This window comes from Papio anubis, chromosome 8 (genome assembly GCF_008728515.1).
Source record: "Papio anubis isolate 15944 chromosome 8, Panubis1.0, whole genome shotgun sequence".
Lineage (NCBI taxonomy): Eukaryota > Metazoa > Chordata > Mammalia > Primates > Cercopithecidae > Papio > Papio anubis.
In genome coordinates this window covers 90,319,381-90,386,772 of record NC_044983.1, presented here as the reverse complement: position 1 = coordinate 90,386,772, position 67,392 = coordinate 90,319,381, and the positions used below count along the sequence as shown (strand labels likewise).

The 67,392-nt window shown below is 43.6% G+C and overlaps 1 protein-coding gene and 2 long non-coding RNA genes across 8 annotated transcripts; 1 reads left to right on the top strand and 2 right to left on the bottom strand.

The window, feature by feature from the left end:
* Positions 1-2,948: 2,948 nt before the first annotated feature.
* Positions 2,949-12,202, bottom strand: LOC108587301. The gene is made up of 2 exons (XR_001905733.3): positions 11,879-12,202; positions 2,949-6,247 (listed from the first exon to the last, which is right to left on the bottom strand). It is a non-coding gene; the product is annotated as an uncharacterized LOC108587301 (long non-coding RNA).
* Positions 12,203-38,279: 26,077 nt separating this feature from the next.
* LOC108587299 lies at positions 38,280-40,424 on the bottom strand. Its single transcript, XR_001905731.3, has 2 exons — positions 39,628-40,424; positions 38,280-39,222 (listed from the first exon to the last, which is right to left on the bottom strand). It is a non-coding gene; the product is annotated as an uncharacterized LOC108587299 (long non-coding RNA).
* A 181-nt stretch (positions 40,425-40,605) lies between these two features.
* TP53INP1 (tumor protein p53 inducible nuclear protein 1) lies at positions 40,606-63,701 on the top strand. Of its 6 annotated transcripts, none has more exons than XM_009213371.4 (5): positions 40,606-40,830; positions 48,949-49,209; positions 49,820-50,183; positions 57,570-57,607; positions 58,937-63,701. In XM_009213371.4, the coding sequence occupies exons 2-4, from the start codon at positions 49,098-49,100 to the stop codon at positions 57,589-57,591; spliced, it is 498 nt and encodes a 165-aa protein (XP_009211635.1). In that variant the 5' UTR covers positions 40,606-40,830; positions 48,949-49,097; the 3' UTR covers positions 57,592-57,607; positions 58,937-63,701. The 6 variants fall into 6 exon arrangements, with proteins under 6 accessions (XP_009211635.1, XP_003903038.1, XP_009211632.1 ...); XM_009213368.4 differs by lacking the exon at positions 57,570-57,607 and adding an exon at positions 45,584-45,748 and having other exon boundaries at positions 40,717-40,830; XM_009213367.4 differs by lacking the exons at positions 40,606-40,830; positions 57,570-57,607 and adding exons at positions 41,445-41,561; positions 45,584-45,748.
* Positions 63,702-67,392: the final 3,691 nt, after the last annotated feature.

Below are 67,392 nucleotides of genomic sequence, written 5' to 3'. Positions count from 1 at the left end.
TAAATTCTTACCACATTTTACCATAAGAATATAGACCTATATGTAAACTTTTTTAACATCTTTTGTTTTGTTTTGTTTTGTTTGAGATGGAGTCTTGCTCTGTCATCCAGGCTGGAGTGCAGTGGCACAATCTTGGCTCACTGGAACCTCCACCTCCCAGGTTCATGGGATTCTCTTGCCTCAGCTTCCCGAGTAGCTGGGACTACAGGCACACACCACCACGCCCAGCTGATTTTTGTATTTTTAGTAGAGATGGGGTTTCACCATGTTGGCCAGGCTGGTCTCAAACTGCTGACCTCAGGTGATCCGCCCCCTTGGCCTCCCAAAATGCTGGGATTACAGGTGTGAACCACTGTGCCCGGCCACATGTCATATATTTAAAGACAGTTGAAATTCTCTCTGGGCCCACCTATCCTACCTTCTGTAAGTGCCCACTTCTAATAGTTTACTGTACACCCTCATACATTGCTGGGTAGTACAAAATGGTACGACCCCTTTGGAGGGCAATTTGGCAAAAGCCATCAAATTACAACTGTAATAAATTTTATGTTAATAAAGTTGTTTTTAAAAACTTCAAATGTATAAACCCTTTAGTTATACTCACATACATGCAAAATGACACTATGTATAAGAATATTCACTGCAGCTTTATTTGTTATAGGAAATGTTTGGAAATAATCCAAATGTCTTCCAATAAAGAATGGTTAAATAAACTGTGCTACAGCCACACAATGAAATCTCGTGCTGCTTTAAAAAAAAAAAAAAAGGGAAAAAAAAAAAAAAAGAATGAGGAAGCTCTCCTTGTACTGATATGGAAAGATTTCCAAGATAGATTAAGAGAAAAAAACAAGGCACAGAGCAGTTATATGCTCCGTTTATGTAAGCAAGAAGGTAAAAGAAGGAAATATATTTAATTTGCTTATATTTCCGTAAAGAATCTCTGGAATGATAAGAAACAAATAAAATTGATTATCTAGAGAAAAGGGAGTAGATAGGGACAGGTATGGGATTATTCTAGATTATGTTCTCATTTACATACATAAGCTGATTAGATTCATATAGCAAATCTGAGGCTATTATTATTATCCCCGTTTTACAGATGAAAATTAGAAACCGCTAAGTCACCCCCCCAGTTTACCAATTTAGACAGCTGGTACACATGGAGTCTGATTCTAGCCTACCTCTGCCTGACTCCAGAGTTCATGCTGCAGCATCACTCAAACTGTGGCCTGAGCAAACACAAGCCCCTGGTCTTCAGATTTACGATCTAAAGTAAATAACATCACAGGCAGAATAATGAAAAGTCATAGCCAAACATATTTTAAGGTGTTTATCAAATCAGGGAGCTGGAGATTGGAAGATATTTTTTATTAAGGGAGCTGCTTTTACTAGTGGTTTGTGTTTGTTTCTTTCTTGGTTTCCTGGCTTTTCAGATGTCTGTTTTGGAAGAAATCAGTGGAGGAGGGGAGGGAAAAATGATCTACTTTGTGTGTATATACAGTTTCCTTAGACAAGTCATTTTTTACAGAGGTTTTTGAAGTTTACAGTATACTGCTGTTTAGCTCCAGGACATGATGTCCAAGTAAGTGACTGGAAGTAGAGGGAGGAAAATAAAAGGTTAAGAAAAGTCCCTTCACAAATAAGCCTTCTGCTGTCACTGCTGTCAGGTCTCCTGCATAGGAAGGGCTTATTGTCTGAGCATAAATGGGGAAACCTGGAGTTATCTATCTGTGAGGAAGCTTTGGCACCCAGTTAAATTTCACTCTTTCAAACTTCCCTTGTGTGTCCTAGAGCTTTTCTTTACTAGTTGTCATGAGGAAATCTCATTTGTCAAGCTGACCAACTGTCCATTTTTACCCTGTCACGAGGAAATCCTTTCTTAAGCCAGATTTATTTTCTAAATGGAAATTTCCAGGCCTTGAATGCAGTAGCTGTTGCTCTGGGCAGTCCAGGTCCTAAAGTTCAGTTTTTCAACCACATTTCCATGGCTGTTACTCACACACAAAACATGAGTGGTCCTTCAGAGGGGTTCCAGTTAGAGTTTTTGGGTGACAAGGATTTATTTTTATTTTTTATTTTTGGAAAGGTTTAATGAAAAGAGAGCAGGGAACTCAAGAACCCATCAGAGGAAGTGGAGTGTTCTCCCCTAGAATTACTGTCCTTTTGATTTCAGCTTTTCAGATGTAAATGGCACTCGTTTGCCACGATGTCAATTTGGTCCCAAACCCACAAGTCTTTTCCCAAATGGCAAAAATAGAGAAATAGAGAATGGTTGATTCTCCCCAAGGCTGGTGATTGCTGTCCCACCACAGTGACCTACAATGACAGGACCACACAAAATTGTTGCCCTAATTCCAAACCACCCTATGAATGTGTTGTACTTGTCTTTCAGCAAAGTAGACCTCTCAGCTTGCTCCACAGTCACTCAGGACTCCCGGCATGACTAGACCAAGTCATCATTTTGTTCTGCAGGCCAACCCTCTCCTTGACTCATAACAACTAATAGAAGAGTGAATCTTAGCCACAACACTGATGAAGTTTTTTACGTTAAAACTTTTGGCCAGGCGTGGTGGCTCACACCTGTAATCCCAGCATTCTGAGAAGCCAAGGCAGGCAGATTGCATGAGCCCAGCAGTTCAAGACCACCCTAGGCAACACAGTGAGAGCCTATCTCTACAAAATAATAAAATAACAAATTATTTGGGAGATGGTGCGCACCTGTAGTCCCAGCTACTCAGGAGGCTGATGTGGGAGGATCGCTTGAGTACAGGAGGTTGAGGCTGCAGTGAGCCATGATCATGCTACTGCACTCCAGCTTGGGTAACAGAGAGAGACCATTGTGATGTGCAACACGTGAAAGAGAATTATCACTCTCTTAGTAAAGGAATAGGTAAAATCCCCAAAAGCCCAAGTCACTATCAACATTAAAATAAGAATCTGAATTTATTGGCTGATAAAAGTTTATTGACTGAGTGAAAGTGCCTCATCATTTTCAGTCAGACCCCTCGTTCATTAGTTTGACCATTGATTCATTATTCGCTCATTCACATTTATTGAGTCAGGCATTGTACTAGGCACTGGGATTATAAAAGAGAACAAGATAAAAATAATCCCTGACTTCAAGGATCTGACAAGCCAGCCATTTGTTCCCTCCCCTCAACACTCTCACCAACTTTAAACTGCTCCTCCTCCCTGATCTTCATCCACAGAGCTGTAAGCAGAGGTACAGTTCTGGTCTATAGAAATGCTAATTGTCACTGGAAAAATTCCTTCAGTATATCAGCCTCGAATTTAAGGAATAATTAAGTCTAAAAATAACTTTCATTGTATAGTTTTCAAGTGGTTTTCTTATTTGTAAAAACAATTCATTTGAGCCTCACAACATATCTGGGCTGGGTAGAAATCACTGTTTCATTTTTTTCTCTTTTTTTTTTGAAAAACTTTATCGAGATATAATTCACATATCATACAATTCACTCATTTAAAAATGTACAATTAAATGGTTTTCAGTATATGCAGAGTTTTAAATACAACCATCAGCACAATCAATTTTGGAACATTTCATCAACCCAGAAAGAAACATGTACCCATTAGCTAACCTACTTTATGTCCTTAGATTTAGCTATTCTGTACATTTCATGTAAGTGAAATCATGAAATGTATGGTCTTTGTGTCTGGCTTCTTTCACTTAGCATCATATCTTTAAGGCACAGCCACGTTGTAGCACATGTCCATACTTCATTCCTTCTTATGGCTGAACGATATTCCCTTCTGTGGATATATCATATTTTGTTTATCCATTCATCAGTAGATGGTGTATTTAATTTTATAAGTGAAGAAACTAAAGTAATTAAGTGCTTGGGTTGGGACCATTCAAAGCCAGGTCCCCTGGCTCCCAATCAGGGCTCATTCTATTAAATCTACTAGGTCCTATAATTTTAAAGTGCATGTTCATTCCCACTGTCAAAATACATTTGCCTACAACATTTTTAAATAGGGAATGAAACTAAGAAATGCAAATGCAGTGCAGACTAAGCTGCTTTCTTGGTTTGCTGTTGTTATTTGAGAATTTTTCCCACTTTTGAGGGAAAAAAAAGAATTTCAAGAGAGAAAAATAATTCAATTAAAAATGGTTCTTTGTAAGACACAGCCCTCACTGTTGCCCCTGCTCGTTTATCTAATTCTATTTTTCTTTTCTCTGTTGTTCTGTGTATACAAGTCATGAGTCACCAGAATGGGCCTGTGGGAGCTGAGAGAGAAAGAGGGAAAATAAGTTCTTGATTAAAAAGTAGCACATCAGAGGTCAACCACCATCACAGTTCAGCTTCAGTTGCCAAAGTTGTCTCCAGGGATATTCCAAATGTAGAAAACCAATAAAGAAAGACATGGGGATGATAAGCACTGAATGCTGGATAGCTGTTACCTCCCGGTGACAAAGCAATGCATTCAGAGAAGGACACACATGGGGTTTAATGGTATCAGTAAAGTTTTATTTCTGAGGCTGAGTGGTGGATACACCAATGTTAGCAACAACCACACAGTTCAGCTTCAGTTGCCGAAGCATAGGCTCCAAAACCCACAGGCCATATGAAAATGCTGTGAAGTTCATCCTGATTCCTCTCCTCCATCTAATAGCTTTATACACACTTAGATGAGATCTTTGAGAGGTAGGGGAGAACCCTAGTGGAGGCTACTATAGTAAGGATAATAAAGTTGAATAAATTAACTTAGCATTGGAATTAAACACCAGCCTAGTAAGACAGGCTAAGAGGAGGAGGCTGATATAAACAAGAAAACATTGTTAGAACTTACTATGCAAAATGTTACCTTGAGGTCCCAATCTGATTAGTTTTTTGCAATTCATCTCTCGCTTCCTCTTTTTGTCTCCAGCTTTCCTCTCTTCATAGAAGCGGGTGGGGCTTCTTATTCCAGGACCCCAGTTCCCCTAAGCAGCCTAAAACTGGGCAGATCTATTAGCCAGGACTGTCTCTGTCAATAAAGGCTGCTCTTCCAATGCATTTTTCAGTGTGCTAAGATGTAATTCTAAACATACTCTGATTCCCATACATGTTAGCTCCTATTCTAACGTAATGCTCTGTTGTGGCTGGAACATATTGAGTCCCACAAATGAGTACTTGTGGACAACGGACCTCTTTGGGGGAGGGAGCCCCAAGGGAGAGGAGGGAAGAGTGTTTATTCCATTAATGTGTATGTGTGTGTCCCCACCATAATTTCTGAAGGGACTGGAAGCAAGACCTCAAGGCAGCTAATAAAGTACTGGGGAGAACTACCCCTCTGCTTTGGAGGGGGTTGGGTGACCAATGGTATCTGTAAGGGTGGATGAACAAAGTCAATAAAAGTTGTAAAATAATACACATGCTGTGTTATGGCTGCATTGGCTTAACAATTTTAAACTATATGTCTCTGGGGATATTCTAAATTTAGAAAACCCATAAAGACAGACATGGGAATGATAAACACTGAATCCTGTATAGTTTGTACTTCTGGGGGACAAAGGAATGTGTTCAGGGAAGGACACACATGGGGAATCAAGTACATCAGTGAAGTTTGATTTCTGAAGCTGAGTGGTGGATACACCAATGTTAGCATCATCATAATGGTGTTGTTTTTTTAAAAAAAATCCCAGTTTTACTGACTACTAAACATTGATAGGTATAGTCCACATACACAAGAGCTCCTGTAGATGCTCAATTTTTAAATATATATAGTGGCCAAATATGTATAATATAAAATTTACCATTTAACCACACTGGTGTTTTCTTAGTCCTAAGTCGCTCTCATGTGACAGGTAATAGGGCAAAAGACTCATCATATCACAGAAACCAAATTAGCTCATATGCTATTTTTCTAGTATGTTTTGAAGTGACTAGAAAGAGCTTTCTCACAAAGAGAAAGCCTTCCTCATCTTTGAGGACCCTAAGGAAAAAGCAGACAACCGAAAACCCGTGGAACTGCATTCTTTTATTAGACTTAGTGGTTTCAAGAACCTCTCAATTTTTCACTATATTAAGCTATTTAAGGAAATTGAGAATTCAGATGAAAAATTTTGAAGTCATATCTCTTTACGTTTAAAATTATTTCAGAAAGCTACCTCTAGATTGTATTTTTAATTTTGGTGACAATTGTCTCTCCAGGAAGCAAATGTCCTCAAGGACCTTCATGTCTCAGGAGGAAACAGGTGTACCCGGATATAAAGCTGCAAAGGAAGGCCTGGCTGTGTGGTTAGCTGCAAACACCAATAGAGAACAAACTGTGTCAAGATATTTATTAGGACAGTTGTTTTTATCAGGGCTCTACTTGCAAACTTCTTAATGTTTTGAGTGGTCTGCCTTTAACCCTATTTTTTCCACAAAGCTTGTGATGCATGATTTTGCTGAAATGAGATTTTTTAAAAATAGAAAATTGTGTCAGGCGAGGTGGCTCACACCTATAATCCCAGCACTTTGGGAGGCTGAGGTAGGCAGTTCATGGGGTCAGGAGATTGAGACCATCCTGGTTAACACGGTGAAACCCCATCTCTACTAAAAATACAAAAAATTAGCCGGGCATGGTGGCACATGTCTGTAGTCCCAGCTACTCGGGAGGCTGAGGCAGGAGAATCACTGGAAACCTGGGAGGCAGAGGTTGCAGTGAGCCAAGATTGCACCACTGCACTCCAGCCTGGGTGACAGAGTGAGACTGTATCTCAAAAAAGAAAAAAAGAAAATTGTACAAAATTGTATAAAAATATATTGTTGCAGGGTGCGGTGGCTCACACCTGTAATCCCAGCACTTTGGGAGTTCAAGGCAGGCAGATCACAAGGTCAGGCATTTGAGACCAGCCTGGCCAACATGGTGAAACCCCGTCTCTACTAAAAATACAAAAATTAGCTAGGCATGGTGGCACATGCCTGTAATCCCAGCTACTTGGGAGGCTGAGGCAGGAGAATTGCTTGAACCTGGGAGGCGGAGGTTGCAGTGAGCTGAGATCACACCACTGACTGCACTCCAGCCTGGGCGAAAGAATGAGATTCTGTCTCAGGGAAAAAAAAAAAAAAAATATATATATATATATATATATATATAATTATTGTTTTTCTTTTCTACTTTCTGGGCTGATATTAACCCAGGGGTTATGCAAATCAAAATAGCCTAAATAATCAGGAAAATGCATCATTTTACACAATCTGATGTTCCAAACAAAGAGTCGCATAAGTAGAGTGGCATAATGATGTCATCAAGCACTAAATATTTTATATTATCTCCTCTGTTAGCCTCAGCACCTTGGCTTTCATCAGCAGCTTGTCCTCATGGTTACAGGTTAGCTGCCATAGCTCCAGTGCTCACACCGTCACACAGCTATGTTCAGAGGCAAAAAGAAGTTTTTGCTATAGTGTCTTTTTTTGATTAGGGAGGAAACTATTTCTAGAACTCCCCTTCAGATTTCCCTTCAGGTCCTTTTGGCCAGACTTGGATTACATGTCCATCCCCTAGCTGCAAAGGAGGCTGGTAAATGAGAATCTAGCATTTCCAGCCTTTAGAGAGGAAGGCAGCTCTACCACTAAGGAACACACATTGGGAATGGCTCTTAGGTTGGCAATCAGCACTGCCACCTGAGGCAGGAGGTAACCAGACAGGTCTGTCTGCCAGCAGAACCTATGCCTTTAACCTTTGCTCCATGATGTCACCTTTAAGATTCATCCAGCTCTTAAATTACCCTTCCATCACAAACACTATTATGTAACCACACCCCCAAACTCTACACCTTCTCTCCCATCTGTGTACATGAAGTTCCCTCAACCTGAAATTCTGCCCCTTCCACATCTGCTTTAGACATAAAGTCTACTCTTAATAGATGCCACTCAAACACCACTTTCCCAATAAAGTCTTCCAAATAACTGTGGCTAAGCTTTACAACTCCTTTCTAGTCTCCTGTAGCACAAGGGAACGCCCTGTGGACTCCACAAGTTTGGTGATTGAATTGGACTGTTTTGCTCTCTGAGTTTCAGAAGGAAATGTAATAAAAAACAGATTTCTCTTCACATAATAGAGTATTGGGGGGGATTTGAGTAAAGTGATATTACACAAAAGAGCTACCAAAGTAGTTAACATTATTGGGTTTTTGTTTTATGCTATTTGTAAGCCCTTGCACAAATCATTTAGGTAATCTACTTAAAAATAATTAATTTCATTTCCCAAATTATTTGAATGACTATTTTAACTCTCTGTTTTTTCAACTGTTAAGAACTGGTCTCTGAATTTTTAAACTGCTTCTCAAAATTAGCAAAATTATAATAATTGTTGAACCTAGGTGATGGATACACAGGGATTCAGCACATTGCTCTACTTTTGTGTATGGTCAATACAATTTAAAACTATTTTGGATAGGACCTCTGGTTTCTGCTTCTGCACGTAAGGAGCTTGGAAGTTGCCATTCTATCTTAATAGCAACTACAAAGCAGGACAGGCTGAAAAATCAACAACTCTTCTTGCATCTGTAAGAAAGGTGAGGACACAGGAAAAACTGCTGCCCCCAAGATTGGAGAGACAGGCAAATACAGCTCACTGGAGCAGAGGCTCATGAGTGGAAACCTCCACAGAAACTAGGTCCCTGCCCTAGGGACCCTGATTTGCTATCTTTGAGGTGGACCCTGGAATCTGTGCTTTAATAAGTGCCCCTTGGTGACTCTTCAGTATAGGCACATTTAGGAAACCAGGTGAGTGATTAAGACGTGGACCCTGGACATTCTCTGGATGCAGCCCACCTCGGTTTGAATCTTGGCTCTACCACTCATAGTATGATCTTAGAAAAGTTACTTAATATCGGCCGGGCGCAGTGGCTCACGCCTGTAATCCCAGCACTTTGGGAGGCCGAGGCGGGCGGATCACAAGGTCAGGAGATCAAGACCATGGTGAAACCCCGTCTCTACTAAAAATACAAAAAATTAGCCGGGCGCGGTGGCAGGTGCCTGTAGTCCCAGCTACTTGGGAGGCTGAGGCAGGAGAATGGCAGGAACCCGGGAGGCGGAGCTTGCAGTGAGCCGAGATCGCGCCACTGCACTCCAGCCAGGGGGACAGAGCAAGACTCCGTCTCAAAAAAAAAAAAAAAAAAAAAAAAAGAAAAGTTACTTAATATCCATAAGCCTCAATTTTCTCATTTGTAAAATGGTAACAACCATAGCTATTTCATAGTATTGTTGTGAGGTTTAAATGAGATCATGAAAATGAAATAATACCAGTACAAGATTCGGGGGACTTGATTTAAGAAAAATTGGCTGGATGTGGTGGCTCATGCCTGTAAATCCTAGCACTTTGGGAGGCCAAGGTGGGTGGATCACTTGAGGTCAGGAGTTGTGAGACCAGCCTGGCCAACACGGTGAAAACCTGTCTCTACTAAAAATACAAAAATTAGCCAGGCAGTGGTGGCATGCACCTGTAATCCCAGCTACTCAGGAGGCTGAGGCAGGAGAATCGCTTGAGCCTGGAAGGTGGGGATTGCGGTGAGCCAAGATCATGCCTCTGCACTACAGTCTGGGTGACAAAGTGAGATCCCCTGTCCTTAAAAAAAAAAAAAAAAAAAAAAAAAAAAAAAAGAATAGCAAAGATATCTTGAATTTACAATTTTTATGAAACCAAAGGACTACGTGAACACATTGTTAGGGCCCAGGAAACTTTATTAACTTCATGGAAAATCTGCCTCTGAGTAGTTATTATTTTATTTTACCTAGACTTCATGTATGTCATTCCTTTTAGTTTTTGCAATGACCACATGCAAAAAGTGTTATTTTTACCACTTTAGAGTAGAAGAATCAAAATAGAGGCTTACGGAGATGGTGGTCTGCCCAAGACTACACCAAAAACAGTAGCTGTACAAACCCAGGACTACCATGTTCCAGGGCTCACCCGTACTGTCTGGACCACATAACGAACATGCACACACTCTGTCTTTATTAGTCCTCCTTTTAGGTGAATGACCTTGTTGAAGTTAAAGAGAGATACAGAGTCTCAACTTAGTTGGCTCTTCCATATTACAGTGGGTCACCATGGAGCTGGGACTGTTCTCAGTTTTGAAGCCAGAATCTCAAGGTTTCTATTACATGCATGCTCTAGCAACTAATTGGTTAAACAAACTTGCGAAAGGCTGACTGAACAAATGTAATGCCAGTGTGTTCACGCATAATGGGAGGGTGCCTGCCTGATAATCAGTGCAGTCAAAGGGCTAAACCACAGATCAGAAGACAGCTTGGTAAACCTGGAATCAGAAATAGGAGTTGGGTTTCATGATGAGATAGTTTCATCAAACTAGGCTAATCAAATGAATGGCTATTTCTTCAGGGGAGATACACAGTCATGCATCACTTAAAGATGAGGACATGTTTTGAGAAATGCATCATTAAGTGATTTTGTCATTGTTCAAATATCATAGAGTATACCTACACAAACCTAGATGGCTTAGCCTACTACACACCTAACCTATATGGTAGAGGCTATTGCTTCTAGGCTACAAACCTGCACAGCATGTTACTGTACTCAATACTGTAGGCAATTGTGACACAATAGTATTTGTGTATCTAAACACATCTAAGCATAGAAAAGATGTATAATTTTTTTTTTTTTTTTGAGATGGAGTCTCACTCTGTCGCCCAGGCTGGAGTGCAGTGGTGCAATCTCAGCCCACTGCAAGCTCCGCTTCCTGGGTTCACGCCATTCTCCTGCCTCCGCCTCCTGAGTAGCTGGGACTACAGGCACCTGCCACCACGTCTGGCTAATTTTTTGTATTTTTAGTAGAGACAGGGTTTCACCATGTTAGCCAGGATGGTCTCTATCTCTTGACCTCGTGATCTCCCCTCCTTGGCCTCCCAAAGTGCTGGGATTGATTACAGGCATGAGCCACTGCACTTGGCCAATTTTTTTTTTTTTTTTTTTTGAGACAGGGTCTCACTCTGTCACTTAGAGTGCAGTGGCACAACGACAACTCACTGCAGCTTTGACCTCCTGGGCTCAAGTGCCCATCATTGACCAAAATGTCATTATGCAGTGCATAAGCGTACATCTGCCAATCAAATAGTGGTTGAGGTCAGGAATCAGAATATCAGCTCTCTCAAGGAAGCATTGGTCAAAAGGCAACAAATTCTCTCTCTCTAGTTCTCCTTTTTAAAGCAAATCTCCATAAGCATAGTTTGTACTGTTTTGGTTATCAGTGTCTAAAAACATAATTTTACCTGTTTTAGGAAATGTATTGGCTCACATAACTAAAAAAAATCTAAGGGCAGCTCATGGCCAAATTGGGGCCCAAATGATGTGTTCCCTTCCATGTGTTGCTTAATTCTCAGGCTTCACATGGAAGTAAGATGGCTATAGCTGCTGCAGTCATCAAGTTTCAAGTTCAAGTACATTAAGGTTCAAGTACAACATATGTCTTAATCCTTTTCCTGTTGCTATAACAATATACCTGAGACTGGGTAATTTATAAAGGAAAGAGGTTTATTAGGCTCACAGTTCTAGAGACTGGGACGTTCAAGATCAGGCAGTTGCATCTGGTGAGGGCCTCCTGCTGCATTGCAGTGTGTCAGAAAAGTAGAAGGGCAAGCAAAAGAGACCAAATGCAAGAGGCAGCCTTGCTTTATAACAACCCACTCTCATGGGAACTAATCCAGAACCGAGAGAACAAGAACTCACTGCAAGAGTAAGGCATTCATCCCTCTTAACAATCTAATCACCTCTTAAAGGCACCATCTCCCAATACTGCCACACTGGAGTCCAAGCCTCAATGTGAGTTTTGTGTGGATAAACCATATTAAAACCATGGCAATACTGGGGTGGGGGAAAGAGCCTCTTGCAGTGGCACTAATTTAACTGACTTCAATTACTTGCTCACCTTTGAACCGATCATGAGGAATGTGAAATGCTGATTGGCAAGAGACCTGGGTCATGTGCCGTTCCTCTTGAGCAGAGGGTGGAGCTCCAGACACTTCATGGGTTGTTGAAAGGTGGCTGCCTAAACAAATACAAGGTAGGCTTGATGGAGAAAAGGGGGAATGGAGGTAAACAACTGTGTACTAAACTAAGGTTTCATGTCTTATTTATTAACGTACAGTTGACAGGCCGAGCATGGTGGGTCACACCTGCAATCCCAGCACTTCAGGAGGCCAAGGCAAGCAGATCACCTCAGGTCAGGAATTCAAGACCAGTCTGGCCAACATAGTGAAACCCCCTCTCTACTAAAAAAAAAAAAAAAAAAATTAGCCGGTTGCGGTGACAGGCACCTGTAATCCCAGCTATTCAGGAGGCTAAGGCAGGAGAATCGCCTGGACCCAGGAAGCGGAGGTTGCAGTGAGCCAAGATCACACCACTGCACTCCAGTCTGGTTCGTCTCAAAAAAAAAAAAAAAAACCACAGTTGACAGTGTTATTTGTGTCCTAACAATAACCACATTCCCGTCACACCTTTCTTGGGATACACCCCAGTAGCTCCTTTGAGCCTGGGTGTCTCCCACAAACTGTTTCTTATGATATGTAACTTCTGCAGTTGACTAAACTCATTCAACATAAGTGGTTCGATTTACCACCCATTATAAAAGGAGAATGTACTCTTTAAAATACATATATACATATAATAAAAATGCATAAAAAACAAAAGACTTTCCCACACATAAGTAAGCATTTATCTCATCACGTAAGCATAAGCACTATTTCTTTTTTTTTTTTTTTTTTTTTTTGCTTTGAGACAGAGTCTCACTCTGTAAACCAGGCTGCAGTGCAGTGGCCCGATCTCAGCTCACTGTAACCTCTGCCTGCCCGGTTCAAGTGATTCTCCTACTTCAGCCTCCTGAGTAGTTGGGATTACAGGTGTGCACCACCACACCAAGCTAATTTTTTAATTTTTAGTAGAGATGAGGTTTTTGCCATGTTGGCCAAGCTGGTCTCGAACTACTGGCCTCAAGCAATCCACCTGCCTTGGCCTCCCAAAATGCTGGGATTACAGACGTGAGCCATGGTGCCCAGCCCATTCCAGCCTGTCTTCTATGGATAAAGTTCGTTTTTTGTCATGATCCTTTTTTACATCCTGTTTTACATTGTTGTGATCCTCCTGCCTTTTCCTTTAGCATTATGTCATAAACATTTTCAAGGTTATTACACAGGCTTTATTAATATAATTTCTTTTTATAAAAATATTTGACAAAATATTACAGGAGCAATGTATTTGTGGCAAAATAATTCAAATAACACAGAAATATATAAAGTTAAAAAGTAAAATCCCCAGATTTCAGGAATGTGGACTAAACTCATGCTGAAATCTCCTTCATAAGACCCCAGGAAGAGATTTTTTTAAAGATACAAAAAGAAAGAGAGAAGGAAGGAAGGAAGAGAGGGGTGTGAAAGACAATACAGCCACTTTTGAAAACAACGAAGGACCCTCTCTCTAAAGGCTGGGCAGCACTCCTCAAGGAAGTGAGGAGATAGGAAACCACAAGTAAGCCAAGAGGCCCCAGCTCCTCACCTCCAGGTGGGACTTGAAGCCCAGGGTGTAGGCAGAGGTGTAGCCCACGTGGCAGAAGGTAAGCTTGGTCAGCCTCTGAAAATGGCCCATGCCATCAAAAAGAGAAAATCTCAACAAAAGTGGGGACTTGCATCTGAGAAAAGAGACTGACCAGAATGATGAGGACCTGAAAAGTAGCGACTTCATATCCTCAAGACAGCTCTCAGTCTTAGCTGCATGCTAAAATCACCTGGGAGCTTAAACAGGAAACAAACACACACTGTTTTGCTCTACTACACTCAACCCTTCTGACTCAAAATGTCTCAGGGCTTATTCTACCCCAAAGAATCCTCCAACTCTTTTGACACCAACTAGGTGTATCACAATTTAATTATGACACTAACTACCTGGAGTGACTGCAGATGCCACAGGTTAAGGGCTCAGTCCCACAAAACTGCCCCCAAACTTCAGATGCCAATTGCAGCTAGTGAGTCCCTAGGTTACCCACACTTCTAACTTGGCTACAAATTGGAGGCGCCCATTTGCTATGATGGCTCACAGAACCCAGGGAAACACTTATGTTTACCTGTGTTTGCCAGCTTTTTTTTTTCTGAGACAGGGTCATGCGTTCTCTCCCAGGTTACAGCAGAGTGGCATGGCTATGGTTCACTGCAGCCTCGACCTCCAGGCTCAAGTGATCCTCCCACCTCAGCCTCCCAAGTACCTGGACTATAGGTGTGCACCTCCAAGCCTGGCTAAGTTTTTATTTTTCATGGAGATGGGGTCTCATTGTGTTGCCAGAACTCAAGTGATCCTCCCACCTTGGCCTCCCAAAGTGTTGGGATTACAGGCATGAGCCACCATGCTTGGCCTGTTTACCAGTTTATTATAAAGGATATGATAGAGAATACAGATGAACAGCCAGATGAAGAGGTACACAGAGTGAGTCCAAACATGTCCTGAGGGCAAGAATTGGGGTGCACCACCCTTCTAGCACGCAGATGTGTTCACCAACCTAGAAGCTCTCTGAGCCTTGTAGTCTTATGGAAGCTTCATCACATCGGCATGATGGGTTATTAACTCAATCTCCAGCTCTGCTCCCCTTCCTGGGGAGAACAGGGGATGGGACTGAATGTTCCAAGCTTCTAATCATGGCTTGGTCTTTCTGCTGACCAGTTCCCATCCCAAAGCTATCCAGGAGCTCCCCAAGAGTTGCCTAATTATTAATAGAACAAATGACCCTTCTAGTACCCAGGAAATTCCCAAGGATTTAGGAGCTCTTTGTCAGGAACCAGAGTCCAAGACCAAATATTAGAACAAATGATGTACCTTGCATCCCTGCCACTCAGGAAATTACAAGGGTTTTAGGAGTTCTGTGCCAGGGACTGGGGAGGAAAACCACATATATGTTTTATTATATCATAATGTCACAGAGCTTTTCAGGGTTCATTGCTCACTACTCCCCAGAACAGATATTCCCTAGACCTAACTGTTGATCAGTGAAATCAGAATTTCAAGTCCAAAAGCTTCAAAAGCAGGAAGCCAACAGTGCAGCCCTCAGTCTGTAGCCAAAGGCCTGAGACCCCTCAGAAGGCCACTAAAGTAAGTTCCAGAGTCCAAGGGCTGAAGAACCTGGAGTCTGATGTCCAAGGACAGGAGGAGCGGAAGCAAAGGTTCAAGTGATTCTCGTAACTCAGCCACCCGAGTAGCTGGGATTACAGGCACCTGCTACCATACCCAGCTAATTTTTGTATTTTTAGTAGAGATGGGGTTTCACCACGTTGGCTAGGATGGTCTCAACCTCCTGACCTCATGATCTGCCTGCCTCAGCCTCCCAAAGTGCTAGGATTACAGGCGTGAGCCACCGTACCTGGCCCAAACATCAGTATTTTTAAACTTCTCAGATATTCCAATGTGCAGCCAAAGTTGATTTCTTGTGCTCAGAAAACTAAAGTAGAGAATCATATCCACAAAATGAGAATGGGTGGCTGTAAAATAACAGCACATTATAATTAGGAAGAATTAGCAAAAGATGCTGAAAATAAAATACTTGTAATTTTTGGAAGAAAAAATCAATAATGCTCTGAATATCAGACTAGACATGACCATGAAGGCAGTCCCTTCAGATGCCTCGCTTCCCAGCACTCATTCAGCCTCTTTCCTCCCACCTGCCCCCTCATCCTTTCTCTAACCCAATCCTAGACCCTGTGAATGTAGTTAAAAGAGCATAATAACAACAGTCTTCCAACCAAGAGCAACAAAGGAAGCTTCCAGGAGGCCAGCAGCTGCAGGTCACCAGGGTTCTGCGAATGTGCTCTTTCTAACTGCTATAGCTCCCTGCTGCCTGAGGCTCTGCCGGACTCTGACTCCCAGCATGGGAGACTCACCTGCAACTTTCGTTGAGAGTATATGGGGAGGGGCCCTGGCAGGAGCAAGTTCAGTAGACATCTCACCATACCTTCGTCTCTTTTCTCCCCAACCTCCACCTTAGATTTATAGGAATATGAAATCTGATTAAAATAGCAATTAGGACAGCTTTAAAGGGAAAAATAAGCTCCAGAAAGCCACCTGCTCCATCCCACCCACACCTGCCCTCTGTCTCTACTTGGCCCTAACAGCTACAGGGAGCAAAGGAAGACTTGCTCTATCCCAGGGGCAACGCAGCATTGGAATGAGACAGTGGGGACTGGCAAACACGTGATTTGGTGCAGGCTTCTCCAAGCAGTTATGTTGGTAGGCTGAGAAACGAAGAAGCAAGGAGCTGGCATTTTGGAACCTCGCAGATCTTAGTTTGACTTCCCGGGCTGCTACTTGCTTACTTGTTTTGGGCCTAGAAGGCCTTGGGTTTGATTCTCAGGTTGACTCTTGGACAAACACCTACAGGTGTGGAAGTGAGCACCACACCTCCAGCTGGACAGGCTTCTGAAGCTGGCAGGCTATGTACTTCCTGCATATGGGGAAAGGGACGTCCTTTGAGACCCCCTTAACAAGGAAAGGCTTGACTACTGACACACTGGGAGCAGATGGACTACAGGCTCCAGGTACCTCTGCCTGAAAGTTCCTTAGCATCTCTCCTGTGGCACTCTACCTCCTGACAGCTTCCAAGCCAGGTGTGATGCTGCTTCCTTCCTCATCAATACAGCCTCATTGTTCAGCTTATTGCTGCCTAAGCTGCCCCAGTTCCATGGGGTTCCTATCTGCAGCATCAACAAATCCTGAGGGCAAGAGCTGGGGAAGGCATTGAAACAAAGGGCTATAACATCCTTCCCTTTTTCTCCATACTGTCTTCAATGTCTTGAAAGCTGGAGAACCATACACCCTTTCCTAAATGCCCAGGAAGAGAAGAGATTGGAAAATGGAGCTCCTGGGCCCAGTCTTGCTGGGGGAAAGTTTCTTTGAATCAGGAAAGCAGGTGATGTAAAGGCCAACTCATGGTCCTCCCTCGCAGGAAGCCATGTCTAGGCAGCTCGTCTGGTCATTATATTTTTCTGTGTCTTCCACCCCTACCACCTACCAGGTCTGTTTTACTGTGTTTTTTCCCTTACAGTAAAGATAATTAAAAAAAAAATACAAACAGATTCAGCTCTAAGTAGACACCAACCCAACCTGCTGCAAAGGGATGAGGAGATGGTATGGCCACAACAGCTGGTCAGTGTCCTGAATGACCTTCTAGTTCCTGACTAATGGCCACCTTCCAGGGTGGTACGATGTTCCTGCGCTAACCTTGAGGACTGGCTGGGTGGCTTTCTGGAGTTCCCATAAAGACATCATTTGTTTTCCTCACTTCCATGAATACCTTTATCTTAGTTGGTTCAGGCTGCTATAATAAAAATACCATAGACTGGGTGGTTTATAAACAACAGAAACATATTTCTCACAGTTCTGGAGGGTGGGAAGTCCAAGATCAAAAATTCCATGTCTGGGGAGGGCCTTTTTTTTTTTTTTTTTTTTTTTTTAGAGACAGAGCTCTTGCTATGTTGCCCAGGCTGGTCCTGAACTCCTGGCCTCAAGCAATCTTCCTACCTCGGCCCCCCAAAGCACGGGGTTTACAGGTGTGAGCCTCCACGTCTGGCCAAAGGTCACTTTTTTTTTCCCCTCTGTAGCCCAGGCTGGAATGCAGTGGCATGATCTTGGCTCACTGCAAGCTCCGCCTCCTGGGTTCAAGTGATTCTCATGCCTCAGCCTCCCAAGTAGCTGAGACTACAGGCGCCTGCCACCATGCCCGACTAATTGTTTGTATTTTTCATAGAGACGGGGTTTCACCGTGTTAGCCAGGATGGTCTTGATCTCCTGACCTCGTGATCCACCTGCCTCGGCCTCCCAAAGTGCTGGGATTACAGGTGTGAGCCACCGTGCCCGGCCCAAAGGTCACTTTCTTTTTTTTTTTTTTTTGAGACAGAGTCTGGCTCTGTCGCCCAGGCTGGAGTGCAGTGGCCGGATCTCAGTTCACTGCAAGCTCCACCTCCCGGGTTTACGCCATTCTCCTGCCTCAGCCTCCCGAGTAGCTGGGACTACAGGCACCCACCACATCGCCCGGCTAGTTTTTTGTATTTTTTTTAGTAGAGACGGGGTTTCAACGTGTTAGCCAGGATGGTCTCGATCTCCTGACCTCGTGATCCGCCCATCTCGGCCTCCCAAAGTGCTGGGATTACAGGCTTGAGCCACCGTGCCCGGCCCAAAGGTCACTTTCTGATTCATAGTTAGGCATCTTCTCACTGTGTCCTCAAGGGGGAGAAGGCATGAGGGAGCTCTCTGGTGTCTCATTTTATGTTATTTTTTGAGATAGAATCTTGCTCTGTGGCCCAGGCTGGAGGTCCTATCATCTCCACTTTACAGATAAAGAAAAAATACTGAGACACAGAGAAATTAAGTAGCTTGTTTAAGGTCACACAGCTAGGAAGTGGCAGAGCCAGGATTTGAACCCAGATAGTTTGCCTTCAGACATTTCAGTCCCGATCACATGGTAATTATTGAAGGTTTCTCTTAAGAAATGAGTATTTATTTATTTAGTTAGCTAGAGACAGAGGCTTGTTCTGTCACCCAGGCTGTAGTGAAGTGAAGCTATCATAGTTCACTGGAGCCTCAAACTCCTGGGCTCAAGTGATCCTCCCACCTTGGCCTCCCAAAGTGCTGAGATTACAGGTGTGAGGCATCATACCTGGCTAAGAATTGAACATTATTTATTTATTTATTTGTTTATTTATTTATTTATTTTTGAAACAGTGTCTTGCTCTGTCGTCCAGGCTGCATGCAGTGGCACAATCATGTGGCACTGCAGCCTTGACTGCTGGGCTTAAGCAAGACTCCCACCTCAGTCTCCTGAGCAGCTGGGACTACAGACATGCACCACCATGCCCGGATGATCTTTTTCTTATTTTTCTTCAAGTTTTAGTAGAGACAGGGTCTTGCTATGTTGTCCAGGCTGGTCTTAAACTCCTGAGCTCACACAATCCTCCCACCTTGTCCTCCCAAAGTGCTGGGATTACAGCATAACTGAATTTTTAAATTGTACTTAATTTTATGATCAAATACTCATTTTCCTTCAGGGTGGCCTCTTTGATCTATTTTAAAGATCACATTGTGGCCAAGCACGGTGGCTCATGCCTGTCCCAGCACTTTGGGACGTTGAGGTGGGCAGATCACTTGAGGTCAGGAGTTAGAGACCAGCCTGACCAACATGGCGAAACCCCACATCTACTAAAAATACAAAAATTAGCCGGGTGTTGTGGCACACGCCTGTAATCCGAGCTACTCGGCAGGCTGAAGCAGGAGAATTGCTTGAACCTGGGAGGCAGAGGTTGCAATGAGCCGAGATCCAGCCACTGCAATCCAGCCTGTGCAATGGAGCAAGGCTCTGTTTCAAGAAAAAAATCACATTGTATCTATTCTTTGCTCTCTAAATCTGCCTTGCTACACCATGGACCAAAACACTTAAAGAATAACCTGGTTGGACTTTTCAGAAAGTAGCTTTCTGGGAGAGCTTTCTGACACTATCAGAATCTTTGTTTTTTTGATTTAGCATTTGTTATATAACTACAATTTGATAGGTAAAGGAAGCGAGATGGAGGTAACACTGCCAGAAAATTTTAAAATGCAGCTGGTTGATTTCCAGCTACCAATTACTTCATTCTTCAATTTGCAGGTGAGTCAGAATTTCTTTTTTTTTTTTTTTGAGATAGAGGGTTTTTGTTTTTGTTTTTGTTTTTTTTTTTGCTTTTGTTGCCCAGGCTGGAGTGCAATGGCGCAATCTTGGCTCACTGCAACCTCCGCCTCCAGAATTCAAGTGATTCTCCTGCCTCAGCCTCCTGAGTAGCTGGGATTACAGGCGCAAGCCACCACACCCTGCTAATTTTTCCATTTTTAGTAGAGATGGGGTTTCACCATGTTGGCCAGGCTGGTCTCAAACTCCTGACCTCAGGGGATCCACTCGCCTCGGTCTCCCAAAGTGCTGGGATTGCAGGCATGAGCCACCGCGCCAGGCCCAGAATGTTTAAAATATATGTGAAATATACATAAAAGAATCTAGAAATACAAGGTGTCATTTTGTCATCTCCACCTGTGAGAAACCTGAAAATAGAGGCATTCCCACTGGCCCAATCCTAACACTGCAGCAGGAACCTCCAAGCTAGTCGTTGCCAAAGAGTGGGGCTCAAGAAGTAACCCAAGATGGAAGAAGCCCAATAATCCATCCGAAGTCACTCTGGTGGTTCTGAGCAGAGGCTGAGCAAAGTCACTGTTACACCAAACCACTTATAGCAGGAAGTTAGGCAACAAATATTGTTTGGGAGTATCAGCTTCATTCTATCAATTCTATTAGCTACACCTTGACTTTCATTCCTTTGGTCAAGGCCATCTTTACTCTAGCACTGGGGTTTCCGAGAACTCAACTGACAGCTAAGTACGCTCCAAAATTCCCTATTGCCTCTGGGCAGCATCACTGAAGGCCCAGCTGTGCGGTCAACATTTACCTTGCAGCTGTGTTCATTTCTGCTGTGATATTTTTGGATTCCAATTATGCTTATAGCTTTTGACGCTTGATTGTTTACTCACACAGAACACTTTTTCGGATCATAGATGCAAGCTCCTCAAGGGAAGGACTTTCTGAATTATCTTTGTACTCCCAGGACTTGGCAGAGAAGCCAGTATAGAATTCAACAAAGTTGTGCTGGCTCCCGCCTCTAACCCTAGCACTTTGAGAGGCCATGGTGGGAGGATGGCTTGAGGCCAGGAGTTCGAGACAAAGGTGTGCTGCATGAAAGAATGGTAGCCAGTCTTCCTGTGTGATGCTGAGGGAACATTTTGGTGAGTTTCCCTTTTTCTAGAAATATGTTCCCATAGGTGAGAAGAAAAGGTATATACAATTTACAATCCTGCTTTTTAAAAAAGTTAATATGATATAGGCATTTTCCTGTGTTACCATAAATTCTTCCCAAGCATTTTTGGTATGTGCTTGATCAATATTCTATTGTATGAATGTGCCATGCTTTTCTAAGCCAGTCTCCTGGTGTTCAGCATTTTGATTATTTTCTGTTATTTTTAATTTTTTTTTTTTTAGAGATGGGAACATGTCACCCAGGCTGGAGTGCAATGGCAAGATCATGGCTCACTATAACCTCGAACTCCTGGATTCAAAAGATCCTCTTGCCTCAGCCTCCTGAGCCACTGGGATTACAGCTGTGAGCCACCATGTCTGGCTATTTTCTGTTATTAACTATTATAAATAGAATCGTGACTAGCTTTTTCATTTGCATTTTGGCTTAGTTTCTTAGGATTCCCTGACCTGGAATTTCTGGGTTAAATGATATGAATAACTCTTTGCTAATTTGGTAGTTGAAAACACGTCATTTTATGTTTTGTTTTTTTTTTTTTTTTTTGAGACAGAGTCTTGCTCTGTCACCAGGCTGGAGTGCAGTGGCGCAATCTCGGCTCACTGCAACCTCTACCTCCCAGGTTCAAGCAATTCCCCTGCCTCAGTCTCCCGAGTAGCTGGGACTACAGGCACGCGCCACCACACCCGGCTAATTTTTTTGTATTTTAGTAAAGATGGGTTTTCACCATGTTAGCCAGGATAGTCTTGCTCTCCTCACGTCGTGATCCGCCTGCCTTGGCCTCCCAAAGTGCTGGGATTACAGGCGTCAGCCGCTGTGCTCGGCCCGTCTTAAGGTTTTAATCTGTATTTCTTTTCTTGCTAATGGTGCCAAACAGTTTTCTTTATCTTTGTTTACTAGTTGTATTTCCTCCTTTTCCAACTGTCTGTTCATGTCCTTTGTTGATTTCCTAGTAAGGTCTTAGTATTTTCCTTATCAATTTGCATGAGTTTTTTTTTTTCCATTGTAAAGATCCTAAGCCTCACTGTATTTACTGAAAACAATTTGCCTCTTTCTGTGTTCTAGATTTTATTATAATGTTTTGTTATTGATATCAATATATTCTAATTTTTCATAACTTAAGTGTTTTCCCTTGTGCTTTGTTTCCAACTTTAAAATTATTTTATTTAGAAACAGGGTCTTGCTCTGTGAACCAGGCTGGAGTGCAGTGGCACGATCGTAGCTCACTGCAGCCTTGAACTCCCCGGTTCACCTGATCCTCCCGCCTCAGCCTCTTGAGTAACTGGCAACATAGACACGCACCACCGGGCCCAGCTAATTTCCCTTCCAAATCCAATACTGTCCAGCTGCTGACCTTATGACTTCGCAAGCTGCTCTCTCTAAAGTAATCAATGACCTCCTGCTACTTTTCAAATCCAGTGGCACCACTTGACCTTTGGAGGCATGTGAAAGGGCATGCCTCTCCTCTTGCTCTCCTAGGTGGACCCTATTGGTTTTCTCTCCAGAATCATCGGTCCTTTGTCACTGTTTCTCTTTCTCAGTTTCCTTAGCCAGATCCTCCTCATTCTCTTATTTCCAAAGGTTCCAGGTGCTCCAGGGCTCATTCTCCTTTAATACCTATTCCCTAGGTGATTCATCTCATCTAGTCCTCTGTCTTTAAATGACAATTTGATCCTGATGCCTTTCCAATTTCTATTGCCAGCCTCCACTTCTCCTCTGAACTCCAGACTCCAACTTCTTCTGCAACATCTGCACTTGGCTATCTAATAGGTGTCCCAAACTTCACATGGTCAAAATCTTGCTCTCTCAGGTTCATCCTCTGCACCTGAGCAAATGGCATCCTGACCTTAGACAGCCTTATTCTGAAAGGCTTGTAGTCATTTTTGACTCCTCCTTCTGTCCCACCCTAAGACAATCTATCAGCAAATCTTATCAAATATATCCAGAACCCAGTTACTTCTCCCCACTTGCATCAATATGACTCAATCCATGATTTCGCTCTCTCTCCCCTGGGCCACTGCAGTAGAATCCCAACTGGTTTACCTGCTTTTACTCTTGCCCTTTGTACCATCTGCTGCCCACATCGTAGATTTTTAATAGTAAAGTAGATGATGACATCACACCCCTGTGCAGAACCTTCCAGGAAAGTCTCTACCATCTTCTCTAAGTCTCTTCATGATCCCACCCCACCTCTCTGACTTGGTCTCCTCCCTTGTTCACTCAGCTCCAGGCACCTTGGTTGTGTGATTCATGAACGACACCAAGCATGCTCCCGCCTCAGGGAGCTTGCACCTGTTCTTCCCTCTGGCTGGAATGCTCTTCCGCAGATGCCCACATGGCATACTGCCCCGTGTGCCAGGTTTTACCCAAATGACATTTCATAATAAAGGCCTTCCCTTACTCTGCGTTGATTTTCTTCCTAGCACTTATCGCCCCTGACATATGATATATGTTTGTTTATTGCCTGTCTCTACTGACTAGATATTGTGGTAAGCAGTCTCAAAGTGGTTCCCCACGATCTGAACTTCCTGGTAATCGTGCCCTTATGTAATCCCCTCCCATTCAGCGTGGCCTGGACTTATTGGCAGTAATTCAAAATAAATAAAATATGGCAAAAGTAATGGGATGTCACTTCTGAGAATGCTTTACAAAAAGACTGACTTCTGTCCATTTCTTTCCACCCGCAACTCCCAGCCCAATAGAGATGTCCATGTTGCAATGAGCTGACATCTCTGGCCAGTAACCAGCAGGGACCTGGGGCCTGCCAACTACCATGTGAGTGAGCTAGGGTTGAAGGTTGAATCCTCCCCTGGTTGGCCTTAAGATGACTGTAGCCCCAGCTGACATCTTTTTTTTTTTTTTTTTGATACAGAGTCTTGCTCTGTTGCCCAGGCTAGAGTACAATGGCGCAATCTCGGCTCACCGCAACCTCTGTCTCTCAGGTTCGAGCAATTCTCCTGCCTCAGCCCCCAAGTAGCTGGGATTACAGGCACATGCCACCACGCCTGGCTAATTTTTTGTATTTTTAGTAGAGACGGGGTTTTGCCATGTTGGCCAGGCTGGTCTCGAACTCCTGACCTCAAGTGATCCACCCCCTTCGGCCTCCCAAAGTGCTGGGATTACAGACGTGAGCCACCGCGCCCGGCCCCAGCTGACATTTTGATTGTAGCCTTATGAGAGAACCGAAGCCAGAGGCATCCAACTAAGCCCTGCCCGGTTTCCTGACTCACAGAAACTGTAAAATAATAAATACTTGTTGTTTTAAGCCTCTGAGTTTCAGGATAATGCAACAATAGATGACTAAAGGATCTCTGTCATTATCTTTGGCACCTAGAAAAAAACCTGGCACACAGTAGGTACTCAAAAATATTTTGGAATGAATAAATTAATTTCAGGACTTTTTCTAGGAAGATGGTCAGTCTTGCTGTGGATGATGTGGTGTGCAAATGTGAGTCCCGGAACTGCTTCAGCCACTCCATGGTCATTTGTGAGGTCAGCCTGAATGCAGGGCCAACACAGACGGGCATATCCAAGAAAACAGCGAAGTTGCAAAGCCGGAGCCCCAACAAACACATCTGCCCCACCTGTAAATTGTTTTGGCTACTTGATCAAAGTTTAAGCTAGTTTGGGCTCAGTTTTTAAGAACTTGTAACTAAAAGCAGCCTATGATTACACTTTTCAAGGCATCATTCCCTTTTTCTCTCTCTCCATATGTTCTTTTTCTTTCTTTCTTCTGCCTACCTCCTTACGGTAGAGATTATAATGGTCTATCCAGTTTCCATTCCTTACATTCCTTACCAAGGGAACCTGATTTAGTTGGTGCAGTAATGGGCCTAGCTAAGAACTGCATTTCCAGCCTCCTTTGAAAATAGTTCTAAGTTCTGGCCAATGTAAGCAGAAGTTATATAGTGAGTCTCCTGGAAAGACTTCCTTAAAAGCAGCCCCACTTGGCTGGCAGACCCCTTTTTCCTTTGGCCTCTTCCTCTTTCCTGCTGCCTGAAATAGGATGGTGGGACCTAAAATGATCATTTTGTGAAACTAAAGCACATTTGAGCATGGACCACACACACTTAAGTATGGCAGAAGAAAAAGAGAGCCTGAGTGTCTAATAAGCCAAGAATCTAACCCCGAAAGCCTCACTGCTGAACTCTGTGATGAGAAGAAACCAGTCCTAATCATATTCATTGCCTTTTCTGTTATTTATTTATTTATTTGGAGACAAGGTCTCACTCTGTCACCCAGGCTGGAGTGCAGTGGTGCAATCACAGGGAGGGATTTCCCCCACACCAAGAAGAGATGCTGGGCCTGAGAAGAGGAAAGAGACATCTCTGGCACCCATCAGTGGCAAAGACCTGTGCCATGCTTTCTGGATGTATCAGGTACTGGGTGTAAATTCCCATGGTCCATCAGGGAGATGGAGTGTGATAGAGTTTAGATATCTGTCCCCTCCAAATCTCATGTTAAAATGTGAACCCCACCAATGTTGGAAGTGGGGCTTAGTGGGAGATGCTGGGTCATGGGGGCAGATGATTCATGAATGGCTCGGTGCCATCCCCTTGGTGATGAGTGAGTTCTCAATCCATTAGTGCACATGAAATTTGGTTGTTTAAAGGAAGCTGGCACCTCCATCTCGCTCTCTCTTGCCATGTAACATGCCTGCTCCCCTTTGCCTTCTGCCATGAGCAAAAGCATCCTGAGCCCTCACCAGAAGCAGATGTTGGTGCCATGCTTCTCATACAGCCTGAAGAACTGTGACCCATATAAACCTCTTTTATTTATAAATTACCCAGTCTCGGGTATTTTTCTTCTTCTTCTTTTTCTTTCTTTTTTTTTTTTTTTTTTGAAACAAGGTCTCTCTCTGTTGCCCAGGCTGGAGTGCAGTGGAATCATCATAGCTCACAGCAGCCTCAACCTCTTGGTCTCAAAGTATCCTTCTGCCACAACCTCCCAAGTAGCTGGGACTACAGGCACGTGCCACCATGCCCAGCTATTTTTTAAATTTTTTGGTAGAGATGGGGTCTCCCTTTGTTGCCCAGGTTGGTCTCAAACTCCTAGGCTCAAGGGGTCCTCCAACTTCAGCCTCCCAAAGTGCTGGGATTACAGGCATGAGCCACTGTGCCCTGCCCAGGTATTTCTTCATAGCAATGTAAAACAGACTAATACAGGGTCCTACCGCCAGGGTTCCTATGTCACAGAAACAGCAGCACCAGGACTGAAGGGCCCTGGAGGCCAACTAAGGCAACAGAATTTTAGCACAGCCTTGGGTGCAGGGGGAATCCCCAGGAAGAACTAAGACGACTTTCCCACAGCCCTAACAGGATGAGGGCTGAATGTGAAAATGAAGTTGAATGATAAGATAATGAAATGGGGTATTTATTGACCTGCTGAGCTTGTGCACTGAGCTTCTGAACTCCTTGAGAAGCAGGCCTCCACCTGTCTTTCCCAGCTACTGCCCTGTTCTCCCTAAATGCCCTCTGCTCTCTGGCTCTTGTCTTTCAGCCCCAGATTTCTGGCTCCCTAGACCTGCTGTCACAGGTATTTGCCAACCTTCACAATTTCCGACCTGGTTCTTTGGACTTTGAGTTTCCTGAAGTTGGCTCTGCAGGCAGCTTGGGTTTTGGAATCCCCTATTACCTAGTTAGATGTTTGGCTATGGCCCTTGTTCCAACCCGTCTCCAGCTGAGTCAGAAAGAAGGGACACAAGCACAGAAAGCTCTTTTCTCTTTGCTTCCTGACATAACTGTATTCATCCTTCAAGTCCTTGTTCATATGTTATCTCCTGGGATCATTTCCTGACCTCCTTAGGTAGGGTTCCTTTTCTGGGTTTCCATAGCATTTTATTTATACGTCTGTCCCCTCACAGTGCATTCTTTATATGTTTACATGGTGGTCTTTCCACCTTGACAATGAGCACCTTGGGGGCAGGACCCCTGCTTCATTCACTTAGCACAATGTCAGCTACAGAGTAAGTCCTCAAAACTGCTTGTTAAATGCCATTTTTCATGCAGTCTCCACACTGTCATGTACTCTTCTTTTTCTAGCCTTCTTTTTATCTGTATCAGTAAGACATGCCTTTGGCTACAGGTAATAGAGAAACTGACCGCAGTGATTCAATAGTTAGAGATTTTTTTTTTCCTCACATGAAAAGGAGTTTGAGCCAGGTGCAGTGGCTCACGCCTGTCTGTAATCCCAGCACTTTGTGAGGCCAAGGCAGGTGGCTCACTTGAGGTCAGGAGTTCCAGACCAGTCTGGCCAACTATGCGAAACCCCGTTTCTACTAAAAATACAAAAATTAGATGGGCGTGGTGGCAGGTGTCTGTAATCCCAGCTACTCAGGAGGCTGAGGCAGGAGAATTGCTTGAACCCAGGAAGCGGAGGTTGCAGTGAGCTGAGATCATGCCACTGCACTCCAGCCTGGGCAACACAGCAAGACTCCATCTCCAAAAAAAAAAAAGGGAGTTTGAAGGCCAGGTGCAGTGGCTAATGCTGTAATATCAGCACTTTGGGAGGCCAAGGTCTGAGGATCACTTGTGTCCAGGAGTTGGAGGCTGCAGTGAGCTATGATTGCACCACTGTACTCAAGCCTGGGCAACAGAGTGAGACACTGTCTCAAAAAAAAAAAAAAAAGAAGTCTGGCCTAGGTGTGGTGGCTCATGCCTGTAATCCCAGCACTTTGGGAGGTCAAGACAGGCGAATCACTTGAGGCCAGGAGTTTGAGACCAGCCTGGCCAACATGGCAAAACCCCATCTCTACTAAAAATACAAAAGTTAGTCAGGCATGGTGGCACATGACTGTAATCCCAGCTACTTCGGAGGAGGCACGAGAATTGCTTGAACCCCGGAGGCAAAGGTTGCAGTGAGCCAAGATCTTGCCACTGCATTCCAGGCTTGGCTACAGAGCAAGACTCTTTCTCAAAAAAAAAAAAAAAAAAAAAAAAAAAAGGCAGTCTGGAGGTAAGGAACCTAGGACTATCAGAGACTCAGCCTCCTCCTGTCTTTCTATCCTGTCCATTTTAATGTGCTGGACATAAGGTGGCTGCTGTGCCTCTGAGCACTGCGTATTTGTTCTGGGCAGGAAGAAGCAGAAAGGGTGAAGAGCCAACTCTATCCCTTTTCATCAGGAAAGCACAGTTGTCCTAGAAGACTTTTGCTGACATCTCATTGGCCAGAACTATGTCACATGGCCAACCCTAGCTGGAAGGGAAGCTGAGAAGGGGAAGGCAAGGGACAAAGTGGAGAAGTGTTGGTGTGAATGAGAAAATTCTTGGGCCTCACTCCAGATCTACTGAATCAGAAATGCTGGGGACGGGCCCCGGCAATCTGTGATACAACAAGCTCTCCAGGGGATTTTGATGCAGCTGACATTGGAGAATCATAGCGAAATATGAAGGTCAGTATTATGGTAGGAAAAAATCCTGGACTAGAATTCAAATCAATTTCTTGGTACAAGTTTTATTACTGGCTAGCCAAGAGACCTTAGTTTCCTCTCTATAAAATGGGAGTAATAATGGTTGCTCTAGGCTGGGTGCAGTGGTCATGCCTGTAATCCCAGCACTTTGGGAGGCCGAGGCGGGTGGATCACAAAGTCAGAAGTTGGAGACCAACCTGGCCAATGTGGTGAAACCCTGTCTCTACTAAGAACTACAAAAAAATTAGCCAAGTGTATTGGTACGCGCCTGTAGTCCCAGCTACCGGGGAGGCTGAGGCAGGAAAATTGCTGGAACCCAGGAGGCGGAGGTTGCAGTGAGCCTAGATCGTGGCACTGCACTCCAGCCTAGGCAACTGAGCGAGACTCTGTCTCAAAAGAAAAAAACAACAACAATAATGGTTGTTCTGACTTCATTCTCTGAATTGTTGTGAGGACCAGTTTAAACGACGCAGATGAAAACATGTTGAAACTATAAGTCATTAGACAATTGTACTGATTTTAAAATGGTGAAAGTTCTTACTGAATGAATGAAAGGCTGGAGGAGTTTTGTATGAGGTAGGCCTAGAACTCAAAGACAAAAATGAAATGTGAGAGAGTGTAGTGGTGAATTTTATGTGTCAGTGGAGAACACTGATGAATAAGAGAAAAAATTTTCTAATTGGGACTGAGTGGTTTATTTTGCTTCTCTGTATTGTTGGTCAAAATTCCAAAAGAATGATAGTCTCTTGACACTGTTTCTGTGTTCAGAGATGATTGCATATAATTAATAAAAGGCCAAAAATGTCTATATGCTGGCCTTTTAGAGTTTTGGTCTCTCACAAGACATTTTCTTGGGTAATAATGATAGAGCAATCTTGCAATGGCCTTGTCACAGTTTATGTAGCTGACGTGTTGGGCAGAGTGCAAATGCCTGGGAAAAGCAAAGCTACTTGTAAAAGGTATAACGGGTTTGTTCGAAAAGTTACAACAGTCAGGGACAAAAATAGAAATTGAAACCACAGACGTTCAGAATACACTGTTATCAAAAACAAATGTTTGCAGCAGCTCCAGTGGTTGCTGCTACAGGTGGTTTCCATGAGAGGAAAGAGGACAATGACATACATGGTTTCAAAACAAACACTTTGGAGGACAATGAAATGGAGCATTTAGCAGAAAGGGTGGTAAGAAGATGTGAAACAAATGAAAGGGATTTAGCATTCTGCCATCTGGAATAAAAATACTGAGATGTCATTGTCTGTGCACCAAGCAAGGCATCCATCCTTTACTGTATTAAAACTGCTCACTCAATTCCTTGTTCATTCGTTCCACAACAGCCACCCATATAACAGACATGGAGCAGTTTCCACCGGATGAACTTAGAGAAGTCATCAGCTGCTAACGAGGCACCAGGGAAGGCCCAGTCATATCTACATTTGCCTTCAGATAACCTTTATGGGTTTGGAAATTGCCATGATGAAAATAGCAGAGTCGTACTGAGGTTGGGAGTTTGACCTGTCTATTCAGGTGAAAACCACAATGTCAAGAAGGAAACGTTGGCAGCTGTGTGAAAACACCAAAACCAGTGAGTTGCACATCTTCAATGGATGAATTATACAGCATGTGAATTTTATCTCTATAAAGCTGCTACCAAAAAAAAAAAAAGGAAGTGTTTTTAAGGCAAAGATCTGGTGACACAGAGGCTGTGCAGTAGCTAAGAGACTTTGTTTGTATATGTATCGGTTAAGTTTGTCTGCACAAAATGTGAAGCCAAGGTTTACTCATTGATTGATCTGTTTACATCTGGACTCTGACATGCAAGTGTTGTGATAAGACAGTTTGTAGAAGTAAAATCACAAAACCACGTGCTCCTCGGTGCTAGGGACAGAGAATATAATCTGCACATGAAAAGCTGAAGAGATGTCAACATCTGAAACTGGTGGGGACCCAAAGCCAAGGTCAGTTCATACAAACAGGCCAGGCTAGACATAGTGGCTCATGCCTATAATCCCAGCACTTTGGGAGGTCAAGGCGAGAGAATTACTTGGGCCCAGGAAGTCGAAACCAGCCTGAGCAACATAGTGAGATCTCATCTCTACAAAAAATTAAAAAATAAAAATAATAGCCTGGCGCGATGGTATGCACCTGCAGTCCCAACTGCTCAGGAGGCTGAGGTGAGAGGATCACTTGAGCCCAGGAGGTCGAGGCTGCAGTGAGCCATGAATGTGCCACTGCACTCAAGCCTAGGAAACAGAGCAAGACTCTATCTCTAAAACAAACAAACAAACAACAACAAAAATTGGCCAATGCTAAGTCAGGGATTCAAAATATTCAACCACCTTTGGAACTGGACTTCCTAAGGGTGTTTTAGTTGTCAATCAGGCAAATGGAGTCTTATCTGTTTGTCCTCTTCCCCTTCCAAGAACCCACTGATCTCCTTCCTCCTCTTCAAGTCTTGAGTACCTAGTATGTAGGTAGCCAGGACAGCTGTAATTTGATAAGTGAATACGTTTCCTCCTTTACATCCTGGGAGATTGTTATGGTTATTGCTGCTCTCAAAGACAGGAATTGAAATGCAGCTTGGTTGGACTGAAGAGTCTTGGAGTAAGGATTCCTGAGGCCAAGTGCTGGCCCCATCATTCACAGGTTATGTGACCTGAGTAAGTCATTGGATACCTCTTGATCCCATCCCTTCTCAGTTACTCAGGCTTTGCTACCGTGATCACCCCCTCTTGCCAGCAGCCAGTTTCAGCTTCTCTGCCATACCATTCTTACCAGCAATACCAGTAGTTGTAATTCCCAGAGTAAAAGCCCAAAGTAAAGACAAAACCTCCCTGTCTTCCCATTCACATCTAGTTCCACTTTGATCTTTTGCTTTCCTTAACAACAAAGTTTCTAAGGAAAGAATTGCTTAGTGTTATGGACTGAATTGTGCACCTCGCAAATTCATATGTTGAAGCCCTAATCCTTTGCACTTCAGAATGTGACTATATATGGCTGGGCGCGGTGGCTCACGCCTGTAATCCCAGTACTTTGGGAGGCTGAGTCTGTTGGATCACCTGAGGTCAGGAGTTTGAGGCCAACCTGGTCAACACAGTGAAACCCGTCTCTACCAAAAATACAAAAATTAGCTGGACATGGTGGCATGTGCCTGTAATCCCAGGTACTCGGGAGACTGAGGCAGGAGAATTGCTTGAACCCAGGAGGTGGAGGTTGCAGTGAGCTGAGATCGTGCCACTGCACTCTAGCTTGGGCGACAGAGGAAGACTCCATCTCAAAAAAAAAAAGAATGTGACTATATATGGAGATAGGGCTTTGAAAGAAGTGATCAAGAGGTCATCAGAGTGGCCCCTAATCCAGTATGACTAGTGTCGTTACAAGAAGAGGAGATTAGGACGCAGACAACACAGGCAGAGCATGTGGGGACACAGGGAGAAGACAGCCATCCACAAGCCAAGGAGAGAGGCCTCAGCAGAAACCAGCCCTGACAACACCTTGATCTTGGACTTCCAGCCTCCAGAGCTATCAAGAAAATACCTTTCTGTTCTGTAAGCTGCCCAATCTGCAGTTCTTAGTTATGGCAGCTCAAGAAGTAAATGCATTTAGACCTTCTATGTCTGCTTCCTCACCTCCAGTCTCTCTTTCTTGTGATTTTCCTCCCTCTTTTTAACCCACTGCAGTCAGGACTCCATGGCCACCAACACTCCTCACAAATTCCCTGTGCCAAAGTCACCACTGACCACCATCTGTCGTGCTGGACCCCTGCTGACTCCAGTAGGGCTAGCACCATGTCAGAGAGGCTGAAGAAGAGACCTGGAGACAATGAACGAGACATAGGGTTTGTTGGGTGGATTTACAAACAGGGATGGTCCAATGGCAGTGAGCTGGACAGAAGCACCACCACCATTTGTAAAAAGCATGCAGTTTGTATGGCATTTCCACTTAGCAACCTCCACCTAGCAACCTTCATTTAATCCCAAACAAAGAGCCTCTTTCCCCTGTACAACCCTCATTCCAAGAGGTGGCCCGGGGGTTCAGATGTCCTTCATGAATAATGAGTGAATTTCTGGGTTGGCCACTTCCACATTCCTCAGCTTGTAACTCCAAACACACATCTTCTTAGACTACAATGTCATTCTCAGGGTATGTGTAAGTGAAGTTATTGCTATCAGTACATCTGCTGTAGACCATCTTGCTGGATCTAGAAGCCATCTCGCTGTTCTCATCGTATCTGGCTTCTCTGCAGTTGGTCATACTTTCCTTCCAAAGACAGTTTCAGTACTTGGATCAGGCCACCATGCTGTCTTATTTTCAGTCACCCCATTGGCTGTCCCTTCTCACTCTTCTTGGCTGGATATCCCTTATCTTCTTTCTTCTAAATGTCAGAGCCCTGGGCCCAGCTTTCAGCCCTTTCCTCTGTCCATAATCTCTCCCTAGCTCCTTCCATCTTGTTCTATGGCTATAAATATTAAAGCTGATAAGTTACACATTTACATCACCACTCCCTCCTCCTCTTTGAGCTCCAGACCCAAATATTCAATTGCCCTGGAACTTCCACCTGGATATAAAAAGCATTTCAAGCTCAATGTGTCTCCCTCATCCTTTCTTTGTTTCTCCCCATTTTTTATTTTTAGAGATAGAATCTCACTTTGTCATCCAGGCTGGAGTGCAGTGGCATGATTTTAGCTCACTGCAACCCCCGCCTCCCAGGTTCAAGTTATTCTCTTCCTCAGCCTCCCGTGTAGCTGGGATTACAGGTACCTGCCACCACGCCCAGGTAATTTTTGTATTTTTTAGTAGAGACGGGGTTTCACCACATTGGCCAGGCCAGACTCGAACTCCTGACCTCAAGTGATCTGCCCACCTCGGCCTAACAAAGTGCTGGGATTACAGGCACGAGCCCCTGCGCCTGGCACCCATTCCCTTTAATAGCATCATTGTTCACCGTGTGTTATCAGAACCCCAAGCACCATCCTTGATTCTCTTTCTCTCACACTTCACATCAGTTCACTAAGCAGCCTTATTGTCTCTATCTTCAAAATAAATCTTCGTCTCAGTCATTCATTTACCTCCTCCTCCACTGCTGCCATCCTGGTCCTAACCCCACCCTCCCTCCTCTGAATTACTGCATCTTATTTCCCTGCCTTCCATCTTACCCACTACACGAGTTTTCTGCACAGCAACCGGGGTATTCTTTTGAAAGTATTGAATCCTCTCATTTCCCATCACATTTTCAATGAAATCTAGACTTTTCATTCTGGTTTGCAAGTTCCCTCCTGACCCAGACCCTGCCCACCTCTCTGATCTGGTCTCCTTCTCCAGTTTCTTTCCCTCACTGCTGCACTCCGGCCACACTGCTGGTCCTCTAAGCACCCCTGTGGTGTGGTGGGACCTTCACACTCACTGTTCCTTCTGTTACCAGTCACTGATTAGAGCTTCACAGAGCTTGCTTGCCCCTTTCATCATGCAGGGCTTGGCTCAGAACTCACCTTATGGAGAGGCCGTCCTTGACCCCCCCAGCTCATATAACACTTGCCCAAACATTGGAGAACCCAGCACACTCAGGTTACTCTTATGACCTTTTAATAAGCTCTTACTATAGTGCCAAGCATTGTATTAAGTGCTTACATGCATTATCTCATTAACCTCGGAACCACTGAAGGAGGCATTCTAATAATCCCCATTTTATGCATCAGGAAATGGAGGCTAAGAGAGGTCAAGCCCAAAGTCATTCAGCTTGCACTAAGGTCTGATTCTAGAATGAGGGCTCTTAAACCATTAGATTCAGCTGATTCAGCTGCTTCTCACTTTAAATTCTATTCTGAGTTATGGATTATATGGCTTCCAGGAGTTTAATTTACAGGATTGATTGGTTTCTATTGCACTTGTGTTTGAGCAGGTAAAATAACCCAGGTGTATCAGTGTGTGCTGGGGAGGGACTTCTTTTCCAAACTATGGTTTTAAACATTCACATAATATAAAATGCAGGTTAGGTAGGCACAAATTCAAGCATAGGTCAAGACCACCTCTCTGGTTTGTGCTTACAGACTTATTAAAGAAGATGAAGATACTTTGCTGTTAATTTTATGGTTTGAGGGGGCTCAAGCTCTCAGAAGTTATTAAAGCTTTTAAGCATTTTTCCTCTTATTTTCTTTTAAAATCCTATTTCCTTTTAATCTATTTGGGGTTCAAAAAAGGGAAATAGATAAATAAATACCATCCTCTTTCCACATGGTGATTAGAGAGAAAATCCTTCATATGAGAAGCACTATAGTTTGAACGTGTTCCCCAAAGTTCATGTGTTAGAAACTAAATCCCCAGTGTAATAGTGTTGAGAGGTGGACCTTTAAGAGATGCCTCATAAATGGATGAATGCTGTTATCCCAGGAGTGGATTAGTTATCACAGGAGTGGATGCCTGATAAAAAGCATGAGTTTGACCCCCTTCCTCTCATGTGTGTGCACACGCTTTCTTGCGTTTCTGTAGGTCTGTCGACCTTGGATTTGCCAGACTCCACCACTGTAAGAAATAAATCTCTGTTCTTTATGAGTTACCCATTCTCAGGTATTCTGTTACAGCAACACAAAAAGAAATAGGACAAGAAGGGTCTATGTGCTGGTAAGAACACACACTTACCAAAGACCTACATGTGCCAGGCACCTTTCTGCCTTTATTGTCTCTCTGAGCTGGTATTATTGTCCCTCTTTTACATGTGAGGAAACTGAGGCACTTAGAAGATAAGCAACTGTCCCCATTCCAGAGCAGGAACTCCATAATTATCTGTCCCTTCCTTCCTTACCAGACAGCACAGAGTGTATTTATCTCCAGCATGCAACAGAATTGATTACCTGAGGCCCATTCTGTGAGACCTGTTCTCAGGGCTCTACAATTTAGTTTCACGTTATAATAATAAAAAACACAAAAAGTGACTTCTCAGAGATCTGCGGGCCTTTCTGGAAGTGTTGTAAAAACCCAAAAGACAGCAAAGGAATTCAAAGTTCTACGGCTCTTCAGCTTGTAAACCTATGGGTCTGGTCAGGTCCCCATGAGATACCAGGTCATGCCAAATCCTCAGTTACACTGTGTAGCACTGCTGAGAACCGCACTACTCTTAGGCACAGCAAGGACTCTTCTATCTCGGGCCTTTGTACTTGCTCTTTCTGCTCCTGGACCACTCTTCTATGCCCTTTGGTTCTCAATGCTCAAATGCCATCTCCTCAGAGAGGCCCTCCTGACTTCCCCACCAATTTCTCTCTAAGCCTTTACCCAGCTTATCTTTCTTCACAGCACAACTAAATTACATATTTACTTGTTTATTGTATCTCCTCTACTAGATGGAAGGTTCTTGAGGGCCAAGACTTTATCTGTTTTGTTCACTGCTGTATGCCTGGTGCCTGACATAGAATAAGTGCTCATTAAATAATTGTTGAATAGGCCGGGTGTGGTGGCTTATGCCTGTAATCCCAGCACTTTGGGAGGCTGAGGCCGGCAGATCTTGAGGTCAAGAAATCGAGACCATCCTGGCCAATATGGTGAAACTGTCTCTACTAAAAATACAAAAATTAGCTGGGTGAGCTGGCACACGCTTGTAGTCTCAGCTACTCAGGAGGCTGAGGCAGAAGAATCTCTTGAACCCGGGAGGCAGAGGTTGCAGTGAGTGAAGATCATGCCACTGCACTCCAGCCTGGTGACAGAGCAAGACTCCATCTCAAAAAAAACACAATAAACAAAAAACAAAAACACACAAATTCATGTTGCAAAATGTAATGGATATTTTAGAGAAATAAATGCCTACTCCTATCAAAGAAGAATAAAGCAGGAAAAGAGGCCCCAAAAGGGTACTACAGAAATCAAAAACCTTGCCTCAGATGATCAAAACGTTTAGGCTGGCTTTGCCAAAGCCATGAGAAACATGGACATTTAAAAGCACAAATTCATCTTGCAAAATGAAATGGGTATTTAAGGTAGTTCATTCATGCAAAAAGAAAAAAAAAAGAATCCAATCAACGAGTTTTCCTTAAATAGGTAGATTAGGTAGATTACTTAGGCAGTGTGTGGCTTATGTAAGTAGTAACCATATCATCTGCATCCTTTTGAGAAGAGCAGAAAGGCACTTGTACTCAAGCTGTCATCTTAACAAAGCAATTCATGGTTACAGACCCACCTCGAGTTGCCTCTGGCATATGTGGACTGTTGGGCAGTGCCCAGAAGTAGCACTGTGAGTGAAGAAGTCGCTTTGGCAGCGGGAGTTACAAAGTCCTTTGCTCACACACTTCAACTAATGTCCAACAACCGCCCCAAGACCGAGTCACATCTGCCCCACACAGTGCCTCTTCAAGCTTCAGGGCTCCTTGGAGCTAGGGTGGTGTATGAAGGGCCATTCTGTATCATGTCTCTAGGCTATATCCATTAAGGGATGACCTTGCTTTCTGCTTGAAGGTGTTTTGTTTTGTTTGAGACAGTTTCACTCTTGTTGCCCAGGCTAGAGTGCAATGGTGCGATCTCAGCTCACTGCAACCTCCGCCTCCCTGGTTCAAGCGGTTCTCCTGCCTCAGCCTCCCGAGTAGCTGGGATTACAGGCATGCACTATCATGCCTAGCTAATTTTGTATTTTCAGTAGAGATGGGGTTTCTCCATGTTGGTCAGGCTGGTCTTGAACTCCCGACCTCAGGTGATCCGCCCGCCTTGGCCTCCCAAAGTGCTGGGATTACAGGCGTGAGCCATCGTGCCCAGCCTCTGCTCTAAATTCTAAATAATTCGGTTATCTATACATTCAGCCAGAAACTAAGAAGCCTTGAAAGGACTTTCCAGAAACTGGAGAAAATATCCTAGGCCTGGAGTGATCGTTAGTCACAATCCAGGGCAGGCTACCCCAGTTCTTGGGGACTCCTCCCTAGCACTGGTTACTGAATGAAGAGGGCCCTCCTCCTTTTTCCTTTCTGCTGCCTCAGCCAGCACACAGATCCTTTTTAAGGATTTTATTTCAAATCACCATGTGGAAATAGGGTTAAACAAACAGACAAACATACAAAAGTCACAAAGGTTGCAGGGTCTTGAAAAGCTCTTACACTTATTGCCCTGGAACAATTCTTGACTCCTTTCTGAGATGGTAACTGGCAGCCCAGTTAAACGTCTGTTTTCTGTTTTTACTTCAGAAAGCAGAAATCACAGAATCTCTTGCTTCCTTGTTCCAGGCTTTCTGGAGACCCAGACAGACCCTTTCTTCCCTTAAGACAGCAGATGTCACTGGAATGCTAAGTGATTGTTTATCTAAAATGCAATTTTAAAAATTTGTCTTTCCCTGACACTTGGCAACATGCTGTGTCCATAGTAGAAGCCCAGCGGATCCTAACTATTGATGGGTAGTTAGAAAAAGACCTAAGTGGACTTCACTTTGAGATTCTCCTCAGTACAGACTGAACAACTTGTTGCTTTGTTCTGAGGCTGCCCCAAGTAGCCATCCTACAAGTTGGTAAGAAACAACATTCTTTAGCAGCCTCGATGCCACTGGCAGGGTGATGGCCACAGCCTGCTTTCATAAGCAGGAGGCAGAGGCATTAGTTGCATTGTATCTGTTTGTTGGTGTGAATGTGGTCCTGCACTGTGAGTCTTCAAAACAAAACTTGAGGTTGAATCCCTTTTGTTAGGGTAGATAAGGGAGTGTATTGAGCTCCATGGAAAACAGACAGGAGGACTCTGACAGATGGGGAAAGGGTCACCCCCACAGCAGGGGGTCAGCCTGGAAGTGGGTACTATAGCAACACGCTAAGAATTATTCTGTGAATTAAGGGATGGTTGGATTCACTGGATCTGCCCAGGCGGGGAACCTGGCTGGGTCTTTGTCAGTGAACAGATGAAAAGCTTGCTTGCATTTGTGTAAGTTGACAGTTTGGTTGTGTTCAGACAGCTCTACGCTATGGAGATGACATTACTCCTGAGTTTTACTGCATGCATTTATGTAAATCACTGGCATACCAGGGAGGGTGGCAGCAGGAGTGATCTGCCCCAGCTACAGGCAGTACACAGTAAATTTGTGTGTCTGCAAAGAATTTTAAAATAAAATTGACTAAAAGTCAGTTTGCTTTTTATTATTATGCTCCAACAGTTCCAAACAATGTGGTAAAATACTCCTCCCTCCTAGGGACAGACTTTACCTATGCTGCCCCGAGGCACTCCCTCCTTGGTGCACCACTGGGATAAACAAGCACCAGGTGGGAAGATTATAAATCAGCAAGAGAGTAAACAGAAAGCAAGTGACTCCTGAGATAAGATGTTTTCATCACAAACACTCCATTTGGTAGAGCTTAGAGTCATTGATCTGTGATGGGCATTTCTGTTAGCTTTGTGTTTTGGTTATCTATTGCTGCTTTAAAAACTACCCCAACATTTAGTGCCTTAAAACAATGATCATTTACTTGTTCACAATGCTGTCATTTTGGCAGTGCTCCGTGGGGATGGCTTATCTCTGTTCCATATGGTGTCTGCTGGAGCTGGAACTTCCTAAGGGCTTTTCCACTCATGTGTCTCATAGTTCAGCTGGGATGAGCTGAAGAGCTAGAACTGGCCAGGCATCTTTCTTTTCACAGGGCCTCTCCCTGTGGCTAGCAGGGTGGTCTCTCCTTATGAGTGGCTGGCATTTTCCAGAGTACAAAGCAGAAGCTGTCGGGTTTGCTTAAATGCTTTTGCTTAATGCCGAGGCTTGGAAGTCTTAGAACATTCTTTCTGCCACATTCTATTGGTCAGAGCAATCACAGGGTCAGCCCAGATTCAAAGGGAAGAAAAATACACCCACTTCATGATGGAGATACTGTTGTGGTCATCTCTGGAAAAATGATCTACTTCATATTGTTTTCTTCTATCATAACAAGATCGTATGATTTCACATGTTGCTTTAACCATGATAAACCTTGTCAAACTGGAAAAAGGTAGGCCTTTTTCTTTTTAAAAATCAGCCCCTTGTAATTGTCATACCTTGATTCTGAATGTGGAGATGGCCTCTTCAATGGATTCCTAGGGAGAAACAAGAGATCATAGGGCTCCTACCTCAGCATTTGGGAGAAAATATTAGAATGAGCCTGATTTGCAAAAACCTAAAATCCAAAGCATGTTCAAGTCTGTAAGACTATCTAGATCACAGTTTTAGCTCTTTCTCCCAAGACAAGGTCCAATGACCATCATATTTCGATCATTACTCCTTGGTGTCTGACAATTCTCTGCACTGCAATTTACATCCTTTAAAACCAGTACTGTTGGAAATGGACTATGTTGTGAGGGTCAGAATATGAGTGTCTTTCAGATACTGTAATGTGACAGGAATCCCTCGAGGGTTGCTATACAGTTCACCCCGGGTCACAGAACTACATCCCGGTCCAAACAGTATCCACATTAGAGCTAATAGGCATCAACGTCATTCACCTGCCTTTGCCAGACAGTTAATCCACCTATATGTGGACAGAGCCTTGGTTTGGAAAACACATTCATGCCCACTGTCTCACTCTCTTGTCACTATAAATAACCTGGTGAGTTGGCAGGCCCGGCGTGAATGCCACACTTTGCAGGTATGCAAACAGAACAGAGGGCTAAGTTCCCTGGGTCACATGAGAGCTGGGCTGCAGCGCCTGGGGAGGCGGCCGTTCCCGCCAGGTGCGCTTGTTGTCCGCTGGAGCAGAGGCCCCCGAGCCTGCTGACCTCTCTGCCTTCAGGCCTGGTCTCGCAGTCCCTTGTGCCTCGTCTATAGGCAGGCGGAATCCAGAGCGTACAGCAAGCCCGGCCAGCTCTTGGTGGCGGTTTCTACAGCAGGTGGGGCCTGGCTCCGTGACTGAATGGCCTCCATCCCTCTATCTGGGGCCCAGCAGCGGCCCCCTCCCAGCACCCTGGCAGCACATCGAACCCTAGGCAGGCCACGTGGGGCTCCCGGAGGCGTTAGCCCCAGCCCTCCCAGGATTCTTAATGTTCCTCTCACAGCAGAAAACGTTCTGCGCCCTTTGTGCCTCAAACCCTCGACCCCTCACTCGGCCAGAAGGGTCGCTGAGGGGGAGCTCCTCCTCTGCCCTTCCAGTCGCCGGCCGGTTCTTCCTAGCCCGCCTGCTACGCGCCCCGCTCCCGCTGGCTCCCGGGAAGCCGGCCCCGGCCCCAGCGCTTCCCTCCCAGGCCTAGCCCCACTCTCCCACCCTTCCGCTCGCCCAGGCCTCCACGCTCGGCTCTCGGTTTTTGTTGCCCGGGCTTGTTTCGGAGCTGAGCGCGCCGCCGGCCGGGCGCCAGGTCACGTGCGTTGGTGACAACCTCTTGCAGGGCGGCCCCGGGGCCCCCGCGCCGCCGATTGGTGGGGCCCTGCCTGGCGCGGCCCGGGGCGGGGCAGCGGGGCCGGACGGCGGGCGGAGCGGCCGATCAGCTGTTGCGAGCGCTGCACAACAACAAAAGGACTTGGACTGACCGGCCTGGGTGCAGCGACTCGAGGGCTGGAGTCGGCCCAGCGCCTGCCGTCCGGGGACCTGAGCGAGGGGAAGTGCAGCCCGGCCCCACCGCAGCTACCTCAGCAGTCCCGCGCCACCCGCGTCCTTCCCCGCCTAGCCGGCGGCCGCCCCCTTCCCCGCGCAGCCCCGCACGGCCCGGGCCCACGTAAGTGCCGGGGGACGGGCGGGCGTCCAGGGCCGCCTCGCTGCCAGTTGGGGCGGCAGCGCTGCCCGCTCCCGACCCCGGCGGGGCTGGCCGCGCGCTCTGCCTTGGAGCGCCGGTTGCGCTTCGAACCTCCTCGCTGCCTCCCCTCGTCGCCGCCGGGCCCGGCCGCCCACCCCGTCGGTTGGTCCTCGGCGGCCCCCGGGGCCCAGAGCGCGAACGGAGGCTGACAGAGGCAGCGACGGCGGCGCGGACAAGGGCCTGGCCTGGCCCCGGCGCTGGGCGGCGGTTGGGTGTTTGGTCTCTACCTCCTCCCCCGAGCGTGGCCTGTTTTCTTGGCCGCGGCGGGACCTCCTCCTCTCACTCCTCCTCACTCCCCTCCACTCCTCCTCCTCCGCCTGCGCTCGGCCGTTGGATGGGGCCGCCCGCTCGGCATTCGGCGTCAGGGCTCCCGCGGCCACCTCCGGGACGCATCTCCCGAGACAGAGGCGGTTGGGCTTGTGGCCCGGCGCTCTGTCCTGGCCCTGCCATCCTGTCCCCCGCGCTCCGGAGGCCCTGCGGCTACGGGGAACCTGCTGCGTGACCCGGTCACCGGCCCCCGCCTGTCCGCGGCCTGTCCCTTGACCGGGCTTGATCTCACTCTTCGCTACCTGCCTTTGCACCTGTGGAAAGAGTACTCTCCTTGGCCCTTAACATTGAGATCCTTTGAATCGCCCACGCTTACTGAGCGCTGAGTATGTGCCATATACTATGTTTTATTGCCCCAGTTGATTCTCATAACCCTATGTGAAATAGGCCCAGCTATCTTACACATAGGAAACCCAAGGCACAGAGAGATTAAGTTGCTCAAGGCCACACAACCAATTAATAAAAGGAAATGGTGTTTGTATTTCACAGTGGCAGCCGAATTTTACCTGGAGAGCCTTTGTTTTGCTTGTATTTCCTGATTATATCTGCTCAGTAGGTTAATTCCAATTCAGAACGGATTAAGGAAGAGCCTCTTTACAACTGTGACTCCCAAGGACTTGGGCACATTGCTAAAAGAGCCTTTTCTGAATGCACAATAGTTTTGGGAAAAGGGGGGAAAATGCGACCCTTGGGGTCATTGAACAGAAGTCATAATCAGTTCCCCCAAGATACTGAAATCACCAGCTTGGTAATTGAAACACATTTTCATTTGCAGATGTGGAAAGCACTGGGAAGCTTTTAAGTCGCAATCAATGTAATTCTGAACTGGCAGCATAATTTTAAAAGGCCCCTGCCTGGAACCAGGACCTTACTAATTTCTGTGACCAAGGACTTGTTTTCTCATCCTATCTTTTGTTCTTTTCTGCCATTGCTTCCTCCGATGTCTGGTTTCAAAATTCAAGATTATCAGGCTGTGAATTACCACTTACTCTTGTCTTTGTCCACTGTCTTTTAGCCTTCAGGGCAGGCAGGGGTGGATCCCTGGGGAAATAACCTCCCTTGCATACTAGTTGAACAGACTTCATATAAGTTGAACAAGCAAAGACAACTTTCTTGGCCTGGGTTTTTCTGCAGTTCAAAATCCATTTTAAATTACTTGAATCTAGTCTTCATATAAGTGGAACAAGCAGCGATAACTTTCTTGGCTTGGTTTTTCTCCAGTTCAAAACCCATTTTAAATTACTAGAATCTGCATGTTTTTAAAATAGTGGAAGAGGGTGGGATAAAAAGAAGGAATTCTGAGGCTGCTTTTCAATGACGGTACGTTTAGCCACCTGATTTCCTGAAACTGTGAAGGAGCCACAACTGTACACAGATTTAGAAGTTAGATCATCAAACTTGCGGTCTTTTTTTTTTTTTTTTTTTTTTTTTTTTTTTTTGATGTTTTTTGGAGCCGCCTACTGGCAGCCAAAACTAACTGAAAGGGGCTGTTTTCTGAAGTTCAGAGACCCACAGTTGAGACTAGGAGCCTAAAAGAGCATGTGTAGGGAAAACAAGGAATTGGAATCAGATGGATTTTTGCCCTAATGCTGACTCCACCCCAACCAACTCCGTCACTTTTGAACAAGTTAGTTAATTCCTCAGCCTGCTCTGTCACTTTTGAACAAGTTAGTTAATTCCTCAGCCTGGGTTTCCTCACCAGTAAAATGGGACAAATAAGTACTTCAAGGCCCCATTACATACAATAAGCATTCTGTAAATTGTAGCTAATTATTAAGTAGACGTTTTATGGATAAACTCAAATGCAGCAATGCCGAATGACTTGTTGACAGTCTCACAACTGGCTTTGAATGAACTTGTAGTTAATATTTACTCAGGTCTGCTATTCTAAGTAGTATACACTTAATCCTTACACTGGCACTGTGAAGTAGGTATTATAACTGTCATTCCCATGTTAAGAATGAGAAAACAGACACCAAGATGTTAGTAAATATCCTGAATTCACATAGGTTGCATGTAGCAGAGCCAAGATTTCAAACGGAGCAGGCGAACTCCATGGCCTGTCTTTTTTTTTTTCTTTTTTTTTCGAGACGGGTCTTACTCTGTTGACCAGGCTGGAGTGTAGTGGTGGGATCATAACTTACTGCAGCTTCAAACTCATGGGCTCAAGCGATCCTCCTACCTCAGCCTCCCGGGTAGCTGGGACTACATGTGCATACCACCACACCCAGCTAATTTATTTTTTGTAGAGATGGGGTCTTGCTTTGTTGCCCAGGCTGGTCTTGAACTCCTGGCTTAAAGTGATCCTGCTGCCTTGGCCTCCCAAAGCGCTGGGATTATAGACATGAGCCACTGCGCCCAGCCTCAGAGCCAGTCTTTAAGTACCACAACATACTGCCTCTTGGTGGGCTACCTATCTTAAAAGTGAGAAAATAAATTATGCTAACAAGATCTTCCAAACTAGCAGTTTCTTTTGTAAGTGGTCAAACTAGAATGCTTTTCCCCATGAGTATTAGACTCAGTCAGCCACCTTTCTCTGCCTACAAAGCATCTCTACTCATGTAGTAATATGCAAACCATTGAAGATAAAATGTTAAGTAACAGTGAGATACAAAACAGTGCATTCACAAGATAAAAAGAAACCTTATCTATAGAAGAAGAAAACAGAAGAAAAGGCACCAATATGTTAAGTGATGGGAACAAAGCAATGGAATAATACTTATTTTTCTTATTTTCTAGACTTTTTATAATGTCTTGTTCAGTTTATAATTAAAAAGACATAATTTATTTTTTAAAGGGAGGGATGGAGGTCTTTTGAGCCAAGCAGAACAGGGACAAAGCTGCCTTCTTGAAATGCTAGGCCCCAGACACTTTGTTTCTTTTCTGTATTTGGGGGTTCTTTTCTCTGCTGGGGAAACTGCTGGGCTGAGGCTGGTTAAAGCTGAAAGCTTGCAGGTGCCTTAAAGAACAACAGCGCTACTCCACCTAACCTGCTTTGCTTCTCCTCTTTGCTGAATTCCAGAACTGTATTTGTAAGTTTGTCCTCTTAGGACACATACTTTCTCTGGAATTTTTATTTTCGTTCTATGATTGCCCTAGTGTTGTGAATATTAGTGATGATCTGGAGAGGAGAGGAGTCTAAAGCTCTACTGTTCCATTTACCTCCACGTAGAACCAGCCCAATTGACAGCCTCCATCCCTGGGCAGGAGCCAAGGGCAACAGTAGCAGTGACTGGGCAGGGATAGTCTCTGGGTCATCAGTAGGAAGGTAGACCTTTAAGACTTTTTCTAGAACTGCCCTGTTCAACAGAAATAAATAATGTGAGCCATATGTATGTTTGAATTTTCTAGTAGCCATATTAAAAAAGGAAAAAGAAACTGGTGAAGTTAATTTTATTAATGTATTTAATAATACTAAAATTATTTTTTCAACATGTAATCAATATAAAAACTGCGTTTTGGGGGGGGTACTAAGTCTTTGAAATACACTCTAGTGTGTATTTTACACATAGAGCACATCTCAATTCAGATACAAAGTTTTCATTTGAACTACTTGCTCTATATTTAGACATAAAATTTATAGGTGAAAAAGTGGATTAATGCACGCTAACTGTTCCAAACATACTTGAAAGTTTTCAGAAAACTAAACTATCAGTTTTTAAGTTTAACTAGATTAAACTTAGTAAATGGATTAACTAGTAGAACGAAAAATGCAGTTTCTCGATGATACTAGTCACATTTCAAGTGTTCATTTACACAATGTGCCTGGTGGCTACCTCAGTGGACAGTTTTAGCAATGCTGGGAGGGTCTCTCCAATAGCTCCTTGCCTTTTGTGACACCTGTGGGAAGCAGGGCCAAGGGAACTTGGCTTTGCTAGTTAAACCAGCCTCACTTTTTTGTGCTAGAAGTTTGTGGGGAAAGAGAGTGAAACGAGGTGATTCAGCACAGTCTCCCTATTTTCCCAATGGTGAGACTGAAGCTCAGAAGGGCCAGTTTAGCTCCAGCCACCTGTGGTAGAGCCACAGCCAGAACTGCTGCTGTGGATGACCAGGCCCCTTTCACCCTCCCCGGGAACTCCATTCTGTGTTCTTCCCACGGGTGTCAGCAGATGTGCCATGTAAACACCAGCAGTAGCTTGGGTGAGATGAAGGACGAGCTCCTCCTTCACTTGGCTGGGCTTCTCAACACTCTATTGCCCAAGGTTGGTTGTCCTTGCAGAGATATGGGACATCTGGAGGCAGCCTCTGACTTTGGGAAACCAAAAGAGCACTGACTTGTACTGCTTCCTAGAAAGCTCCTCCAGAGAAGCCTTTCCTGTAGCTGACTTGCTATTTGTGTATATTCCAGGCAGAAGCTGCCTTCCTGGGTTTGGAGCTGTGGCCAGAGGGGGCAATTTGCATGTGGGAACCCAGCAGCTGCCAGAACTGCAGTGGCCCCAGCAATGTTTTCGGCCTTATAGCTGCCAGTTATCTGACCTGGGCCCCAGTGCCTTACTCTCATGCAGCATCACAGGTAGGGGATAAGGCATTCGTTCATGATGAGCAAAGGTTCCCCTGTGTGGTTCTCCCCTCCCAGTGTCTTTAGCTGATTCAGGGCTAGAGTCCAGCACTATGCTGGAGAATTGGGCTTATTCTCTCAACTGGTTCAGCAGATACAGAATTGTACGTGGGGCCAATATCTGCCTCCACAATTTAAAATAAAATGGAGGAAGAATTTTGAAAATATGTTTTTCCCTCCTAGCATGTATCCTCAAAAATCTTTATTTACATCAGACCTTATGATAACTCATTTTGGGATATAACTGTCACACCACAGCGGGTCAAACAAACAAACCATACAGCCCACTTTTCTTCTGATTTCTCTTACATAGAGCATAAAGCTAACTTTGAATTCTGCTATAGCTCCAGCCTTCATGATTTGGCCGTGTTGCTTTCCAGAAGGTTTCAGGAAGACTGGTTATGCAAGTGACACTTCCTGTTTACCCATTTTTAATCATTAATGGCTGAAGAAGATGAATTGTGACCACAAAGTGTTCTAATGTCATTTATTTGAAATGTTTTACTTGTGTAGTAGTGTGCCAAACACTTGTAGCAGTCCAGTTTACACACAACAAACTGAACCAGGAATCTCAGCTACAGATCCCAACTACTTTTACAGCTAAAGATTACTTTTGAAAGTGAACTGTCAGGAGCCTGAAGTTGTAGATTCAAGGCCGATGCTTGTGATAAAAAGAGGTGGTGATTAGTGAGGTGCATTTCTTCAGCCCTGGCTGATCTCATCCATAACTTTTTTTTTTTTTTGAGACAAGGTCTCGCTGTGTCACTCACATTGGAGTACAGTGGCACAATCATAGCTTACTGCAGCCTTGAACCTGGACTCGGGATCCTCCCACCTCAGCCTCCCAAGTAGCTAGGACTACAGCTACTGCACCTGGCTAATTTTTAAAATTTTTTTGTAGAAACAGGTTCTTATTTTGTTGCCCAGGCTGGTCTCCAACTCCTAGGCACAAGCATTCCTCTGGCCTCGGCCTCCCGAAATGCTAGGATTGCAGACATGAGCCTCCACACATAGCCTCATCCATTCCTATGCCTTTTATCACCGTCTTTGTGTCAACAGCTCCCAAATCTGTGCCCCTAGCTGAGACAACACTCCTGAACTCCAAAGCTCTATATCCCGCTGCCTGCTGGACATCTCCAGCTGCATTATTTTGCATATTCCTCCAATTTACCATTTTCGAAATGCCTTATCTGTGCTTTCTGCAGTATTCATTCCTATTTCCCTAAATGGTTCCACCATCCCCTCAGTAGGCCAAGCCAGAAGCCTGGGTCTTTGACTTTTCCCTTCCCCTTTTCCTGGCTTACAAGGCTCTGCAGGACCTGGTTCCTGCTTAGCTCCCCTAGCCTGCTCTTGTGACCCTCCCTCTGCACCTTGAGTGGTACTGAAGGTGCCACATCCTCACTCATGCGCAGGCTTCCATAGTGTTCCTTTGCCCCCTTCCTCCATTAGTGACCTCAGCCACTCGAGAAAAGTCATTTATTGCAGGAGTCCACCCAGGTGGCCTGGAGAACACCAAATACTTCTTCCATGGCATTCATCACACTGGATTGTTAAACTGGTGGGAGGGCCCTTTTCACAGCTGTCTCCCCTGTGCCCAGCACTGTACCTGATGCATAACAGGTACTCAGTAAATACTAGACTAATAGTTGACCTGGACTGAGGACTTTATTCTAAGTATTTTGCTAAGTCCGTTGTCTTTAACAAGAGTAGGATCAGGGAGACTGTCTAGTAGGCGGTTTTGACAAAGTCTCAGACAACAGTTTGGCTTAAACTAGGATGAGAGTGGCGGAGGGAAGCAGGCAGATTCGAGCTGCCTGTGCTGCTGGGGTTGATGGGACTTGCTGATGGTTGGGATGGGGGTGGGTAGGAGGGAGCAAAAGGCGTGCAGGTGCGGTGGCTCACGCCTGTAATACCAGCACTTTGGGAGGCTAAGGCAGGCGGATCACGAAGTCAGGAGATCGAGACCGTCCTGGCCAACACAGTGAAACCCCGTCTCTACTAAAAATTGCAAAAAAAAAAAATTAGCCGGGCGTGGTGGAGGGTGCCTGTAGTCCCAGCTACTCAGGAGGCTGAGGCAGGAGAATGATGTGAATCTGGGAGGCGGAGCTTGCAGTGAGCCGAGATCGCCCCACTGCACTCCAGCCTGGGCGACAAAGCAAGACTACGTCTCAAAAAAAAAAAAAGGCATGAAGGCTGACTTGCTAGAGTGTTTGGCCTAAATAATTGCCAGTTGCTGCTGCTTCCTGAGAAAGGGATGAAAGGCAGTGTATATGAATAAGTTTGTGGGGAAAAAATTAAAAGCTATCTTTTAATTTTTGTATCTTTTAATTTTGGTACGTGTCTGGTTTGATATGCCCATCAGGTTGCCAGGTAGAAATGGATAAATAAATCTAGAACTGTGGAATAGGATTAAGCAAGCCTAAGGTTTCTCATTTAGAACTCACCAGAGCTCCCTAAGGTAGGAGCTGTTGCCAACTGAAGTCACATAACTTCCTAACTCAAACAGCAAGTAAGCAGTCAGCCAGGGTTTGAATGCAGGTGGCTGACCTCAGCACCCACCTGCTGAGCTGCCACATAGGAAGCGTGTTTCCAGTTCTAGGTTTGGCCAAGCTTAGTTCTCTGCAGTGTAAATTTTTTCATGCCAGCTGTAGGAATTTAGAAGGTCTGGGCTTACAGATTTTAAGTGTAATCAGGTATGCTTACAGTTATAGACAAGAAGTACAGAGTAGAAGAGAAAATGAGCCCGAGGAGGGTGAGGGCCTGGCATAATGGTGATCACCAGGCACTGTTGCTGGGACTTCTGGGCAGTTGAATAACATATACCAAGACTGTTAATATCTACAATTTGCTCATCTGCTTGCAGAAAAGTTTGAAGGATATTATTCAAATTCATCCCTTATTATAAAAGCATAGATATGAAAAAGAACCAACTCTTTCCCTTTTATTTCACATTTTAAGATATTTATAGGTTGAATTTGAGTATTTACAAAACATTATGTTGCATTTCTTGTGTTTGACTCCTGCAGAAAGGGAATAGCTGTAGAATGTAGGCCAAGGTATATGCTTTTTTCTAAGGGTATGTGTGTATGTGTACGTACTTATATACATATGTGTATGCTGATTTGAAATAACTTTCTTTTTATGTTTTATTTTAGGGATAATGACTCTTCTTGCTTTTCACCTAAGTTGATAAGCATCCTGTGCACTTTAATCTCCTGTCAGTACCATCGGGCCAACTGAAGACAAGGTTTTGAAATCTCAGCTGTAAAAGACATCCAGCCAAACTCTCAGTCTTGCCTTAACAATGTTCCAGAGGCTGAATAAAATGTTTGTGGGTGAAGTCAGTTCTTCCTCCAACCAAGAACCAGAATTCAGTGAGAAAGAAGATGATGAATGGATTCTTGTTGACTTCATAGGTAAGGTACACTTGGTTACTTGGTGGTTCATCTTCACAGTAAAAATGGAAACTTGCATCTCAGTTTTTGCATACGAAAACCAGTAACTGAGGGTTTTTAAGCCTTAAAAGTAAGCAGGAGTTTGTCTTTAAAAAATTACAGGAAACCACCTGTGCTAGATAATGTCAGTGAAATTGACTGACATCAGTTTTTAGTTTTGCAACTCTTACAGATTGATTAGATCAAGGGCACTTCAATAGAAGACCCTTGTATTAGACAGGTAGTAACCCATCTGGCTCATTACACAGTTATTCAGCAGAATAGAAACAGTCTTAAAATCACTCCTGCAAAACCAACATAATCCATCCCATATAGTGACACACACACACACACACACACACACACAATTTCTGTGCTCAGAAATAATTTTATAATCATATAGATGAATATAAATGGGTTTGTTTCTGAACTAAATAAAAGAAGATATGTGAGCATCAGCTAATAGTATCATTTCTTCTTTTTTCTGTGCTGTGAATTTGATGGGTGACTTTATAATGACTGCCCAATGTGATAATCATCCTGTGGGACTCTTCTACAACACACATGGATGGTAATATGGACTACAATCTAGATACTTGCACTGGCTTCTCAGCAGAAGAAGAAGAAGAAGAGGAGGAGGACATCAGTGAAGAGTCACCTACTGAGCACCCTTCAGTCTTTTCCTGTTTACCAGCATCTCTTGAGTGCTTGGCTGATACAAGTGATTCCTGCTTCCTCCAGTTTGAGTCATGTCCAATGGAGGAGAGCTGGTTTATCACCCCACCCCCGTGTTTTACTGCAGGTGGATTAACCACTATCAAGGTGGAAACGAGTCCTATGGAAAACCTTCTCATTGAACATCCCAGCATGTCTGTCTATGCTGTGCATAACTCCTGCCCTGGTCTCAGTGAGGCCACCTGTGGGACTGATGAATTACATAATCCAAGTAGTCCCAGGTACGTTACAAGTATTTTAACTCTCTGTAGGCAGTCCACTGAGCATGCATTTTGTCTCTAATTCAAACCTAAGTTATTAGAAGATGCAAAAGTAATTTTATTAGAGATTTATGAAAGCATGTGTGTGCACAGTACACAAGATGATCCGTAAGATAACTTGTTGACTGGTCATGGTGTCTCACACCTGTAATCCCAGCACTTTGGGAGGCCTAGGCAGGCAGATCACTTGAGCTCAGGAGTTCAGGACCACCGTAGGCAACATGGTGAAACCCCGTCTGCACAAAAAATAACAAAAAATTAGCCAGGTGTGGTGGTGCACACCTGTAGTCCTAGCTACTCAGGAGGCTGAGGTGGGAGGATGGCTTGAACCAGGAGGCAGAGGTTGCACTGAGCCAAGATTGTGCCACTGTACATCAGCCTGGGTGACGGAGCAAGACTCTCTCAAAAACAAAAACAAAAACTTGTTCATTTTCGATCTTTTAAGAACATTAGATGTAGCATGGCCCCAGTTACATAATAGCATTCTCATTTACAAAATTCTGCTACTGATTAGAAATAAGACTGGCATTTCTGCTAAGTATCTTAGAACATAAGTCTGACTTTATAGACTGGATTATTTAGGGTATCAAATTCAACTAGAATATTATGTCTTAAAATTTATTTTCTTCCAAGTATTTCTAGCTACATCGCATCAAATGATGTAACCTTGAAAACCTTGTCTAAGAATTTAATGAACTCAGTTTCTTACTGCAGTACTCACACTGCACAGTCACCCAGTGCTTCTGACACCAGATGTGTGGGTTTTTTCCACACACCGCAGTCCTCCAGCAGTGGACACTCTCTAGTGTCCCATAGGTTGAAGGCTTAGTCCCAAAAGACTGCCTCCCATTTCCGATGCCAATCTCAAGCCCCCGGTTTTATTTATGCTTCTGACCAACCAGCTGTAAACTGGTGTTCCCATGACCCCTTCCTTGGGTTTGATTAATTTGCTAGAACATCTTATAGAACTTGGGAGAACATGTTTTCCGGTTTATTATAAAGGATACAGATGAAGGGATGCATAAAGCAAGGCGTGTGGGGAGGGCATGGAGCTTCCATGTCCTCGGTGCACCCCACCCTCCAGGAAACTCCACACGTTAGCTCTCCAGAGGCTCCCTGAATCCAGTACTTTTGGGGTCTTATGGAGGCATCAGTACATCGGCATAATTGATTAAATCGTTGGCCATTGGTGATTGGCCTAACCTTCAGACCCTCTCCCCTCTCTGGAGTTTGAGGGGTGGGGCTAAAAGTCCCAACTCTAACTTGGTCTTTCTAGTGACCAAATCCCATCCTGAAGCTGTCTAGTTGCTGCCAACCACCAACTAATTAGCATGCACTTTCCATGTTGGAGGTTCCAAGGATTTTAGGAGTGGTATGCCAGGAGACTGACAAGACTGAATATATATTTTACAGTATATATATTTTACAGTCCAGCCTCAGTCTTCAAACTTGGATTCCTTACAACAAAAGGATATGGAACTCAAAAACTACTGGCACAACACCGGAATCCCATTCAGTCTATAATTCATTACATCCGTCATTGTATTGTATGAGCATGTCTCCCAGGGCGAGGCCACTCAGGTTTGCAGGTTTATTGATCTTGTTGGTTTCCAAAAGCAGAAATGGTTTTGGCAAACATGTAGCTTCACCCTTTCAGGCATCTGGTATACCTGAGCTTAAAGACAATGTCATCTTTTTCTCTGAGCCTGTTTCAAGGTATTAATATGATGAATTGATCCCAGTCATAACCTATTTATTCATTCTTTTATCCTCTTTTTCTTCATTTATACCCAAACTTTTCCATCTCTGGAAGGGATGTTAGGTTTAGCCACTGTGCTGGTCTAGATTGCAGGTAGCAATACTAGTTTAGCAAGTACCTCTCCCTCAGTCCACTCCCGTTCAGATAGAGTAAGGTGACATAGGTACAAAATTAGTGGGCTGTTTTTACCACCAGACAATATAGCTGCGTTCATTGTTGACTCCAGTTTTGCAAGATGGGGTGTAGGTAACCCCATAAGGGCCTTAGGACTTTTGACATGAGGTTTAAAAACATAATTACAGCTTCTTGCTCAGGAACCATCCCTGCTTCCAGTACTTGTAGTTACAGCACTGGTCCTAGGACCATTGCATCTGGTAGAGGGAAAAAAAATGAGGTGATGTGGGAAAGAAAAAAAAAGTTAAAACCATTATACTAGCACACTCAACCCTTGGCTAGAATTGCATAAGTCATACCAGCATCCTCCCTATCCCTTCTTCCTCATATCACCAGAAAAACAGGAAAATCTTGTGGGGACAACCAGCCCTTCATTCTTTTATCCCCCCATTTTGTTTTTGGGTTTTTTAGGGTTTTTTTGTTTTGTTTTGTTTTGTTTTTTTGAGATGGAGTCTCACTCTGTCGCCCAGGCTGGAGGGCAGTGGCAGGATCTCGGCTCATCGCAACCTCCGCCTCCCAGGTTCAAGTGATTCTCCTTTCTCAGCCTCCCAAGTAGCTGGGATTACAGGCACTCGCCCCCATACTTGGGTAATATTTGTACTTTTAGTAGAAAGGGGGTGTCACCATATTGGCCAGGCTGCTCTCGAACTCCTGACCTTTGGTGATCCACCGCCTCTGCCTCCCAGAGTGCTTTTGGGCATTATGGGCTATATAGTGTGTCCTTTGGTTTGAAGAAATGACAGTCAACTATCTACATCCATGCAGTATCTTCTGTTCTGGGTTTTTTATGGCACTCTGAGCATTTGCATCTTCCACTGGGTAAGTAAAGCCCACTCCAGAGACTGTCTCTTCTTCTCAAGACCCATTTGTAGCTCCCCAGGGATACCAGCACCAGTCTCACTTGTTGCTATGCTCAGGGCCTTCCCACCGGGGAATCTGCCCCTCATCAGTAGTCTGTCTCTTTTGCTGACTGGCAAAACGGTTCTCATTGGTATTTGTGCCTGAGAGGGTAGAAGAGGAATGTCTAGATGCAGCCCGTCTCTGCATTGCCTGAACCCAGGAGGGCACCTCCAGGGAGCACATGGGGATATATCTGCTTCCAGTCCCAGTCACCTTCCAAACCTGGAAGGGAGTTCTTCTGATGGCCATTGGCACATCCTAATGTACCCCTCAGATTTCCATAGGGTTGTGCTCCCTATGGAAGCCATCCCTTTAAAAGTCCAGGTTTTCATTGTGATTCTGCCTGACCATGTCCATTGGCCACTGCTCATGAGTCAGTAAAAACCCAAACCTAGGGGCTTCCGTCATCGCTAGGAAACCAGCATGCAGTTCAACCCACAGAGCCGATTTGTTTTTACCTCCTTTGATCAAAGTAGCATCCTTCCAAACAGGATGCTGTCTGTTCACCTTGGAACTGCCATGCACAACCAAGCAGCTCTTTTGTCAGTCAGTTGAGAGCTACTAGCACTGTGGAATCCAGCTCCTCACACAGTTCCAGAGTCAGTCCAAGGTGGAGAGAGGCTCCCTGCTTGTGGGTGTGTCCTCCTTACATTCCCTACGTAACATGATCCTGTATAAACCATTTCCATTTTTTATGGAACTCTTCTGGGCACTGCCCTCCCAATTCGTGTTTCTCTGATATCACCAAAGACAGCATAGGTATTTCAGGTTTCAAGATCATTTTATGTCCTTCAGTCATAGGGGTAGCGTCAATTAATGTCCTTTAGCGAGGGATTAAATGCCTCTCATGTGGAAATTCTCTAGTGCAAAGTGCCAGTAGTTGTTACTGAGAGGTGCTCACAGTCTTTTGCCATAAGCGCCAGTTTCCCTTCCACATAAGACTATCAGACAGATAATTTGTCCCTACCACCAATCCAGCTTCTACTATACACTATGTGGACCTGGGCAGTGCTGTTCGTCCCCATTTAGCATGTCCAGTTAATATTGTCATGAAGGGCAGATTTACATGCGTTTTGTTTTACAGTACTAGGTAGGGGAAGTGTGTCTCCAGCCAGACATATCCATTCTCATAAAACATTTAGGTAAAGGGGATATAACTTCTTTACGTAAAGCTCACTTAAACATCCTAACTTTCATAATCCTATCAACACTTGCATTTTTATGTTCTCCAATCTAATTGTAGCCTGAATCAGGGCTTTACCAATGGATCTTGATACCACAGCACATGGAGCTCCCATACCAAGGAGTCCCAGGAATTTATCTTCACCACCCCCAACCATTTTGCCCACTTGTATAGGAGAGGCCTTCGGTTCCCAGCAGAGACAGAAATAGATCCTTGCCCATTTGTCAGTCATTATCTTGATTAATCAATCTGTCTATTGCCCCAAGCAATTGTTGGTTACTTTTCTTGTAATCTCTGCCTTCTGGCTTTTTAAGTTTCCCCAAATTTAGAGACATTATGTGACCTTTGTCCAGAGAATATATCCAGGAAATATCTGAGATTGTTCCCACCCACTAAAGTAAACCCCATTACCCTGTTAATTAGCTGAAAGTCCCACTGTCCTATTGTGTACCTTAGTGGAATGTTTCCTGTTAAAGTATTTTGGGAATGTTGGCATTCCCTGTCTTAGGTGGAGGGTCCAGGTGGATTTGGATCCTTGGAGCAGTTCAGAATATCCCTATTGTTAGTGTTGTCATGTCCAGGCTCTGACTCTACTAAGAAAAGTATTGTATCTATTATATCTGTCTGTCTGTCTAGCTCTCTCCCTATCTACTGTTTCCTGTTTTCCAGATATAAACAAACCCTAGGCAGCACATTAATTTGTTAACTTTACCAGAGTTTGCTATACTCTCAAGTCTTAATATTATAGATGATTTTACATATTTCATTTCATTTTGCTTGTACCAAAATGAAAACAACTTTCTTGTACGTTATATGATGCCAGGCTATATCCTAGGTAAGGTCTTGGGTGGGGAATGTTACTTTAACTGGCACTGTATTCAGTGCTACAAGTTTATTAAGAGGCGTTTCAGGCATTCCGACAAAAATTTAAAATACAACTTTTTGGAGTTGCTATTAATTGCTTTAGAGTTGCTTCAGATTCCTTTCTTGAAAATTCTTTCCTCCTGATTCTGATTTTACCTCTGAGGAATGCCACTCAAGAATTTATAATTAGGCCAGGCACAGTGGCTTACACCTGTAATCCCAGCAGTTTGGGAGGCTGGTGTGGGCAGATCACAAGGTCAGGAGTTCAAGACCCAGCCTGTCCAACATGGCAAAACCCCATCTTAAAAATACAAAAATTAGCCAGGCGTGCTGGTGGGCACCTGTACTCCCAGCTGCTAGGGAGGCTGAGGCAGGAGAATTGCTTGAACCCGGGAGGCGGAGGTTGCAGTGAGCTGAGATCACACCACACTGCGCTCCAGCCTGGGTGACAAAACAAGGCTCTGTTTAAAAAAAAACAAAACAATTTATAATAATTAGTCACTTTAAACTTACTGGCATTTGTAATGTTTACTTTTCAGTGTTTTGTATGTGTAGTCAGCAGCTTTGCAAAGAATTTACTACAGAAACAGTACAGATGCAATGTAAACCATTAGAAAATACAAATATGCAAAAATTGGAAATGACATTTTCATGACCCAGAGATGAATACTTTTAACAACCTAGAGTATATCCTTCCAGATTGTGTGGTTTTTTTTCTGTGCCTGTATGTACACATAAACTTTTAACCTAAATGGCAACGTGCCATATATATATATATATATATATATATATATATATATATATATATATATTTTTTTTTTGAGACAGAGTTTCACTCTTGTTGCCCAGGCTGGAGCACAATGGTGTGATCTTGGCTCACTGCAACCTCCGCCTCCCGGGTTCAAGCAATTCTCCTGCCTCAGCCTCCTGAGTAGCTGGGATTACAGGAACACACCACCATGCCTGGCTAATTTTTGTATTTTTAGTAGAGATGTGGTTTCACCATGTTGGCCAGGCTAGTCTTGAACCCCTGACCTCATGATCCGCCCGCCTTGGCCTCCCAAAGTGCTGGGATTACAGGCGTGAGGCACCATGCCCAGCAGTATAGTTTTTTTGTTTTGTTTTGTTTTTGAGACAGGGTCTTGCTCTGTTACCCAGGTTGGAAAGCAGTGGCGTGATGTCAGCTCACTGCAACCTCTGCCTCCCAGATTCAAGCAATTCTCATGCCTCACCCTCCCAAGTAGCTGGGACTACAGGTGTGCACCACCACACCTGGCTAATGTTGTGTTTTTAGTAGAGACAAGGTTTTACCATGTTGACTAGGCTGGTCTCAAACTCCTGACCTCAGGTGAGCCACCTGTCTTGGCCTCCCAAAGTGCTGGGATTACAGGTATGAGCCACTGTGCCCGGCCCATATATACTATTTTATAAACTACTTATTTAGGCAATGATCTCCACCATTTTGTTTCAGTAGATTTCTTCTTCTTCCTTCCTTCTTCTTCCTTCCTTTTCAAGGTTGTTATGGGTTTCTAGTTTTGGTACAGTGAGAATGTTGTTTTTGTATCTTGTTTGTCTTTGCATTCATATATGACAGTTATAACATATAGGGATAAATACATACTTTTCCATATATAAAGGATCAAAAGAAGGCACTGAATTTTATTTATTTATTTTAACACGGAGTCTCACCCTGTCGCCCAGGCTGGATTGCAGTGGCGCGATCTCAGCTCACTGCAACCTCCACACTGGGTTCAGGTGATCCTCCTGCCTCAGCCTGCAGAGTAACTGGGATTACAGGCACGTGCCACCATCTCCAGCTAATTTTTTGTATTTTTAGTAGAGATGGGGTTTCACCATGTTGGCCAGGCTGGTCTTCAACTCCTGACCTCAAGTGATCCGCCCACCTTGACCTTCCAAAGTTCTGGGATTACAGGCATGAGCCATTATGCCTGGCCAGAATGCACTGAATTTTATGTGAATCCTTTCTGCATACAGGAAATTCCTGTAAATTATTACAGTTTTAAAATAGTAACTATGATTTTTTTTAACATCCTTATTTTGGGATTTGAAATTCTTACAAGGAAGTCTTGCTAAATCAAGATGGAAATCAGGTGTTACCAAATTAGGCTAGCTTTGTAGTAAATGTTTTCTTAGCAGGAAATAAATCATGTCTTTCAGACGTCAAATTGCTTCAATTGTGTCTGTCATTGGGGATATTAGCATAAAGCACAGAAAATTGAGGTGCTTTGTAATTATAGTGGGATTCGGGGTATACGTTTCATTGCATTTTAGCCTTTATAAATACTGCTTTTGAAGGTTTTACATGTTATCTAAAGTACATGTATGTGCCTTTAATGGCACATAGTAAACCAGTTTTAATAAAAGTTGACCACGTCCTAATAGTAAAGTTACAATAGCATTTTAAATCTTACTAGTGATTTAATAGTTCACCATTTAACATTTGTAGGGCCAGGAAAAGCTGCTTATAAGACTCACGGGCACAGAGTAAGTATATTCACTTCGAGACTGTGTGATATATGTATGCATAGGGAGGCAAAGGACCCAAATGCTGACCTTTTAAAAATGACTTTTTTTTTTTTTTTTTTGAGAGGGAGTCTCACTCTGTCACTCAGGCTGGAGTGCAATGGTGCGATCTCAGCTCATGGCAGCCTCCGCCCCCCAGATTCAAGTGATTCTCTTGTCTCAGTCTCCCAAGTAGCTGGGATTACAGGCTTGCATCACCACACCTGGCCAATTTTTGTATTTTTAGTAGAGATGGTGTTTCACCACGTTGGCCAGGCTGGTCTTGAACTCTATTAAGGTGATCCACTCGCCTTGGCCTCCCAAAGTGTTGAGATTACAAGAGTGAGCCACAGCGCCCAGCCTAAAAATAACTTTCTTTATATTAACTTTTTTTCTATTAGTTTCTTAATGTGGCCTCTTAAAATTCTACTTTAAAAAAAGTTTGTATATACATATATATATGTAATAAAAGATAATAGTGTTTTCCTCAAGTGATTTTAGGCAGAATGTGTCACTGCCCTTCCTTTGTAAAATAACCCTTAAAAATCATAAAGCTCTTCATGTTACGTGTTGACAGTTTATAGCAATCCCACTTGATTAGTTTTTTTATATGGAAAACATAATCATACCATGTGTAGCCATATTTTAAGATTGTGTTATTCAAGAGTCTTATAATATTGCCATGTAAATACCATCTCAAAAGTGCCCTGTTGTGAGATAAAGAGATTTATTCTATAATAAGCTATAGCTTCTTATCTAGAAAAATGGTAAATGGGTAGAATTTCCATATTAAATAAAGATTTAAAGCATGTTTCCTGGAACATTTTACTTATAGACAGGAAATGTCTTGTGAAGGTATTGTGAGCACACTGCTTTATGATCAGTAAAATTTGGGAATTAAAATATTTTCCTTGTAAGATTATGGTAAGAATTAAAATACATATTTGCAAAAGAATTGGCAAATGCAGATATTCAATAAATGTTAGCTCCCCTCCCAGACAAGCTTATATAAATGTGTGTGCTCTGTAAATGAAATTCAAAGTATAAAGTGTATTTTTAGAAAACAGTCTACTTAGTGAGCCATCTGGGGCTTACATGGCATCTTTCTAGTAAGTAACAATTGGCTCTTCTCTCCACCACTATCAGTCAGTGGGGTCACAGAATAATAAACTTGTCTGTCAGCCATGAAACACAAACTCTCATTCAGCCATAAACAAATTAGCACGGCAAACTGAATTGCTAAGTAACTTTTCCAGTTTCATTAATAACATACTCTGTTATTTAATACATCCCCACTTTTTTCTGTTTCAGAGTGGAAGCTCAAAATGAAATGGGGCAGCACATTCATTGTTATGTTGCAGCTCTTGCTGCTCATACAACTTTTCTGGAACAACCCAAGAGCTTTCGTCCTTCCCAGTGGATAAAAGAACATAGTGAAAGACAGTCTCTTAACAGAAATAGCCTTCGTCGCCAAAATCTTACCAGGGATTGCCACTCTCGGCAAGTCAAGCACAATGGCTGGGTTGTTCATCAGCCCTGCCCGCGTCAGTACAATTACTAAGAATTTTAAGTTTTATTGGTTGGTTTCTCTTGGTTTGTGCATATGTGTATGGATGTGTGTATATGTACAATGAAAGTGTTGTCTCTTTACAACCAATTGATAACCAATCACAGTTTTATCAGTGTATTTAGACACTATCTTGAAAACCAGATTTATATGCTGTGTATCACATAATGCCTTGCCTTTAACATTTACTTTTTTGTACACTTTTTCAGATTATTTCTGGAAACATATCAATATAATTACAGTGTTTGGTGTTTGGGGGTGTCTTTAAATCTATTAGGGTGTACATTAGTCAGCATTTTAAAGACATTTCTTCCCAAGTACGAGAATAGGCATCTTTCATTTTATTTTGTATTAATCTTTTGAGCAAGCAAAAATTTATTCTCAGGGTCAGCTATACACTTTATTGACCAGTACTTGATAATCTCTCTGTATATGATGAATACATTTTTACACACTAATATGAGCATTAACAGGTGATAGTTGCCATGGATATAATGGAATTATGGCTAGATTTTCTTTTGAAAGAAAACGATGTATTCTGTGCGTATGGTTTTTCCCCAGATTAGTCATGCAGTTCATCTGGAATTCAGGTACATTAAGCTTTAGTGAAGAGTGCATTCAGTGATTCCAATGTGACTGCATGACGTGGTACAGACATTACAGGTGTTGTAGACAGAGGCACTTGTCCCGTGCAGAGGGATTAAATTAGACCTGTGAAATGTTATTTGGAAAAATTCATGTCTGTAACTAACCCATTAGTGCAGTATTTAATTTGTTACGATTCCTTCCTGCCAATTCTGCCCACTCCTCACCTTGCTCTCAACTATAAATTCGGAAATACTTGTCCAGGCACTTGAGTGACTTCGTATTTCTCTCTGCCCATGGGAAAAGAGATAGGCTTTATATTTCCACACAGAGTGAAAAATCCTCTGTCATGGAGCCTGTCCTGCCAAGTGGCAAGCAAGGGTGTGGGGGAATGTCTGCTGATGTCTTTCATGGTATCTGAGTGAAGAGTGACAGGTTGGCTCAACTTTTTTCTTTTTCTTTTTTAATTGCCTTGTAAGTATTCTTCCCTGCAGTCCAAATGACCTTTTTTTTTTTTTTTTTTTTTTTAACTTCAGGCAAAATCTTTAACCACTCTGGCCTCTGTTTCCCCCACCAACAGGGGAGCAGTGACATTTACCTCCCTCACAGAGTCACTGTGAGGATTCTATACTGATTTGAAGTGGGGCTGTTCAGAACTGAACCTTGTAGGAAATTCCAAGGGCCTTTCTACTGAATCTGGTGATGGGGTGGGGCCGTGGCACTTTCTCTGCCACAGCTGTTCTTCACAGTGTTGGTGCTAATGAGGCCAGGGTGCAGGGTTCGATTCACACGTTGGCCAGTTAACTTAGAGAAAATCTATTTCCTTACCTCTAGCCAGTCACTTCCTTTTTCCGCAGTTGTAATGGGTTTTGCTGAGCCATCCACTCTGACTGATTTCCTCTGAAGTAAACACATTCACAATCCAAAGCAATTCTACTGACAGAAGTGTTGCCTACATAATCAAACAGCTTGTTTTTCCATCTCCTCTGCAACCCTAATTAAATGAGTACAGGTCTGTAAAATGTTTTCAAGGAGAAAAGCAGCATATACTTATGTGAAGTATTATATTTTTCAATAACCCTGTAGTGGCTTGATGCAGGGAACCCTGGGAGACTTTCAGGGAAGAGCTGTGCTCTTCTCTGACTAGACTAGAGCGTTTGGAGTGGAAGAGGTCAAATGTGTAGTTAGATGGAGGTTTTACATTGTTCTTCTACTGGCTGTGATGAAGTGCCAGAATGTCTCCTTAGAACAAGAGTCTAGATCCCCCCTTTCTCCTTATTGCCCTTTCTGTTTTGACTTCCCCTTTATTTATTTGTGGTCTAATTAGGGGCCAAGTCTGTAAAGTTTTGTCAAAGTGAGTTAGAAGTTGTTTTCTTACCATTTGTGTTTACCAGAGTTGGGAGATAAGGTAGAGTTTCCATGAAGGTGTGTATGTTTTATACGATGTTTGTTATAGGGCCATGCATTGGTAACCTGAAAATAGACCAGCTTAATGTCTTCAGGATGTAAACCTCTGAATACACGGCGTCTCTTTTTCATACGTTGCATGTAAGTTGTTAGTACCTCACAAGCTACAGAAGTTCAGCCATTAGATTTTGTTTGGCAGCATGAACAGATTTGTGTATTAACTGCAATGGCCTTTTTTCCAGATTTCCTTATTGACTTTTGTTTGCCTTATCTGGGGCTAGTTTTTTACGCTTTGTACCTAGAAAACAAAAAATTACATTCACTGGGCTTTTTTTCAAGGTTGGGATTACCACACCACCCGGAATATCATACTGTGGTTTCTGCCTAAAATTGGCACATGTAAGTGTTGAAGAAAATGGTTATATAATTCAGTTGAAACTCTTGGTCATTAGATGTTAGACATCTCCTGTGTGTAAGACACAAGGCCAACCACAACACAAAACGATGTTGACCTGTTAAGTATTCTCTGAAACACGGCCAAAATGCATTTTATTATGAGCTTTTTTTTTTTTTGCTATTATAAATATTAGCGGTTTACAATGTGCTTTAGTCATATTTCTTTAAAATGCAAGCAGTGAGAAATAAGACCCCTCTGAATTAGTAGCTCTAAACTGTTAACATAGAATGTTACTTGGAAAAAGTCTGGAATACGTGGTGTACACAAGCATTGCTTCGTGAATGAGTTTCTTAGCTTTTACAGTGCACCATGTTTCTCAAAGTTTGTTTTTGTTGATAAAACATTTTATAATATATATCTTATGTTTATTTTTCTTCCTCAACTAATTGTGTACTGCACTGTAAGTGGAAAATTAGCCATCCATTATTTATCTTCTGTGGCAATGCATTTATATGGTTGATTGGGTGGGGAATTTTTTGCAGAAAGATGCACAGTGATTGGATTTTTGACTTCCTATCGCAGGGACCTTTTAAGAAATATTAATTTCCTGTACATTTTTCCTATCCCCATGCAAACTGTTCCTGTTTACATACCTTCTCTGTTGTATCAGTACTTTGAGTGAGAAGACAGTTTATTTAAAACTTGAGCAGGCTGTTCAGCATTGTTTCTGCTTCTCAAATCTGTATAGTACACTGGTTTGTAATCATTATGTCTTCATTGAAATCCTTGCTACTTCTCTTTCTCTTCGATGAAATACATTATATATTATCTTTATGTACTCTTAAGAAAAACGAGCAAGGAAGAGTATCTTCATTATTCTCATTTGCTTTGAGTTGGAAACAAAAATATAAAGGACTCCAACTAGAAGATACTTACATTTAAATAGATTAGTGGGAAAAGTTTAAGAGTTTCCACGTATTAATTTTTGTTCTTTGAGTCAATTAAGAGACTGCTCCTTGTACTGGGAGACACTAGTATATGTTTGTAATGTTACTTTAAAATTATCTTTTTATTTTATAAGGCCCATAAATACTGGTTAAACTTGTTAAAAGTTGGGCTTCTATCTTGGATGGTTTCACTGCCATCAGCCATGCTGATATTTTAGAAATGGCATCTCTATCTACTTATTTTAATGCTTAAAATTATACATAAAATGCTTTATTTGGAAAACCTACATGATACAGTGGTGTCAGCCTTGCCATATATCAATTTCACTTGAAATTTGACACCAATTAAAGTGGTTTAAGGTGGAGAAAGAGGTACTGGAAAGCATGCAGAGAGGATATCTTTTATGTCCAACAGTATCCTTTGCATGGGAGGAGAGTTACTCTTGAAAGGCAGGCAGCTTAAGTGGACAATATTTTGTATATCATTGAGAATTTTCTTTATGACACTTTTAAAAATTGTGTAATTGTTAAATGTCCAGTTTTGCTCTGTTTTGCCTAAAGTTTTAATATTTGTTTTCTAGGTGAACCTCTGAAAACCAAACCAGTACCTGGGGAGGTTAGATGTGTGTTTCAGGCTTGGAGTGTATGAGTGGTTTTGCTTGTGTTTTGGTTGTGTTTTCCTCCAGAGATTTTGAACTTTTAATAATTGCATGTGTTATTTTTTTTTAAGTGGCTTTTTTTCAAGTAAAATTGTGAACATATTTTCTTTATAGGGGCAGGACATGAGTTATGGAGACTGAAGAGTATTGTAGACTGTACATGTGCCTTCTTAATGTGTTTCTGGACACACTTTTTTTTTTTCGTCAACTTGAAAATTCAAAAGGGACATTTGGTTAGGTTACTGTACATCAATCTATGCATAAATGGCAGCTTGTTTTCTTGAGCCACTGTCTAAACTTTTTGTTTTTATAGAAATTTTTTATACTGATTGGTTCATAGATGGTCAGTTTTGTACACAGACTGAACAATATAGCACTTTGCCAAAAATGAGTGTAGCATTGTTTAAACATTGTGTGTTAACACCTGTTCTTTGTAATTGGGTTGTGGTGCATTTTGCACTACCTGGAGTTACAGTTTTCAATCTGTCAGTAAATAAAATGTCCTTTAACTTCACACTTGCCAGATTCTTTTATTTTATCTTTATAGAGTCATTAATATTAAAAGGAGGTACAACTTACTGTTTAGTTTTGTTTGTCCAAAAGAGATGTTTAATATGCATTTTAAATATGTATTTAAAAGCTTGTATAAAATTCATATATTAAGGCTGGGCACGGTGGCTCATGCCTGTAATCCCAGCAATTTGGAAGGCCAAGGCAGGCAGATCACTTGAGGTCAGAAGTTTGAGACCAGCCAGGCCAACATGGCAAAGCCCTATCTCTACTAAAAATATGAAAATTAGCTGAGCAGGGTGGTGTGCATTTGTAGTCTCAGCTACTTGGGAGGCTGAGGCAGGAGAATCCCTTGAACCTGGGAGGCGGAGGTTGCAGTGAGCTGAGATTGCGCAGCTTGGGCAACAGAGCAAGACTCTGTCTCAAAAAAAAAAAAAAAAAGATTTTTTTTTTTTAACCTAAAATGAGGAATCACTTAAGTGAACAGGAATTGGAGGGTGATCCCCAACCAGTATCTTTCCCTCCAATCAATGTTTAAAAATATAGAATGTAATACACTGGTTCTTAGCCTTTTTAAAGCCAGGTGGATGAATTCCCAATGGATCTTCTCCCAAGTGAATGGAGATAGAATCTTATAGAAGTGTTTTAGGACAATATGGCCTTCCCTGATGCCATTGATACCCCTATTGTGGAGCTCTAGTTTAAACAGGCCAGTAAACATTCAGAATAATTGAACAGGAAGCCCAAAGAATAACTCCCATATGAATGAATGTTTGGGGCAGATCAGCATTCTACAACTGTAGCTTATTTAAAGACAGATTTTTATTATCTGAGTCTTTGCTGAAATGAAAAGATCAGGTGCCAGGGGTAAGAAGGAGTCACCCAAAGATGAAAATAAGGTCATGAACGTTGACTTGAGAAGATGCAGGTTGAAATGAAAGCCCCACTTTGGGCTGAGCATGATGGCTCATGCCTGTAATGCCAACACTTTGGGAGGCTGAGACAAATGGGTCACCTGAGGTCAGGAGTTCAAGACCAACCTGGCCAACATGGCAAAACCCCATCTCTACTAAAAATACAAAAATGAGCCAGGCATGGTGGCGCATGCCTGTTATCCCAGCTCCTCAGAAGACTGAGGCAGGAGAATTGCTTGAACTCAGGATGTGGAGGTTGCAGTGAGCCAAGATCGTGCCACTGCACTCCAGCCTGGGCAACAGAGTGAGACTATCTCAAAAAAAAAAAAAAAAAAACCCCAAAACAAACCAAAACAAAAACAAAAACCCTACTCTGGAATGGCAGGGGAATGGCTGCAGCTGAGAAGACTGTTGCTAGGCCCACTTACAGAGTGTCCAGGGAATCTAGCAGCTTAATCAGGTCTCAAGGCAGTAACTGTATGGAGTCTAAAAGTGGGTAGTCAAATATGAAGGTGGCTTTTGGAGATGGGCACATCAAGGCTTCACAGTTTGATATGTGGCCTAAATTATCTTGCTCCTTTGCTGTGAATTTGTACAGACCACAAGGTTATAAATTGAAGCACTGTCTGCTGTAAATGCAAAATTGAAAAACCTAAATGCTATGCGTAGGAGATTAGTTGAATATATTGTAACACATCCCCACAACAGAGGTCAATGCAGCTTTTTTAAAAACTGAGGAAGGGGCCGGGTGCAGTGGCTCACGCATGTAATCCCAGCATTTTGGGAGGCCGAGGCGAGTGGATCACGAGGTCAGGAGTTTGAGACCAGCCTGGCCAACACAGTGTAACCCCATCTCTACTAAAAATGGAAAAATTAGCAGGGTGTGGTGGCTTGCGCCTGTAATCCCAGCTACTCAGGAGGCTGAGGCAGGAGTACTGCTTGAACCCGGGAGGCGGAGGTTGCAGTGAGCCGAGATTACACCTCTGCACTCCAGTGTGGGTGACGGAGTGAGAGTCTGCCTCAAAAAAAAATACAGATTCTAATCCAGTAGGTCTGTTGTGTATGGGACCAGAGATTCTGCATTTCTAGCATGATATGCATGCTGCTAGCTCAAGAGCCATGAACAGCAAGGCCCTAACCCAGTGGTTCTCCAACTTCAGTGTGCACAATTTCCTGCAGGGCTTACTGAAACACATATTGGGCTGAATGCGGTGGCTCATGCCTGTGATTTGGGAGGCCGAGGTGGGCGGATCACGAGGTCAAGAGATCAAGACCATCCTGGCTAACACAGTGAAACCCCGTCTCTACTTAAAAAAATACAAAAAATTAGCCGGGCGTGGTGGCACGTGCCTGTAGTCCCAGCTGCTTGGGAGGCTGAGGCAGGAGAATTGCCTGAACCCGGGAGGCAGAGGTGAAGGTTGCAGTGAGCCAAGATCGCATTACTGCACTCCAACCTGGGTGACAGAGTGAGACTCCGTCTCAAAAAAAAAAAAAAAAAACCCCACGAATTGCTGGACCCCATTACTGAAGTCTCTAACTCAGTAAATCTGGGATAGAGCCTGAGAATGTGTGTTTCTAATAAATTCCCAGGTCATGCCGCCACTACTATTCCAGGGAACACACTTTGAGACCATTGCCCTAAGCCACTGCTGGCCTTCTGTCTCCTATTTCACAGAGGCAATTGAGGCTAATGAGCGAGCAGCCCTATTGGAGCTCCTGTGGCACCTGCTCTTCCCATATTTCAGCCATCATCACACTACTGAAGGATGTTAATCTGCATTTTTAGTAGGATTCCCCAGATGGTTTCTTTGCATTTTAAAGTTTGATAAGCACTGTTAGGGATCTTGAAGACAGTAGAGAAGGAATTGTATAGAGCATTGGCCAGAAAAATTTATTTATAATTAAGAAAAACACTGAGTAAAGAAGGGATGTATTTGTGAACATTCTGCATCCATTTCCCTTCTGATAATAGTATCCCAATTTTCTTCTAGGGATATATTTCTCCCTCCAGAATCGAGGTTAGTTTCAGATGGCATTAACTATTCCCTGCTCCAGGAGTAAGCATATGAATCAGGTCTGGCCAATCAGATACGCATTCCCCCTGGCCACAGGATAGCTCAAGGATAGGACTGTGCCCCAGTCAAAGTTAGTAAGATACACTGAGGCTTTCTGGGACTGCCGAGGAAAGCTGAGACTCATCTCCACTTGACTTCGGTCAAGAAACACTTGAAGATTCGAGAACCATGGCAACTATCTTGCTCCACAAGTAGGGGAAGTTGACAGAGATACAGCCAATGTGCAAAAAGGAGAGGAGGGATGACTTGCCATAGTGACATAATATCTTGATCAAGCTCTACCCTTGGACTATTATGTGAGATAAAATTCCTTTTTGCTTAATCTCTCACTTGTGAGTAGGCTGCTTGTACGTCTCATTGGCATCCAGTAAAGGAGTTTAAGAGCTTTTTCTTAAATTTTCTTAAGGCTAATTCTAGCCTTATTGAAGAGGATTAAGCAAGGAGTTCCCAGAGCTAGAGAGGATGAAGGTGAATGCTTTAAGTGTGGAGATTGGTCCTAATAGGCGGCTAAAAACTACGAGCAGGGATGGGAATTCAAGGCTTTCATTTCTTCAGAGGTTCAGCTGCAGCTGAATGCAGACCCCCCCAAATGGGAGGCAGCTGCGGGATGCTCGCAGAGGTGGTTGGCAACACAGCCTACGAGCAGTGTGCAGCTTTCCAGGAGCAAGCTGAGGCTGGGGGTGGAGAGTCAAGTATAATAGGGCTC

What these genes read in the sequence shown, in the direction of transcription:
- TP53INP1 (XM_003902989.5), top strand. Translation starts at nt 49,098, where the DNA reads ATGTTCCAGAGGCTGAATAAAATGTTTGTGGGTGAAGTCAGTTCTTCC. An exon ending in GATTCTTGTTGACTTCATAG is followed by an intron (nt 49,210 to 49,819) that starts GTAAGGTACACT and finishes ACTACAATCTAG; the next exon opens with ATACTTGCACTGGCTTCTCA. An exon ending in CATAATCCAAGTAGTCCCAG is followed by an intron (nt 50,184 to 58,936) that starts GTACGTTACAAG and finishes TTTCTGTTTCAG; the next exon opens with AGTGGAAGCTCAAAATGAAA.